The 72,089-nt window shown below is 43.5% G+C and overlaps 1 protein-coding gene across 1 annotated transcript; it reads left to right on the forward strand.

Annotated features, from left to right (window-relative positions):
- Window positions 1–14,795: 14,795 nt before the first annotated feature.
- On the forward strand, window positions 14,796–58,660 carry LOC129867476 (TSC22 domain family protein 2-like). Its single transcript, XM_055940913.1, has 3 exons — window positions 14,796–17,140; window positions 56,500–56,551; window positions 57,003–58,660. Exons 1-3 carry the CDS (start codon window positions 15,498–15,500, stop codon window positions 57,297–57,299), a joined length of 1,992 nt encoding a protein of 663 aa, XP_055796888.1. The 5' UTR covers window positions 14,796–15,497; the 3' UTR covers window positions 57,300–58,660.
- Window positions 58,661–72,089: the final 13,429 nt, after the last annotated feature.

Consider the following 72,089-nt stretch of genomic DNA (forward strand, 5'->3'; position numbering starts at 1 on the left):
CCGGCTCACTGAAAGAGCCAGAATGCCCATCAATATAATGAATTCAACAAGCATGTCTCTGTCACTAATGAATACAGTCATGAATGGTAACTCTACAATTCAATCGAAAAGGCAAGGCACTCTGGGAAAGTATTGGAGGCGTGGCTTAAATGTGTTAAATGTAAGTATACCTTAAAAAAACTAAAACATTTTTATGAATCATATGAAGGTAGTACTGCTAACTTCAGCTATTTAATTTTTTTTAGGTACTCGGTTTCCTCAAAATGTTTGAGTAGCCAGAACTTATCCGGTTTTACAGTGTAGGTATTAGTGTGTTTGTAGAGTCCAGTGTGTGTGTATATAGTCAGTGCAAGAGAGTTAGTACAAAAAAGGGTCAATCCAGGTAGTCCAGGTAGTCATTTGATTAGCTATTTAGCAGTCTTGTTTATCAGTCTTATGGCTTGGGGGTAGAAGCTGTTTAGGGTCCTGTTGGTTCCAGACTTGGTGCACCGGTACCGCTTGCTGCGCCTTAACAGAGAGAAGAGTCAATGGCTTGGGTGACTGGAGTCTTAGATACATTTTTCTGCCTTACTCTGACACCGCCTGGTATATACCGCTTGCTGCGCTGTAGCAGAGAGAAGAGTCCGTGGCTGGGTCAGACAACATTACATTATAAAAATACATGAAGTTACACATGTAAGTGTAACTTCATAATAACATTCATGATTATGCATTAATAAATTACTAATAAACTATTAATAAATATGCATTTCATTATTTATAAACATTTATAAACATTTAGCTATAATGATTATAAGCGTTACAATTCATAGGCATTTATACACATTTACAAACATTTATAAGCTCATAGTTACCAATCTAAGTATATCATGGTATTTATTAATTAATGTACTCTTTTAAATAGTACAACAGATGCTTGAAAGTCTTGTTAAGGTTCTAGTATCTTCTGAATCCATCTGGCTGCTTTCCTTTCTCACAATAGCTACCCCAAATCCCCCATCATGCTGTTCAGCTCACCCTTAGGGGTTAGTTTGAATTCATTCCAAGTTTTTCCATTTACTGGCAACTCACTAACACACCCATAACGCAACACCTACAATTATTTTTTTTTTTGAATAATCTGGTCATCTTTAATAAAAGCTTCAGCCATGCTTATTATTATTAATAATTTAAATTATTTATTATTTATAATTTAAAATGTTCAGATATGACCTGGAATGACTCCTTGTGCCCTTTCGGGGGCTGACCATTTTAGAATGTACTGAGTGATCTTTTGTCAAACATGTTTGTTTACCGTGCTCTCTCAGCCCGCAGGCGCTTCGGTAGAGGTCAGAGGTGAACCAGGTTGGACCACAGAGAGTGACCACTGGCCAGGACCTCTCTCCTGAAAAAGGCTGGCCACACAATGCCTGACTTGTTATCGCTGAGACTCTGAAACTGGGCCCAAACCGAAGTGTAACACAGTGCTCAGTCACTGGCAAGAGCCAATCCTCAGACCAGTGCAAATAAACATGTCCAGCTACACAAACAGTTGGGCCAGTCTGGAAGAGCCGAAGCTAGTTTTTAGGATCTGTTTCTAAGTAAGGATGTCGCAACTTTGTCAGGCAGTTTGTGTGAGATGTGCCATTGTAACCAAACCTCACGACAGAAATAGATATATTTCCATGAACTGTTAGAGCTAATATGTTTTGCCCTCCCACCTCGCAGGCAAAACATTTTAGTTGCCCCCCCACTCTTGACTAATTTTCCCAAGAGGTGTAGAGAAAATGTGGCAATTTTAAGAAAGTTTTTTGCAGTTCTACACATTTTGCAATGGCACGGAGAGAACATTTAGCCATTTTATAACACATATCATGCAATTCTCCTCAGTTTGCCATGACTTATGCCATGTTAATGATATCTGAATGAGAGCAGTGGAGGCTGCTGAGGGGAGAACGGCTCACAATAATGGCCATTTGAATTAAACACCTGGAAACCAATGTATTTGATGTATTTGATACTATTCCACTGATTCCCCTCCAGTCATTACCACGAGCCTGTCCTCCCCAATTGGTGCCACCAACCTCCTGTGGGTGAGAGTGACTAACAAAATCAATGGGGGGGGGGGGGGGGGGGGGCTGGAAGTCAGAGCCCCTTGGGCACGTGCCCTGCGTGCCCGGTCGGTATTCGGACATGATTACTAAGTTTAGACAGCTGGCTAGACTCACTTACCAATCTAATCACATTTCTATTGGCTGACAGGGCTAATTGAGCGACTGTCAGTGACTGTCAGATAACATTTTCTGATGCACTACATTTCAAACTTACACCTTGTGTATTCTACTATTCTAACTCTCGTGTATTCTACTATTCTAACTCTCAACAGTAAGTTGAGACTGAGTTCTGAGTTCCTAGGGTGAGTTCCTAGGGTCTGGGGCCCGCTAGTGGCCTGGGGCCCTAAGCGACCGCTTATGTTGTTTATGCCTGGAACCAGCCATGGCTAATATGCTGAATCACATGATGCCTAGGGACAAGTGTTAATTTACAATCACTCAATGCAGCAACAAGTGTCTCTTCACTCAGAGTTTAAATTAGATTGTTTTTAGTCTTATTATAGTTGGAGTTAAACTATTTGAAGTCTTGTGAGAGAGTATATTTGGTATTTGGTATTTTATTAGGATCCCTATTATCTGTTGCAAAAGCAGCAGCTACTCTTCCTGGGGTCCACACAAAACATGAAACATAATACAGCATGACATAATACAGAACATCAATAAACAAGAACAACTCAAGGACAGAACTACATACATTTTTTAAAAGGTACACGTAGCATACATATCAATGCGTACACACAAACTATCTAGGTCAAGTAGGGGAGAGGTGTTGTGCCGAGAGGTGTTGCTTTATCTGTTTTTTGAAACCAGGTTTGCTGTTTATTTGAGCAATATGAGATGGAAGGAAGTTCCATGCAATAAGGGCTCTGTATAATAATGTACGTTTTCTTGAATTTGTTCTGGATTTGGGGACTATGAAAAGACCCCTGGTGGCATGTCTGGTGGGATAAGTGTGTGTGTCAGAGCTGTGTGTAAGTTGACTTTGCAAACAATTTGGTATTTTCAACACAATAATGTTTCTTATAAAAAGAAGAAGTGATGCAGTCAGTCTCTCCTCAACTCTTAGCCAAGAGAGACTGGCATGCATAGTATTTATATCAGCCCTTTGATTACAATTAAGATCAAAATGCGCCGCTCTGTTCTGTGCCAGCTGCAGCTTAACTAGGTCTTTCTTTGCCGCACTGGACAATAATCAAGATTAGACAAAACTAGAGCCTGCAGAACTTGCTTTTTGGAGTGTGGTGTCAAAAAAGCAGAGCATTCATTATTATGGCTAGACCTCTCCCCATCTTCACAACCATGGAATCTGTATGTTTTGATCATGACAGTTTACAATCTAAGGTAACGCAAAGTAATTTAGTCTCCTCAACTTGTTCAACAGCCACACCATTCATTACCAGATTCAGCTGAGGTCTAGAACTTAAGGAATGATTTGTACCAAATACAATGCTCTTAGTTTTAGAGATGTTCAGGACCAGTTTATTACTGGCCACCCATTCCAGAACAGACTGCAACTCTTTGTTTAGTGTTTCAGTGACTTCATTAGCTGTGGTTGCTGATGCGTATATGGGTGAATCATGAAACATGCTTTGTTTAATGCCAGTGGCAGGTCATTGATAAAAAAAGAAAAGAGTAGAGGGCCTAGAGAGCTGCCCTGCGGTACACAACAATTTACATGTTTGACATTAGAGAATCTTCCATTAAAGAAAACCCTATGAGTTCTATAAGATAGATAACTCTGAGTCCCATCATGGCAGAGGTTGAAAAGCCGTAGCTTTTCAACAAAAGGTTATGGTCAATAATATCAAAGGCTGCACTGAAATCTAACAGTACACCTCTCACAATATTTTTATTATAATTTGTGTCAGTGCAGTGCACGTTGAGTGCCCTTCTAAGTATGATGACAGTCTGTTGTTAATTAGTTTACAGAGAAATAGCATTGTATTTGGTCAAACACAATTTTTTCCAACAGTTTGTTATGAGCTGGCAGCAAGCTTATAGGTCTGCTGTTAGTACCAGTAAAGGCTGCTTTACCACTCTTGTGTAGCAGAATTACTTTGGCTTCCCTCCAGGCCTGAGGACAAAGACTTTCCTCTAGGCTCAGATTAAAAATATGACAGATAGGAGTGGCTATAGAGTCAGCTACCATCCTCAGTAGCTTTCCATCTAAGTTGTCAATGCCAGGAGGTTAGTCATTATTGATTGATAACAATCATTTTCCCACCTCTCCCACACTAATGTTACAAAATTCAAACTTGCAATGCTTTTCTTTCATTATTTGCTTTTTTATGCATGAATACAATTGCTCACTGTTCGTTGTTGGCATTTTCTGCCTAAGTTTGCCCACTTGCCAATGAAATAATCATTAAAATAATTGGCAACATCAAATGGTTTTGTGATGAATAAGCTATCTGATTCGATGAAAGGTGGAGTTGAATTTGTCTTTCTGCCCATAATTTCATTTAAAGTACTCCAAAGTTTTTTTCCCATCATTCTTTATATCATTGATCTTGGCTTCATAATAAAGTTTATTCTTCTTTTTGTTGAGTTTAGTCACATCATTTTTCAATTTGGAATAAGTAGGGGTGGCAGGTAGCCTAGAGGTTAGAGCGTTGGGCCAGTAACTGCAAAGTTGGTGGATCGAATCCCCGAGCTGACAAGGTTAAAATCTGTTGTTCTGAAAAAGGCAGCTAACCCACTGTTCCTAGGCTGTCATTATCAATACGAATTTGTTCTGAACTGACTTGCTGAGTTAAAAAAAAGTAATAATAAAGGCAGCCAGATTTACTAGCCACTCCTTTTGCCCATCTCTTTCAACCATACAGTTTTTCAATTCCTCATCAATCCAACAGTTCCAACAGTCAGTTTCTTAACAGGTGCATGTTTTATCAATAATCGGATGAAGCAATTTCATAAATTCATCAAGTGCAGCATCTGGATGCTCCTCATTAATCACATCAGACCAACAACGTCATCCACATAAGAGTCACAGCAAAATCTTTTGTATAATCTCTTATACACTATTTTAGGCCCAGCTGTTGGAACTTTGTCTTTCCTGGATATAGCCACTTTATTGTGATCACTGCATCCAACGGGTACGGATACAGCTTTAGAACAAAGTTCTACAGTATTAGTAAAAATGTGATCAATACATGTGGATGATCTTGTTCCTGTAGAGTTTGTAAACACCCTAGTAGGTTGATTAATAACCTGAACCAGATTACAGGCACTGATTACAGTAAGAAGCTTCCTCTTGAGCGGACAGCTTGATGAAAACCAGTCAATATTCAGGTCCCCAAGAAAGTAGACCTCTCTGTCTACATCACATACACTATCAAGCATTTCACACATATTATTTAGATACTGACTGTTAGCACTTAGTGGCCAGTAGCAACACTCCAAAAGTAAAGGCTTTAGACATGCCAAGTGAACCACAACACTTCAATAACACTTGACATAAGATCTTCTCTAAGCATTACAGGGATATGGCTCTGAATATATACAGCAACACCTCCCCCCATAAGCATTTCTGTCTCTTCTATAGATGTTATATCCTTGTAAGTAAGAGAAGAATTTGATCGTCAGTTAAACTGAAGACAGAATGCAGAGGTTTTCTCTCTGATGTAAACAATCTTGGTTCCAAGTTCTTTAGCACAGTCTAGTGGACACTGTAAATACGGGTGAAAACTACTCTGATTTGATTGCCTTCCAACATATAATTTTTGCTGGACATCACAGAAGAAACACTTAGTTACAGTATTTCATAAACACAGATCAAATAAATATTGTTTATAACTATAATCTCTAAAATCCCCAGAAATAAATAGAATCCGATATACATGTATTTGATACTGTACCAAAGGCTGAAGGTATTTGAGGTATTTTTATGTGTATTAATATGCACATAACATCACACTACCAAACACAAAGCTGAACGTTCTTACGTGTATGAACTTTGAACACAACACCTGGTGGTCTAGGAGGCCTACATTATTACCTACATTTAAACTTGACTGTGAAATGTCATAAAAGAACGGGAGGACCAGAGAGAGTGTTAGGGGTTAAGGGTTAAGGGTTAAGGTTAGGCTGGAGGACGAGAGAGTGTTAGGGGTTAAGGGTTAAGGTTAGGCTGGAGGACGAGAGAGTGTTAGGGGTTAAGGGTTAAGGTTAGGCTGGAGGACGAGAGAGTGTTAGGGGTTAAGGGTTAAGGTTAGGCTGAAGGACGAGAGAGTGTTAGGGGTTAAGGGTTAAGGGTTAAGGTTAGGTTGGAGGACGAGAGAGTGTTAGGGGTTAAGGGTTAAGGTTAGGCTGGAGGACGAGAGAGTGTTAGGGGTTAAGGGTTAAGGTTAGGTTGGAGGATGAGAGAGTGTTAGGGGTTAAGGGTTAAGGGTTAAGGTTAGGTTGGAGGACGAGAGAGTGTTAGGGGTTAAGGGTTAAGGTTAGGCTGGAGGACGAGAGAGTGTTAGGGGTTAAGGGTTAAGGTTAGGCTGGAGGATGAGAGAGTGTTAGGGGTTAAGGGTTAAGGTTAGGCTGGAGGACGAGAGAGTGTTAAGGGTTAAGGGTTAATGTTAGGCTGGAGGACGAGAGAGTGTTAAGGGTTAATGTTAGGCTGGAGGACGAGAGAGTGTTAAGGGTTAAGGGTTAAGGTTAGGCTGGAGGACGAGAGAGTGTTAGGGGTTAAGGGTTAAGGTTAGGCTGGAGGACGAGAGAGTGTTAAGGGTTAAGGGTTAATGTTAGGCTGGAGGACGAGAGAGTGTTAAGGGTTAAGGGTTAAGGTTAGGCTGGAGGACGAGAGAGTGTTAGGGGTTAAGGGTTAAGGTTAGGCTGGAGGATGAGAGAGTGTTAGGGGTTAAGGGTTAAGGTTAGGTTGGAGGATGAGAGAGTGTTAGGGGTTAAGGGTTAAGGTTAGGCTGGAGGATGAGAGAGTGTTAAGGGTTAAGGGTTAAGGTTAGGCTGGAGGACGAGCGAGTGTTAGGGGTTAAGGGTTAAGGGTTAAGGTTAGGCTGGAGGACGAGCGAGGGGGTTTTCGAGTAAGGAAACCCTAAACGGCCTCTGTGACCATGCGTTCAACTGGGGGAGGGTGAGTGGGAAGGCTCTGAGTTAGACTTTTTCATAATTTCACTCCTTCCAACAGAGACTGAAAGCATCAGGCTGATTATATATTTATGAAGCAGCTGCTTCCAACCACAAAGCACAGTCAGCGTGTCAATACACTTCCCATGACACATTCCACTACGAACCCTCAAGTCTAATTCAAGATGAATGGATTCTACAATGGAGTCCAAAAACACAGCGTGACCAAAGACGCTCTGCTTGTCAGAGGATGTTTTGCTGCATGTCATGGGGTTGAGCTTGTGACAACAGTTCTCTGGGTCTCTAGTTCATGAGCGGGTGTTTTCACTGAACTTAGGCAGCAACCCCCCAACCCCCCCCCCCCCCCCCCCCCCCCCCCCCCCAAATATGAGGGAGTTCAAATCAATTGCATCAGTGACGAATTTATAGATGTTTTTTTCTACATTATGTTTGTATTGGCAAGCTGAAGAAGAGAGAGAGAGAGAGAGAGAGAGAGAGAGAGAGAGAGAGAGAGAGACAGAGACAGAGACAGAGACAGAGAGAGAGAGAGAGAGAGAGAGAGAGAGAGAGAGAGAGAGAGAGAGAGAGAGAGAGAGAGAGACAGAGAGAGAGAGAGAGAGAGAGAGAGAGACAGAGAGAGAGAGAGAGACAGAGAGAGAGAGAGAGAGAGAGACAGAGAGAGAGAGAGAGAGAGAGAGAGAGAGAGAGACAGAGAGAGAGAGAGAGAGAGAGAGAGAGAGAGAGAGAGAGAGAGAGAGAGAAAGACTGCATTAGATGCAGACATACTGGCTGTATTTGATAGAAAGGAATACATTTAAAATCAACAAAAGCCAATACATGTCACAGTCATAAGATATTACAACATACAGCATCTATCTGGATAATATACTAACTTGAAATCAGTTGGTTTGATATTTAAATGTTCCATGACAGATAAAAGTTTGATATTGAGCCCTACGTCTCTTTGAGATGTTTCGATGGATCCATGCATGTAATCTATTCATAATAATACAATTTTGACAACTTCAATATCACCTAATTCAGACATGTGAAGCATATGATCTCTACAGGTTTACTGCTCCCAACGGAATGCTACATTTGCATTCTGTAAATTCATTGGCAGGATGCCTGTGTGTTTATGTTTGTGTGTGTGTGTGTTTATGTTTGTGCGTGTGTGTGTGTGTGTGTGTGTGTGTGTGTGTGTGTGTGTGTGTGTGTGTGTGTGTGTGTGTGTGTGTGTGTGTTTATAATATTTCCCTGAAGCTGACAAATGGCCTATCTTAACCTTTCACTCACATTTTACAACATACAATAAATCAACATTTGAGGAAAAACTGACAGCTATAATTAAGTCTGTCCTTCTAGTCCAACCCAGAGCCCTGGGCAAACCACTTCCATGCCACATTGCTTGAGGACATCTGATCAATTGAAGTACCGGTTCCATTCCTACTTGGTTATCTGAGGACAGGCACTACTGGAGTCATGCAGTTCACAAGATTAAAGATCACTTGTAAAGCGCTGGTTAGACTAGATACAGTAGCAACCTTCAACGCCTAATGACCTTGTTAAGAGGTTCAGACATTTTGATGTAAAGGTCTTGGACTGACAGTCACATGGAACCCAGGTTCAAGTCCCGGTACAGCTACCCCCCCCCCCCCCCCCCCCCATATTTGCTACATCAGTGTCAGAAGTGTAGCTGATATGAGGCCATCGAAAATGTATCCCATCGGTTCAGGCGCAATATGTTATAGTGAAGTGTGCCGACACATTGTCTAAAGGAAGGGTGAAGTGTAGAAACCTTAGTACAACCCTTAGTACAACCCTTAGCGACCTTGTCAGGGAGTTACATCTATTAGAACACAGCACAATACTGACAGCTGCAGGGACCACCATGTTATAAGTCTAATGCAAACACTCACACACTTTGTTTTCTTCAAGTAGCAACTATAAGGACCATTATGCTTCATCAGGGAATAGTTTTGTATAATCTGACTGGAACAATATTCAGATACGTCAGAAAAATTGAACTCGGCCTACGGTTGTTTTGGCAGAAAAAAAACTGTTTTTCATTCGCTTCAGATGAATTTAACAGATTTATTCGCTTCAGATGAATATAACAGATTTTTGGCACAAAACTTTGTTTTGCAACGGAGAACATTTTTATTGCTATTTGGAGCAGATTGGGAGTCTGTGTTGCATACTTGCCGGCACAACTACTGTAATTGGGCAGTAGTTTTTCTATAGACTGTGGTGGTGTGTCATAATATTTGCTTATAAAATTGGTTGTTTTAATAGAGTCCCAGTAGCATTCCAGTAAGCAAAATGACATTGAAAATAGGTATTTTAGATGTCTTTTCCTGACTTTGAAATCGTGTGCATTTCAGGCGGTGAATGAAAGCTTAGATGGCCGTTGAAATACGTCTTATATGGACGTCAAAAATACGTACTTTCCAGACGTTGAAAATACATATTTTCCGGACGTTAAAAAAATATATTTTCTCGACGATGAACATGAGTCTTTTTCAGACGTTGAAATCAGGTGCCTTTTTAGTGCTGAATGAAAGGTTAAAATACGTTTTTTCCGGACGTTAAAAATATCTAATTTACAGACATTGAAAAGTATTTTACCGTCATTGATTCTATGGTCAATTTTTCAATTACTATAAATTCTCAATTAAGTATACATTATTTAAAATTAACAGTTTTTCACAACTCTTAACAGGAAAGAGGAGACAACATTTACATATTGTCGCATATGCTCTTATCCAGAGCGACTTACAATTGTATGACAATATCGAACTGGTTTCCTGCGGGAATCAAACCCACAACTCTGGCATTTAAAGCATCATGCTCTACCAACTGAGCCACACGGGACTACAACAAAAAATGTATTATTGCTCCCATCTATCACATGCACTTATTGTAGCTGTTTCAAAAGCTTTAAAAACTGGCAGCAATGATGTTCAAAGTAGTCCAACCTACAGAATAAACCAACAGACCACTTCAACTACAATAACATTTTGAGTAACAGTTACAGATATATTTTTTCTTGCTATGACTGTCATATGTTGTTGTTTATCTACCTTAGTTGAATGCACTGATTGTAAGTCGCTCTGGATAAGAGAGTCTGCTGAATGAACAAAAAAACACGTATTATTCTAATGAGCTTTGCCCGCAAACCAGTACAGATTTGGTCGATGTGGACCAGAGTCAGATTAAAACGAATCATAGATGTCTAGGCTATGTTTCACAAGATTGAACAGCACTGTAAAGCATGGTTTAGTACAATAGAACACAGTACAATACGTGTATTGGACAATAAAGTAGTGTGCAGTAGAGTATACATTTTAGCAGACACGCTTATCCAGAGCGACTGCACATCGACAAGTGCACATCGACATATTTTTCATCTAGTCAGCTCGGGGATTTGAACCAGCAACCTTTTGGTTACTGTCCCAACCACTAGGCTCGCTGCCCTAGTAGAGTACATTAGAGTAGAGTGCAATACAGTACACTATAATTGTCTTTACTTTACTGTACTCTAGTGTGCTACACTGTATTGTACTGTACTGTACTCTACTGTACTATACTACTTTTCGTTACTATACTCTGCTGTGCTCTACTGTTCTGTACTCTGCTGTGCTCTGCTGTACTGTGCTCTACTCTGCTGCTCTCTACTGTACTGTATTTTGCTGTGTTCTAATGTACTCAGTGGTGAAAAAAGTACCCATTTGTCATACCTGAGTAAAAGTAAAGATACCTTAACAGAAAATGACTAAAGTAAAATTGAAAGTCACCCAGTAAAATACTACTTGAGTAAAAGTCCAAAAATGTTTTGTTAGAAATATACTTAAGTTTCAAAAGTAAATGTAATTGCTAAAATATCATTTAATATGAAAAGTAAAAGTATTAATAATTTCAAATTCCTTATCAAGCAAACCAGACTGCATCATTTTCTTGTTTATTTTAACTTGCGGATAGCCAGGGGCACGCTCCAACACTCAGGCATCATTTACAAACAAAGCATGTGTTTAGGGAGTCTTACAGATCAGAGGCAGTAGGGATGACCAGGGACCAGGGATGACCAGGGATGTTCAAGTGTGTGAATTTTATAATTTTCCTGTCCTGCTAAGCATTCAAAATGTAACGAGTACTTTATGTTGTCAGAGAAAATGTATGGAGAGAAAAGTACATTATTTTATTTCGGAATGTAGTGAAGTAAACGTAAAAGTTGTCAAAAATATAAATAGCAAAGGAATAGACAGAAACCCCCAAAAACGACTTAAGTAGTACTTTCAAATATTTTTACTTGAGTACTTTACACCACTGACTGTACTCTACTGTATGTAGTGTGCTGTGCTCTACTGTAATGTGCTGTACTCTACTGTACTGTGCTGTACTCTGTTGTGCTGTCCAAACTTGTGAAACATAGATGTTTGTGATTTGTTCAGAAATGGCCTGGAAATCTGAACCAATCACCATCATTAATAATAATACTTTATTCAACTTTTATACCGTGTGCTTCTTGAAGCCTCCAGCAGCCGGGCAGCTGTGGTCATGAGAGGATCTGGAAGCTCATAGCTAGATGGTCAGCGGAAGTAGTGGTCGTAGGTGGTCGTCGGAGCTGGTGGTCAGGTCAGCAAGTCTGTTTGCAGATTCTTTGTATTGGGACTCTGTGATTAAGTTTTAGCTCCCCACAGAGTACAGCCCACTCCTTACTTCAGAATTATCCTCCTGAGCAATGAAAAAGCTGTCCCATTGCCACCTCCTCCACACCTCCGCAAACCCTCCTCTTGAGTCACCGTTGGTGAAAAACAACCCAGAGTCAGTAGGTGTAATTCAAATGAAAACACACACCGGATAGCTAGCATTAGCATTAGCAATCTAACTTGTTGACAACAATGTTTTTTGTCAATTTTGAGAAAAAAATCCAATACATGATATGAAGACTTAATCTGCACTCATTTAGCTATTAAAAAATAAAAAGTTTATCAAAAAGTATTTTCATAATAAATATGATTAAATATGTAATTAATTGACATGTCTATCTTATATAATTATAGATGTCTATGTTTGGGATAAATCGAGGCCAGTTCGGACCAAATCTGAACGTCTAAATTTGGGCCAAATATAGACCGGACAACTGTGGACATCTATGATTGGTTCAGATCTAGTCTGGTCTGAACTGGACCAAAAATCTGCGTCTGTTGACGTTGAGAAATCAAGGTCGGTCTGGACTGCACCAAAAAAAGACCCCAAAAAGACAGGACCAACAAAAGACATCCAAAAGACAGTGCCTGACGTAAAATGCTTAGTGGGGTGGCCTAATCTAAAATATTTGTGCCATATTAGGTCGATCAAATAATTTAAATATTTTTATCTATATTGCATTTTTCATAGCTTTGACGTTGCAATATCTATAATGAATATGTCCAATCAGGCTGCATGGGAAAAGAAACTGACAATACGAAAAACAATGATTCATTCAAGAAAATTATTACATTCATCTTGATCCGTGAATCATGGTCATGAGTCATTTTTCTATTGAACAAAAGATTGAAGTCAAGCTGAATCATCCTACCTGGATTCATTGTGGCCACAGGAGGTTGGTGGCACCTTAATTGGGGAGGACGGGCTCATGGTAATGGCTGGAGGGGAATCAGTAGAATGGTATAAAATACATCAAACACATGGTTTCCATAGTTTCCATGTGTTTGATGCCATTCCAATCACGCCATTCCAGGGATTATTATGAACCGTCCTCCCCTTAGCAGCCTCCACTGATTGTGGCACACACTACCACGTGTCTAGCTTGCGCAACTCCGAGACATGGGTGGCTCAGTAGAGAACATTTATTTGAGATCCAACATATAGCTCAGTGTTTGATGCCAAGTTCACGTCATGTCAGAAACTCAGGACCTCTGAGTTAAAATGAACGGAAGTTATTTGCATAGAGCTTCCTATTTGTTGATTCTGATACTTCTCAAGTGGTAAACTCGGGTATCATCTTTTACCGCATTCGTGACATGTTGGACACTCGGGACCTCTGATTTAAAAGGAACGTAAATTATTTGCGTAGAGCTTCCTATTGGTTTATTCTGATACCTCCCAAGTGGAAAACTAGGGATCCAAATCTTCCACCTAGATTTGAAAATTGGAAATGTCAGAGTTTCCAACACAATGGGAACGTGGCATTTCAACAACGAGTAAGCAAGTCATGCCACATTCATGTGCTAGTCGGAACGCCGAAATTTCGGACGTGCTTATCGTTGTAGAACAGGGGTGTCAAACTCATTCCACGGAGGGCCTAGTGTCTGCAGGTTTTTGGTTTTTACTTTCAATAAAGCCCTAGACAACCAGGTGTGGGGAGTTCCTAACTAATTAGTGATGTTAATTCATCAATCAAGTACAAGGGAGGAGCGAAAACCCGCAGACACTCGGCCCCCCGTGGAATGAGTTTGACATCTGTGTTGTAGAAAGATTATCCCGAATTTCTTGGTAAGTATCAGAATCAACCAATAGGAAGCTCTACGCCAGGAGTGTCAAACTCATTCCATGGAAGGCCAAGTGTCTGCAGGTTTTTGTTTTTTCCTTTTAATTAAGACCTTCAAAAAACAGGTGAGGGGAGTGCCTTACTAATTAGTGACCTTAATTAATTAATAAAGTACAAGGGAGGAGTGAAAACCAGCAGATACTCGGCCCTCCGTTTGACCGCAGGTTGGTGGCACCTTAATTGGAGAGAATGGGCTTGTGTTAATGCAGGAGCGGAATTAGTGGAATGGTATCAAATACGTCAATGCCATTCCATTCGCTCTGTTCCAGCCATTATTGAGTCATCCTCTCCTCAGCATTCACCACTGAGTTTGACACATGCGCTCTACATAAATAACTTTTATTAATTTACGTAAATAACTTATGTTAATTTTAACTTGGAGGTTCTGAGTTTCCGATAGTACATGAACGCAGCATTTGACACTGGTTTGAGATGAGAAACACTATTTTCACGCCATTGAGACAGCTACAACCGGAAGTTAATGTTAGGGAAAATGTTCCCCTTACCTGTTATAAAAATCACTCCAGGTCGTAGCTGTATCGAAGTGGCATGAAAAGAGTGTGTCCCGGTTTGGGATATCAAATTCTTTCAGAATACGAGAAACGCTCTTTTCACGGCACGTTGATTAAGCTACAACAGGAAGTTACTTTTTCATAGCAGGTTAGGAGAATTTAGGCAGCTGGTTAGGAGAATTAGGTTAGGGTTAGCGAAAATGCTCTCCTAACCTGCTACGCAAATAATTTCCGTTCGTAACTGTATCGAAAAGAGTGTCCAAATACAGCGCAGCATGGTTAAAGGTTTTGTTCTATCTGTGGTATGATGTGTCCCTTCAGAATGGTCGTCACAAGTTACATAAACCCCACCGATTTCTACAATATATTTTCCTAAAGTCTGATTTTAAACCTAACCGTTAACCACACTTCTAACACTATGCCTAACTCTAAACTCAAATTAAGACAAAAAAAAAATTTCATGAATTTTTACGATATAAAAGCAAATCAGCGTATCCCATTCGAATTCTCCAATGATTTACGTAAGTCAATGCGCAACCCTCCCAGAGTGCTGTTCGTTTTTTTTTGCCATCTTGTCGAGTGGTAAGAGGAAGAGCAGAGCGGCAGTTAGCTTGCTGCTAGTAAGTAGGTTTGTGTCATAGCAGCAGCTCTAAATAGTGAGAGAACCAGAGGACGAGGAAGATAAACTTTCTTAAATTCAGGAATTTCTGTCTATCGGAGGATATAGATTCTATGTGAAGATTTGGAAGAGGATATGGACTTGTTTACATGATGTCGTACAGGCTTGTTTATAGGTAAGGATCGAACTAACGACACCGATAGCTATTATTTGGTTAGCTTTTAGCTACATTAGCTAGCCAGCTAAAAGGGAGAGTGGTGAACGGAGCCCGCCTCAGACTAAAGTGTTGGTAGCAGCTGGTGAGCGGTAACTGCAACAGGGGTCTGCTTGCAACTCCGGGGCCGGTACAATAACGCACGCAGGAGGCCAGGTTCGGAAGAACTGGAGGAGAGGAGGTGGTGATATCGGGATACTTGTCACACAGAGACTAGCTAACGTTACCCTGTCCGATTTCGGGCGGGGGGCTGGTTCTTTTTTTACAGACAATCTGCAACAGGAGAGGGGAGCAAGGAATATGTCGCATATTTGCCTGCTATAATCTGTGAATTCTTTAGCTAGCTCGTTAAAAGCTATCACTTATTGATCTCAGACGAAACACTTATCAAGGAAATAGACAGTCACTTGAGTGACTAGCAAAGATATTCAACATGTCAAAAATGCCAGCAAAGAAGAAGAGTTGTTTTCAGATCACGAGTGTGACACAGGCTCAGGTGGCGGCCAGTAGCATCACGGATGACACCGAGAGTCTGGACGACCCGGACGAATCCAGGACCGAGGATGTGTCATCCAAAATATTCGACGTGTCCCTGGCCGATCCGGGAGTATGTGATCGAAGTTCATCCGAGGAGACTTTAAACAATGCAGGGGAAGCGGAGGCAGCTGTCATGGCCTTACATTTACTTCAAGAGGGGCAGCCAATGGCTGCAACAGGTCCTATTAATGGGGGCCATGCTCTTAGAAGTACAGGCCTGAGCCATGTCAACCCACACTTTCTAGGGGGTAGTGTTCCTGTACCAGCTGCGAGTCAGCCCTCCATTCCAACCTCGGCCACTCAGCAGCCGACAACAGTCAACGCTGGCCCTGCTGCGAATGTTTCCCCAAGTGTATCTCAGATGCCCCCCGCGGCGCCTAGCTCTACAACGACGACAAGCTGTAGTTCACGTTTCAGGGTCATAAAACTTGACCACAGTACAGGAGAGCCCTTCAGACGGGGCAGATGGACATGTATTGAGTTCTATGAGAGAGATTCTGAGGGCTCTAGCATGAGCAGGACTGTGGATAGCATAAAACATGCTGTCAGCATTGACCACAATGCAGACAGTGGGCTAGGGACCACAGGAAGCAATGTGGTTGCTCCTAGTACTCTCTCCACACAGGCTCAGGAGTCCACAGGTGATAGTGGCTACTACACTTTCCACCATGGCCACCCTCCGGAGCTTCAGCAGCAAGGCTACAGCCTAGAGCCCCAGACAGGGAGCGGGGCGAATGCCTTACAGCCCACAGGGTACTCAGCGACGGTATCCCAGGCACAGGTCAACGTGCAGCCCGATGTCCCCCAAATGCTTCACCCTATTGGCCACAACGGCGTGCCCCAAGGTGGCATGCTGCAAAAATCCCCCCTTGTGCCTCTTGCCACGCAGGCCCAGCAGTTTGCCTACTCCGCTCATCCCTCTGGAATGCACCCCAGTCAGCTGGACTATCGACAGCAGCACTTAGCCCCTCTACAGCCTGAGGGCTCCAGCCCTCAAACCCACCCCATGGCCTCCCTCTCTGTGGGGCCTCTGTCGAGCCACGGCCCCTCGTCTGTCAACACCCCTCAGGCTGGGGAGCTGTCTGGGTCTTTGCACGGCGGGCCATTAGCCTCGACCCATGGGCTGTTGCTGCAGGTAGCCAGCGGGGCTGTTTTGTCTCCTGCCCTACAGCAGCCGGTGAGTCATCCTCAGCCTTCAGGAGGAGTGGGCAGGGCCTCCGTTGTCCAGAATGTGCCTGCCACAGTGCCCAGTGCCACCAACACCCCCCCAGGCATGCCAATCCAGGCCCCTGACCCAGGAGGACTCCCCCTGGCCCAGGTAGCTCACGGTGAGGCCACAGCTGGAGCAGTCGGGCAGGGTCTTCCCACGGCCAGCCAGGGGGACGACAGCCGCAGGAGGTCGGACACCCTACCTCAGCCCAATACAACCCCAGGAAAAGATGTCATGAGGTCTTTCATCCCTGAGAGCTTGCAGCTGGCCACTCCCACCGTCAACAGCCTGTTCGGGATAGCCATTCCCATGGATGGAGATGAGGATGGGTAAGAGATTTGTTTTAAATTCACTTCAAATGTTGGAGGGCCTAGCTCAATGTTCAAACCTTATCTGTGTAATGTAGTGTCCAGACAAGGTGTTTATCCATTCACTCTCAATGTGGTGTCAATGGGCATCATGTTAAGATGTAAACAAAACTCAAGTGTTAGAAAACTGTGTAGCGCTGAGGGACTGAGGGCTGTTTCTGGAAGACTGCCATCATGTTATACATTCCCGTGGCATTCTGCAGCAGTGCGGTCATACTCAATGTTGTGTAGTGAAGGCCTCCTCTTGCCAAGGCTAGTGTGAGGTATGCTATTCCTGGAAATGTTTACTTGTATGTAAAAACATCTCTTGCGGTTGTGTTCAGAAGGTAAATGTGGAGTTTGGGGGCAGAAGGGCAGGGGGGGACAAGGTGGCAGGGGGGGACAAGGTGGCAGGGGGGAGAACTGCGCCAGAGAGAACTGGCATGGAGGAAGGAATCCTTTTTAATGTTTCATTAGTGCCTACTAGGGCTGAGCCCGTTTTAGTAGACTAGTTGATTTATTTAATTTTATTTTTTGTATTACATTTATCGAGACCGCAGGAATGGCTCATCAGTAGTGCATTTCCCCTTAATTCCCATAATTTCTAATCTTCTAATCTTCATTTGGTTACTGTAATTTCTGTTAATGCATTCAATTTATTATTCTTATTCTTATTCTTTTTAAAGTTGTCATTGTCGGAGTGGACACGTTGTTTGCGGAGTGCACAACCTAGGCTACGCTTGTGAGAAACAAGTTTTTGTTTATTTCATTACATTTACGACTTGTCAATTTATTCATTGTGTTTTGTTTGGAACGCTCCTGTCAATGTTGAGTAAGGACTCGCACCTGATTACGCACAGAAGTATGCCTAGTCTACCTGGCCTGCATGCAAATGTAGGCTTGTAAATGTGCTCATTTGGAGATCTGATAGTATTTCTGAAAAAAAGTCACGCTCAGATTCAGTGTAAATGTCATCAAATAGGCCTACCTCATTACTTATCCTTTGCGCAAATACAGCAGTGTCTGTCTGGAGAGCACTGAAACTGAGGGTCTAGTATATATTTTATGCAATGTTTGAAGTTCCTTGCACACAGGCCATGCGTAGATGTATTTTTATCAGGATATTTTCTACCTGCAGGCTGCAATGTTTTTATTTGTTGGCTTTATGCAGGTTATTTTTTACATAGTTGGCAATAGAAATCAAGTTTTATTTGTCACATGTGCCCGAAATACAACAGGTGTAGGTAGACCTTACAGTGAAATGCTTGCTTACAAGCCCTTAACCAACAATACAGATTTAAGAAAATAAATGTATGACAAATAATTTAAGGAGCAACAATAAAATAACAGTAGCGGGGCTACAGTTGGAGTCAGGAGTTTACATACACCTTAGCCAAATACATTTAAACAATTTTTTTTCACAATTCCTGACATTTAATCCTAGTAAAAATTCCCTCTTTTAGGTCAGTTAGGATCACCACTTTTTATTTTAAGAATGTGAAATGTCAGAATAATACTACAGAGAATGATTTATTTCAGCTTTTATTTCTTTCATCACATTCCCAGTGGGTCAGAAGTTTACATACACTAAATTAGTGTTTGGTAGCATTGTCTTTAAATTGTTTAACTTTGGTCAAGCATTTTGGATAGCCTTCCACAAGCTTCCCACAATAAGTTAGGTGAATTTTGGCCCATTCCTCCTGACAGAGCTGATGTAACTGAGTCAGGTTTGTAAGCCTCCTTGCTCATACACACTTTTTCAGTTCTGCCCACACATTTTTTATAGGATTGAGGTCAGGACTTTGTGATGGCCACTCCAATACCTTGACTTTGTTGTCCTTAAGCCATTTTGCCACAACTTTGGAAGTATGCTTGGGGTCATTGTCCATTTGGAAGACCCATTTGAGACCAAGCTTTAACTTCCTGACTGATGTCTTGATGTTTCTTCAATATATCCACATACTTTTCCTCCTCATGATGCCATCTATTTTGTGAAGTGCACCAGTCCCTCCTGCAGCAAAGCACCCCCACAACATGACGCTGCCACCCCTCGTGTTTCACGGTTGGGATGGTGTTCTTCGCCTTGCAAGCTTCCCCCTTTTTCCTCCAAACAAAACGATGGTCATTATGGCCAAACAGTTCCATTTTTGTTTCATCAGACCAGAGGACATTTCTCCAAAAAGTACGGTCTTTGTCCCCATGTGCCGTAGTCTGGCTTTTTTATGGTGGTTTTGGAGCAGTGGCTTCTTCCTGGCTGAGCGGCCTTTCAGGTTATGTCGATATAGGACTCGTTTTACTGTGGATATAGATACTTTTGTACCTGTTTCCTCCAGCATCTTCACAAGGGCCTTTGCTGTTGTTCTGGGATTGATTTGCACTTTTCGCACCCAAGTACGTTCATCTCTAGGTGACAGAACCCCTCTCCTTCCTGAGCGGTATGACGGCTGCGTGGTCCCATGGTGTTTATACTTGCGTACTATTGTTTGTACAGATGAATGTGGTTCTTCAGGCGTTTGGAAATTGCTCCCAAGGATGAACCAGACTCGTGGAGGTCTACAATTTTTTTTCTGAGGTCTTTGCTGAATTCTTTTGATTTTCCCATGATGTCAAGCAAAGAGGCACTGAGTTTGAACGAAGGCCTTGAAATACATCCACAGGTACACGTCCAATTGACTCTGATGATGTCAATTAGCCTATCGGAAACTTCTAAAGCCTTGACATCATTTTCTGAAATTTTCCAAGCTCTTTAAAGGCACAGTCAAACTGACCAAGTGGAATTGTGATAGTGAAATAATCTGTCTGTAAACAATTGTTGGGGAAAATTACTTGTGTCATGCACAAAATAGATGTCCTAACCGACTTGCCAAAACTATAGTTTGTTAACACGATATAAAAAACAAGTTTTAATGACTCCAACCTAAGTATATGTAAACTTCCGACTTCAACAGGGGGTACCGGTGCAGAGTCAATGTGCGGGGGCACTAGTTAGTTGAGGTAATATGTAGGTAGAGGTAAAGAAGTTACTTTTACATTTGTGTAATTTTAATATAGTTATTAATCACAATTCAATGATTTTCAGATATGAGGTCTTTATTATAAATTAAACTGTTCCATTAAAATAAGCATATGAAAACCAAAACATGCAGATCAGTAGAAATGGTAAGATAAATGGCACTCCAAATGGAGAAGGTTGCCAACCCCTGGTGTAGCCTATTACCAGCAATTCCGGGAGCTAATGGCAGAATCTGTGAAGGCCAGCAGCAGCGGGAAGAGGAGGTTCGGGAACAGGTTTTTTTCTTCTGGTTAGGCTATCTTGATCTCTGGCTCCCTCTTGAGTCGTTTGTGTGTCATTATTTAATCACAGTGTGCTTAAAGCATCAGACAAGCTCCGTAGTCTACATATAGTTGATTTTATAAAAACACACAGTGTGAGTATGTTAGAGCGTTGGGCCAATAACCGAAAGGTTGCTGGATTGAATCCCTGAGCTGACATGGTAAAAATCTGTCTTTCTGCCCCTGAGCAAGGCAGTTTACCCACTGTTCCCCCGGTGCCGAAGACATGGATTGTCTTTTTCCCTTATATGGAAAAATAAAATTCAGAGAAGTCCATTGGTCGATTTTATATTATATTTTTGTCGGGGACAGCCCTAGTGCCTACTAAAACACAGGATAACAACTCACTTTGTTATAGACACTCAGAACCCCATATTTACCCCCTCCCCCTCCTTTTTGTGTTGAGGCTCTTAAATAAATGACACTAAAAGTAATACTCTCCGAGCATGGAGCCCTGTGTTTGTTCTCTGGATCTTTTCCTAGCATGACACCTCATAAATAGGGGGTAGAGAGGGAGGAATAATGATGGACAGGGCAAGTTGTTGCCAGTGTAATGTCATCGGGGAACAGCCCGTGCCCATTTTCTAATCGTTCTCGGATGTTGGCCGTGACATCAGGGGAGCCCTATACAGCTGACCATGGAGCCATGATGGCAGCAGGTCTGCATCCAAAGTTACACCTTGTTCACTACTGTTGACCAGAGTCCTATAGAGAATAGGGTGTCATTTGGGAAGCAGGACGTCTGTGGAGAGGACAGGCCGACGGGTGTGCTCCAGTCAGCAATGAGATGACATGGCTGGATTGAGTCTAGTCTCTGTCAACTGTTTAGCTCAGTTCTATCATGGCCTGATGTTGACATGGGATTTTCTCAGTCCTTGAAATCGCTCACATTTCAGACTGATTCTTGATCACTTGTACTCACTGTTTATTGACTTTTGGAGGCTCTCGAGAGGCTTCCTATAGATTCTCACAAACACGTGTGCATTATGTTCTTGTGCTGAAGTTTGGTTAACCTTGGAGTGTGTGCTGGGAGGCTAGCCTGTGTGTATCCTAAAGGGGAGATAGCAGGCTAGCAGAGCCAGCTAGGCTCTAGATTATTATGTTATCAGCTAATATTCAGATAAAATATATAAAACTTCCTGACAATTCAAAATTATCCAAACGTAAGAAACACTTCTCAAATCATGTCGCATCTTCTAGGGAGAGACATGTTTACTCCTACAGTCAGAGACACATTGTTCTGTACACAATTTCAACTCCTATGTGAAACCAGGTCAGGGCCAAGTCTCATTGTTTGTTCTGGTCTTTATTAAAACAACGCTGGGTGGCGCAGTGCGACTGCGGAGCGATTGAGTCTTCAGTTTGGGAAGGTTGGCATCTTCTATGATCAATGCTGTCCTTTTAGCCAAATAAACCAGTGAGGATGCCCTTGGGACAAATTGGCTTCATTCAACAGAATGGTATGGTCTTCAACTGAATTATAACTCCCTGGATAGATTCCCCTCAGCCTGACTCTCAATTGTGAGGTTAGTGGGGCGTAGTAGTTGGATCCTAACTTAGGACTACATCTTCATCGGCAATCAATTATTTAACCTGTTTTTATCACAGATTTTTTTTTTTTTTTAGATAAATACCTTGGCTACTCTTAAGAGGAAAACCCAGTAACTAGGCAACACCGACTTGAGGTACATTCAGTCTTTATGCCGTCATGTGGTCACTCCAGGACCCAGCATTGGGTCCTGTGCCCCTGTGGTGGCCCTACTTAACAAAGTGACTGGTTTTAGTGTGTGCATGTGAGCCACGCCCCTTCTGTGTCACCGCTGAGACCCCCACCCCCCACCCTTATATTGATTAGTGGGCCTGCTGCTCTGATTGGCCTTTCTAACTATGTACTCTGGCTCTTCCCCTTTCCTCCAATGGAACACCATACATTGACTCAGTACAAGTACCCCCGGATGCCGAGCAGTTGCCATACCAGGCGGTGACGCAACCGGTCAGGATGCTCTCGATGGTGTGGCTGTAGGACTTTGAGGATCTGGGGACCAATGCTGGATCTTTTCATTCTCCTGAGGGGGGAAATGGCATTGTCGTGCCTTCTTCACGACTGTCTTGGTGTGTTTGGACTATGATAGTTTATTGGTGTTGTGGACACCAAGGAACTTGAAACTCTCGACCCGCTCCACTACAGCCTTGTCGACGTGTATGGGGGCATGTTCTGCCCTCCTTTACGTGAGTAGGTCATCTGTACAATTGTTTCGCCCTGCTTTGACAGCCGGGCTCCTCCTGTGAGCGGAGGTAGTGTTGAGTGAGTGCGACATGAAAGCATCCATGGTGTGGTAGAGAGATGGGCAGTTTTTAATCAATGGGCCTCCGTCATATTTCATGTCTCCTCTCGAGTTATGCTGTGGCCCTTTTCCTACCCCATGCTGGAGCCCATCACTGTCAGTTATTTTACCCCGGGCAGTTTCTTTGCCCACCCCCCCCATCACTAAAAATAAGTTTTTTGGCACTTGGACAAAAAAAAAAGTTTCCTCTCGTATCCTCATTGTGGATGGCCTCCTTGAACAACAACTATGACTGGGGTTGTCAGAGGAACCTGTCACTTGGATTATTAAGGGATGTTTTGAGTGTATGTGTGAGTTGAGGAACAACTAGATCAGTTTGTTGTTAGTTCCTCTTCTTGTGAATGTCAGGCGGTTTGGGCTATGATATCAATCCCACTCTGAACTGTTTTGGACGTGCACCATTTGTCATATTGATCAACCCACTCTGCCTCTCTCTGTGTGTCTGATTATGGACCAGGGGACCTGCTAGACTCTTGAGACAGAAAATATACAGCATGTCAAATCACCGCAGCGATGAATACAAACCACAGTCTTTGTTTGAGAGGAGAGGGAGGCTTTATCAACCGTGTAGGAGAACCACCTTCTGGGGCTTTTTAGGTTCACATTGAGTGGAGACAGAGGGTGAAAAATAGAGGCCACACTGAGGGTTATTCTCAGCAATTTTAAATCTGACATTCCTAAATGAGCAATGTAAATTATTCTGGGTGCATTTTATTCTGCTCAGATCGGTCTTAAAGGAATTTACTTTCCTGCTTTGTCTTTTAATATATATATTTTTTTGTCAAACTACATCCTCGGTTTTTTAAAACTTTAGTTTCTAATGTTTCATCTTGTCAGCGTTGTGCACTTCCTGTTCCTCCTCTTGTGCTGAGCTTCTGCAGGGCAACGGATGTGACTCATACTGGCGGAGTAGAGATGTAACACTTTAATTCACTAATCTGACACCGTTTCACAACAGACTAGGATTTAATCAGTGCGTGTGTGTGTTTTGTCATTCACCAAGTGGTGTAAATCCTGCCTGTTATTTGGTGACCGAGCAATTTGGGTGACCTCACTCCTTTCCTACTCTCCTTTTAGTTATAGTTTCCATGGTACAGATTTAGGATAATGTTATACACTGTTGGTTCTTATCAACTGTGACGCAAATTATGTAACGTGGCATATCTTGGCCTTTGCGAGCCACTTTACCTACCTTCTATGCCTTCAAGGGTGTGGTGACTAATGTATACTAAGCCCCTTGAGTCTTGCCTCTACGCACTAGATCCAAGACATGGTTTTTACCCTATCCGTGACCATGGCGGTCAGTGTCATGTCCCGAATGTGGAAAACCGAAGGAGACCACGTCCAATAAAATAATGGACAGTTTGGGAGCATTACGAGGGATTCATTTCAAAAAGGATGCGGTAAGACGCCACATGAAACCTACCCTGACAACATAATCATGATGCATTCATTCTCAAATCCCTCTCTCTGCGTCGTCCCTTTCATTCAGAAATGCAACGTTGACAGCCACCTAAAGCCTGAAGTTACGGTTGCTTTGATTTCCATAAAGGTTGGCTCAGGGCATCCAGTGTGTTGTCTAAAGAGTCTGTCACAGAGTACGGTATGTAAAGGAGGTTGTGTGTGTGTGTGACTTGTCACACTCGTATGTTAGCTGCAGCGCAGATGAGTCCTGGGATTCTTGGGCCCTGTAGTCATTTAGTAATGGTATGTACAGTCCAGGCCTGCATTATTAGCTGTCTAAGCACAGCTTTAAAGATTTCAGGATACAAGTTATGTGTTGGAGTGTCACATGCCGCCTGGCTGCACAAAGCCTTTTAACTGAAGCGTTTCACTTGGTGTCCTGTTCGTTCGCTGCCACTGTATGTGGCACAGGCAGGGATGAACTGATGCGCTGTATCAGCCCAGTCTGTCATATTGCCGTGCTCTCTTGCCTGCGCTCTGCTCTGCTCTCTTGCCTGCGCTCTGCTCTGCTCTCTTGCCTGCGCTCTGCTCTGCTCTCTTGCCTGCGCTCTGCTCTCTTGCCTGCGCTCTGCTCTCTTGCCTGCGCTCTGCTCTCTTGCCTGCGCTCTGCTCTCTTGCCTGCGCTCTGCTCTGCTGCACAGTGGCTGCCTCACACTTCTCATCAGCCCTCTGCTGTGCAACAGGCCTGCTCATTGGACCCCAGGCATTCACTGGAGAGTGACTGACTGTGTTTTAAAGGGAATTGTCTGGACACGCTAGAGTAGACCTGAGGGGGGGACACACAGGGAGTTCAGTGTGTCACGCTCATGCTTCAGGACCCAATTCTGTGCTTTATTTAACCGGCAGAGTCAATGAACTAGACCCTGATTTGGTCAAATCGAGCAGATGGCGTGTCTTTTGTACCGGTTACCATGCTAATGTTATCAGTTACTTGTTGTACTCCAGCTGAGTAGGCTAGGCTGTGTAGGCCTATATAGTAGCTGTTTTTCTCACTTGGATTGACTCATTGTGACAGTGTCAGCAAAGATGCACAAGAAATTCATCACCTTTTGGCACAGAGCTGTTTCTAATCTGTGAAACATTTTTGGCGCCCACCTTTCACTGAATTAACGTTTAGCCAGATACTGGGGAGCCATCTGTCTGGTAATAGTGTGCAGTTGAGTCAGAAGACCCCCCTCACCCTCCTCCACATCCTGACCCCTAAAGAACGGAGGCAGGGATGGTTGGTGGCTAGCAGCACAGCTGTTACAGCTGGCCCCCTACTGAGAGTCACGTCCTTGAGCCATCCAATCTCTCCACATCTCCCAGAGCGTAATGCATCGGCTCTTATGAGACTACCCGTACTACTGCAGGGCTCACTGTTTTATTTGACTCCCCATCCAGCTGACTCACTCTGCCTCAGTCATCCGTCTCTGTGCACTGAGCTCACATTACCTCTGGTTCATATCCTGTATGGATATTTTCCCAAGGAAGTAGTAGCGCAGGGAATTGCGGAGGCCGCTACGCTGGATGAGGAATACCAGACAATGGAGGCCACCTGGCCTCAAGTCACTTGCATTGCATTCTGTGTACAGGATCGTTCTATGTTTTCCTGCTTAAGAGAACAGTGTCTTGTGTATGTGGCTTGTGGTTATGTTTTTTGGGGGGGAATTTAGGGAGGGGGGAAATCATCCAGTTTTACAGAGGATTCACTCAGCTGAGTGACCTGAGTATTAGTGGCTGCATTCATATTCTGTTCACACCACATTTCGAAAGAGGTTTAGGCCCCCAAAATGAGAAAAATAACGTTGAATATGTTAACTCCGCCTCAGGTTTTTTCCAGGTAACATGTTGATGCATTTGACCTGTCAGGGTAAATGTATTCAAGTTAGTTTTGTTTAGGTTGTGTTTTACAACTGTTACCCAATAAGAAATGTACTTCAAATATTCTCTTTATTTAACCTAATCTGAAATAAAATACATAAATTATGTAAAAGAACCGTTTCACTCATCACCTTTATATAATATTTGAGTATTTGGTAACCGCTGCCAATGGGTATAACCCTTAAGAACACAGATTTTTTTTCATTTGTAAAATGGTATTGTTGTGCAAAGCCTCTCTATTTACTGAAGTGCTCATTTCTAAATCCCCTGTCAAGCAGGCATCATGGGGCCAAGACTCTCTTTTTAACGGTTGTCATTATGATGTGCGCTCTTCGGTGAATAGCACAATAAAGATCTTGTATTTCTTGGTACTGTTTTGATTACCCACGGTTCGGGCCAGATCCAATACATAATATTAGCCTGGACAGGTGTGCCCCAAGGCTGTATCCTAGGACCAATACTTTTCTGCTTTCAGTTCACTTGGAGGTGTCTGCAATCACTCTGTTTTGATGAATGTGACTTTACCTGCCAGTCAAGTGCAGCAGTGCTCTAAATACAATTGTTTTCTTGTAATTATCTGACAAAGCAATGCCAAAGGGATGCACAAAGTTTCTGGTCACGTTTCCCATGCGGACTCTGGGCTATAGGTCACCCAGATAGTAATGCTGTCAGGCCTCTGCCTGACAGCATTCCCAAACCTTCTCACACATACCTAAAGCAATTATTTCACTGCAGTCTCTACATTTTAGCATATATTTAATCCAATAATGTTTGACGTATTCAGGAGAGGCTATTTCTTGTGTAGGGTGCTATCCGACTCCAAATATAATCAAGTGGGATGGAACAAATTGGCTAGCTACCACCAGCGACGTGATACAGCTGCTCAGTGGGAAGCCCCTTGATACAACACTGGTCATTTACACCGGCTTGTCGTTACGTTAGCTAATTGTCATGTCACTGTGACATCCAGATACTAGATGGTGACCAATACTACAAGTTATTTCTCCCTCGCCCATCAAAACAAACATCTCTTTATTTTACAAGTTTTAAATATCTCCGAGTTCACTTTTTCTCCCCTTCTCTCTTAGAACTAATTCTCCATTTCTGTCTGGTATCATTCGTCCGTTAATAAACTCATTCTGGGCACTAGGGGTGTCTGACTGCCTCGTTTAAAAAAAATCAGGCATTTGGTTTCTTACTCTGGTTGTTACCAAGTGACCTCTTCACAGCTGCTCTCTGAGGTATTTGTTGAAGTGAAACTTGCAAGCGAAAATGCCTCTTTACAGCTCTTACTTGAGGTAATTCCACAACATGGGTTATGAGCGAGACTCAGAGGCGCGAGCTAAAATATATACAGTGCATTCGGAAAGTATTCATACCCCTTCCCTTATACATTTTGTTACGTTACAGCCTTATTCTAAAATAGATTAAACAGGTTTTTCCCCCTCATCAATTTATACACAATACCCCATAACAACAAAGCGAAAACAGGTTTGTAGACATTTTTGCAAATTTATTAACAATAAAAAAAAACACCTTATTTACATAGCTATTCAGACCCTTTGATCATCCTTGATGTTTCTACAACTTGATTTTAGTTCACCTGTGGTAAATTCAATTGATTGGACAGGATTTGGAAAGGCACACACCTGTCTATATAAGGTCCCACAGTTGACAGTGCATGTCAGAGCAAAAACCAAGCCATGAGCTCGAAAGAATTGTCCATAGAGATCCGAGACAGGATTGTGTTGAGGCAGAGATCTGGGGAAGAGTACCAAAAAATGTCTACAGCATTGAAGGTCCCCAAGAACACAGTGGCCTCCATCATTCTAAAATGGAATAAGTTTGGAACCACCAAGACTCCTCCTAGAGCTGGCCGCCTGGCCAAACTGAGCAATCGGGGGAGAAGAGCCTTGGTCAGGGAGGTGAACAAGAACCCGATGGTCGCTCTGACAGAGCTCCAGAGTCCTTCTGTGGAGATGGTTGTCCTTCCGGGAAGATTCTCCCATCTCTGCAACACTCCACCAATCAGGCCTTTATGGTAGAATGGCCAGACAGACGCTACACCTCAGCAAAAGCCCACTTGGAGTTTACCAAAAGGCACCTAAAGACTGGCAACATGAGAAACAAAATTCTCTGTTCTGATTGATCTCTTTGGCCTGAATGCCAAGCGTCATGTCTGGAGGAAACCTGTCACCATTCCTATGGTGAAGCGTGGTGGCAGAATGGGGTGGGGGTGTTTTTCAGGGACAGGGAGAGTAGTCAGGATCGAGGCAAAGATGAACAAAGCAAAGTACAGAGATCCTTGATGACAACCTGCTCCAGAGTGCTCAGGACCTCCGACCTGGGCAAAGGTTCACCTTCCAACAGGACAACAATACTAAGCACACAGCCAAGACAACGCAGGAGTGGCTTCTGGACAAGTCTCAATGTCCTTGAGCGGCCCGGCCAGAGCCTGGACTTGAACCCGATCGAGCATCTCTGGAGAAACCTGAAAATAGTTGTGCTGCAATTTTCCCCATCCATTCGGGCAGAGCTTGAGAGGATCTGCAGAGAAGAATGGGAGAAACTCCCCAAACATACAGGTGTGCCAAGCCTGTAGCGTCATACCCAAGGCTATAGGCTATATATAGACTCCAGGCTATAATCACTGCCAAAGGTGCTTCAACAAAGTACTGAGTACAGGATCTGAGTACTTATGTAAAATTGGTATTACATTTTTTATTTTATTGATAATATATTTGCAAGCATTTATTAAACCTGTTTTTGCTTTGTCATTATGGGTTATTGAGGGGGATAAACCCCCAATTTGATCCATTTTAGAATGAGGCTGTAACGTACCAACATGTGGAAAAAGTTGAGGGGTCTGAATACCTTCCGAATGCACTGTGGAGAAGAGCCATTAGTCAGTTGAGTTCAGTCCCCACCACTAGGCCACGGAAGTCTTCTCCGAGAGTGGATGGATGACTCAGCAGTTTCAATCTCATGTTGTGCTAAGCTGCGTGAGCCCTCGAGGACCTTTTTGTTTGGGGCCCCCTCGTGCAGTAGACCTTTTTTTTGGGGGGGGGGGGGGCCTTGTGCAGTAGACCTTTTTTTGGGGGGGGGGCCCTCGTGCAGTAGACCTCTTTTGTTGGGGGCCCCCTCGTGCAGTAGACCTTTTTTGTTGGGGGCCCCCTCGTGCAGTAGACCTTTTTTGTTGGGGTCCCCCTCGTGCAGTAGAGCAGTCAACTGAAAATGTTGTTTTTTTCCCACCTCAAATTATATTTGTCACGTGAATCACCGTTTTGTGTATGCACTTAATATATTGAATTAATTTCCCATTAGGATTAGCAACTCAGCAAAAAAAGAAACGTCACTTTTCAGGACCCTGTCTTTCAAAGATAATTCGTAAAAATACAAATCATTTCACAGCTCTTCATTGTAAAGGGTTTAAACACCATTTCCCATGCTTGTTCAATGAACCATAAACAATGAATGAACATGCACCTCTGGATCGGTTGTTAAGACACTAACAGCTTAGACGGTAGGCAATTAAGGTCACAGTTATGAAAACTTAGGACACTAAAGAGGCCTTTATACTGACTCTGAAAAACACCAAAAGAAAGATGCCCAGGGTTCCTGCTCATCTGCGTGGACGTGCCTTAGGCATGCTGCAAGGGGGCATGAGGACTGCAGATGTGGCCAGGTCAATAAATTGCAATGTCCGTACTGTGAGACGCCTAAGACAGAGCTACAGGGAGACAGGACGGACAGCTGATCGTCCTCGCAGTGGCAGACCACGTGTAACAACACCAGCACAGGATTGGTACGGCCGAACCTCACACCTGCGGGACAGGTACAGGATGGCAACAACTGCCCGAGTTACACCAGGAACGCACAATCCCCACATCAGTGCTCAGACTGTCCACAATAGGCTGAGAGATGCGGGACTGAGGGCTTGTAGGCCTGTTGTAAGGCAGGTCCTCACTAGACATCACCGGCAACAACGTCACCTATGGGCACAAACCCACCGTCGATGGACCAGACAGCCTGGCAAAAAGTGCTCTTCACTGACGTTGTGGTTTTGTCTCACCAGGGGTGATGGTTGGATTCGCGTTCATCGTCGAAGGAATGAGCGTTACACCAAGGCCTGTACTCTGGAGCGGCATCGAGGTGGAGGGTCCGTCATGGTCTGGGGCGGTGTGTCACAGCATCGTCGGACTGAGCTTGTTGTCATAGCAGGCAATCTCAACGCTGTGCGTTACAGGGAAGACATCCTCCTCCCTCATGTGGTACCCTTCCTGCAGGCTCATCCTAACATGACCCTCCAGCATGACAATGCCACCAGCCATACTGCTCATTCTGTGCGTGATTTCCTGCAAGACAGGAATGTCAGTGTTCTGTCATGGCCAGCGAAGATCCCGGATCTCAATCCCGTTGAGCACGTCTGGGACCTGTTGGATCGGAGGGTGAGGGATAGGGCCACCCCCCCCCCCCCCCCCCCCAGAGATGTCCTGGAACTTGCATGTGCCTTGGTGGAAAAGTGGGGTAACATCTCCAGCAAGAACTGGCAAATCTGGTGCAGTCCATGAGGAGGAGATGCACTACAGTACTTAAGGCAGCTGGTGGCCACACCAGACTGTTACTTTTGATTTTGACGACCCCCCCCCCCCCCCTTTGTTCAGGGACACACTATTCCATTTCTGTTAGTCACATGTCTGTGGAACTTGTTCAGTTGTTAAATCTTATGTTCATACAAATATTTACACATGTTAAGTTTGCTGAAAATGAACGCAGTTGACAGTGAAGACGTTTCTTTTTTGTGTTATGCAATTTTTCACGTGAAAAACATTTGTCATCCTATAAATCGGTCTATAGATCATTTAAAGGCTATGTTGTATTAGGCAAAAGATGCTCAATGCGTTCAAGGATGTTTTTAATGCCATAAATCTTTGGCATGGGGCCTCCCGAGTGACATGGCCGTCTAAGGCACTTCATCACTACAGACCCAGGTTCGATCCCGGCCCGTATCACAACCGGCCGTGATCAGGAGTCCCATAGGGCGGGGCACAATTGGCCCAGCTTCGGGTGTTAAGAAGCGCGGTTAGGCGGGTCATGTTTCGGAGGAAACATGACTCGACCTTTGCCTCCCGACCCCTTTGGGGAGTTGCAGCGATGGGACAAGATTTGATATTGTGGTGAAAAAGGGGGTTCATTTTTTGGGGCAATTAAAAGAAACAGAAGTCCAAACAACAAAGTAAAAAATAAATATGTACTTAAAAAGAAAATACATCTGAGAGAGCTAAGTCGCCAAAATAAAAGCTAGACGGTGCATTTTAGCAGAATAGATTTTGTTATTATGTTTGAGCAAAAGAACACAGCATTAGCCATGGCAAAATCCTATATAATCGCAGGAAATGAGCAAAAACAATACAAGAAGTCTTATTCTATAAGTCGTTAATTGTGTGCATCTCATGAAAGGTATAGGGACTCATACCTTGCAGTGTGTGGTGTACAAACGTCATGATATTTGGGTGATAATAATCACTAAGTGCTTTGATGTTCTCCTGCAAAGGAACAATTACTGGTATCTCACAAAGTGAACATGCTGCATCTCTCAACCAAATGACAGCCAAACTTGTTCAGGCTGTAGTTGAACCGATTTCAGCCTTAGGGTCTACCTAGGCCTATAACCTAGATTTCCAAGTCGGGACATAGCAGCGCTAAAAGAACATGAAAAGAACATTTAACTGAAACACGTTCAGTTAAAGCCAAGTACATGTAGGTAATGGTAAGTGTTATGTAACCGATTTGACAATCTTCTGTTGTACTACACTCGCGGCATGAAACATGAGTAAACTGACCATTTTATAACCTGGGTTGGTCGAGCCCTGAATGCTGATTGGCTGACAGCCATGGTATATCAGATCGTATACCACAGGTCTGACAAAACATTTATTTTTACTGCTCTAATTATGTTGGTAACCAGTTTATAATAGCAATAAGGCACCTCGGGGGTTTGTGATATGGCCAATATACCACGGCTAATGGCTGTATCCAGGCACTCAGTAAATTGATCATTCTATACCTACAGGAGGATTTTGTTTGCTCATGTAGCCTTGGTCCAATTATACATTTTTTTCACCATTCTTTGCAACCAAACATCTGGCATGAGATTTTTAAAGATAATTGTAGGCCTGGATCCCTTGACTGGCATTAAATACCATTCGGATTAGATGTTTATTTATTCTGGAAGCATGTTTTAGCGCTGATTGATGTAGCTGTGGAACATCATACAATTTCTGATGTGAGAGCTCAGTCTGGACTGAGTCAGTAAACCTCAGCTTCACTCCTTATCAATCTAGTTCTCTCCCTCCATTTCCTCTCTTTAGGTAGCTGCTTTTTTTCCCTTACTCATGTTTCTCTTCCTTTTTATATCTATGTTTATATGCAGGAACTTGTCCACTGCTTTCTACCAAGCCTTCCCTACTAGCAAGTTATGGGGGGCAAAGCCTGTCAGTGATGGGTGTGGGCTTGGGTGTGTGTGTGTGTGTGGACCAGCCATGGCTGGCGATCCCCAAGTTTGCATGGTTAGAAGCATGGCATTGTGGGAAGTGTCGGGGCAGGTCGGAATTTCACACTTCAGGCAACACTTCAGGACCCGTTGACACTTTTAGTGTGGTAATCTATCAGTCACGAGGACCCAGCGATTAAGTTTCTTTGGCGCCGCAGCTGTACAGAGTAGCACCACAGGGTTTTAGCACTCCAAACAGAAGATCACCTATTACTTAGTGTAATATCCCATGAAATACGATGCGATTTTATGTAATATTTTGAAAGCTGTATTTTTTTGTTGTTGCAATTTTAGGGAGAGCTGAAAGAGCAGATTGGTGAATACCTTCACCTCGTTTAGCTTAGGCAAAGTATTTTTGTCTCGTCCATTAGCCTTAGTGATTTGATTATCTAAAATATCTCTGTAGCATATAAAATGATTATGTACAAAAACTGAAGAGCCATGTGCTAAAAAGTGTTATATTGAACTCTTAAGACAAACCCGGCAGTAAGAGGACAGATATTTTGTATGTTGACGTGATTTATGGGACTTCAGTTTTGTTGGGCGTTACGGACATAACCAACTGAAGCGATGTGGTCACATCGTTTAGCTTAAGTGGCCTCGCCTAACTCCTATGGGACATAAGTCATTCACTTGCATTATATTATTATTGACTCACTTTTAACTCACATTATTGAAACACTTGGATCAGACTTGAATCTCTGTGTGTGTGTGTTGCCTCGATAACAACTTTAAGCCTACCTCGATATAATAAGTGCCTGTTTTTGGTAGTATAGGTCAACATTGTATCCCATCCTACCCACCTGAAACGGAAGTTATATAACCAACCATACATGTTGTAAATCAATCATTGAATATCCTTTTGTAATGAAATGGCTGCTGTACTTTTGACAATACAGGTGACAATATTAGGTCCCGTGTGGCTCAGTTGGTAGAGCATGTTGCCAGGGTTGTGGGTTCGATTCCCACGGGGGAACAGTATGAAATGTGTGCACTCACTACTGTAAGTTTCTCTGAAATAAGAGCGTCTACTAAATGACTAAAATGGAGATAGTATTGGGTTGGATAATTCCATTAAATACAATAATGTTGCGGCAATGTACTTTGTTCGGAGACGAGCGTGCATTACTCATGCCCCTGTTCTGATGAGGATCGAGGCAGATTAAAGACTTTCCCATGTGCTGTCTCATGCCCCTGCAGGGCTTTCTCTCCGCCACGGACTTTATTGCCTGTGAGTTAGTGCCTTTTTTTTGTTTTACGGGTTAGCTGACAGGACACATCTCATTCAGGTCTGTTTGTCAAGACGTCGCAGCTATACAAACGCTCTGATCTCATGATTTATGTAAGGAGCGGTCGACCCATGAAGAATGCGCCTTGGTGGCAGTCTATACCTAAGGTCTTTCTCAACAGTTATTTTATTTTCAAGTTCATGCAAGGTCACTGCCATCGAAAACATAGCCCACCCTGAAAACAAACTTTTTTCCCCCGCTGTCATCCCGTAGTATGGCCTATTGTGATCAAAGCACGAGTTACCATACACACTCCCAGTGCACCAACAACACACTGGCGCACTTGGCAAGAGATGACGGTTGACCTCCGCTGCTGTTGAAATTGGTTGGGATTTGGGTAAACAACAGTAGCTGTGTTGTGTAAGAGTTGTGGCTCACCACTTACGTGTTTGATCCCCACCCAGCTGAAGTGCCCCCTGGGCTGCAGTGACAAACGGTTTGGCTTTCTTCCTAACTGATTTCATCTAACCACAGGTAAACCTGAGAGCTGCCTCACATCCACCCTCCCTTACTGTCTGGAGTCAGCTAACTTGTCACTCCTCTGCACGGACTGACTTGTTGGAATGGGGCTAATGTAGCGCTAGGTGGTATACCGTGTTTTATTGTCAATATAGCACCTGCAACAATGTTGATGACTACAATGCTGTTTTCACTTTGCTATTAGCTTGTGTTTCTTACATCGGCAAACAGCTAGTTTATCTTTTCTTAGCAAGTTGTGGCTAAATCGTGTTATCCGCTAATGCTAATCGCTAGCTAATAAATGTACTGAGTCGGCGCAAACGTAGCTAGCTATACAACCTGATACCAGTGATGGTGTAGGCCTAAATCAGCAGGTTGTTTGTGCAACAGGTATCTAATAAATCAAAGAGGATTATGCAAAGCATGAAAACGATAACTACCGTAATTGCTGGACTATTAAGCGCACCTGAATATAAGCCGCACCCACTGAATTTAATATATTTTTTTATTTTGTACATAAATAAGCCGCAGGTGCCTACCGGTACATTGAAACAAATGAACTTTACACAGCCTTTAAACGAAACACGGCTTGTAACAAAAATAAATAGGCTTTAACGACACAGGCTTGTAACATTTTTTTTTTTTTAAATAGCAGTAAACGGTAGCCTACCAAGAAAGTCCTTGGTCACTATCTTCCTCCTGTGCACTGAAACCACTGAAGTCATCTCCTTTGGTGTCGGAGTTGAATAGCCTCAGAATTGCTTTATCCGATGTTGGATCGTTTTCATTGCGCTCTCCTCACTTTCATCCGGAGGCAAACTCATCCAAGCCTCATTTTCTAGTTTGGGCCATCTGCTTTTCTTTCCTCTGAAAACTTTTTGTCTTTTTGCACTAAGTCAGTTTCTCACGCTGCTGTTTCCAACGTCTTATCATCGACTCATTAAGGCTCCCGTGCAGCAGCTCTATTTCCTTTTCCAACAGCCAGATCGATCGTCTTCAAATTGAAAGCTGCATCATATGCATTTCTCCGTGTCTTTGCCATGATGAGGGTGACAAAATGACTACCGTAATCAGAATGATGGAAAGTTTGAGCGCGCTCGATTTACATTATGTGACGGTGCTCAGTTTTTTGGCGGCATGAATTTGTGAAAGCGGGAAAAATCCATAAATTAGCCGCGTCATTGTATAAAGCGCAAGGTTCATAGCGTGGGAAAAAAGTAGCGGCTTATAGTCCGTAAATTACGGTACATGAAGTGGCTAAGATAACATTTTAATGTAGCCGAAGATTATAGGGTCCCCTAGGAAACACGGACTAAGATTTTGGTTCCTACCCTGTCACTAACTCCTTGGCATTATCATTCGTTGTCGTGTCAAACACGGTATTCGATAATAATCATTCAATTTCCATGATTCCAAAAGTTCAAGTGTATTGATCTAAATCGCTAGTCAAATCGCATTTGCAACATTTGGTTAAAAATAAGGCCTAGATTTTTCGCCGATATCGTGCAGCCCAGAAATGCTCTCAAATGAGTGCAGGAAATGCAGAAATTTATGAAAACTTAAACCAACAATTGTCTTTGTTTTATACTGTTCAATTAAAATAATCAGAATGGTGAGAGACCCATTGAAATCACTTAAAATGTGTTGCAATCCTGGGTTACGCACTACTCATAAAGCACATTTTCTAATTTGTATTATTCAAAAACAAAAGTCAAATTAGAAAAATACCGTAATATGATATTTTGGCCATATCGCCCAGCCCTAAGCTAACTTGCTCTAAAGCAATTTTAGGGAAAAAACATTATTTCGAAATAATATAGATTTGTATAGATGTGTGTAGTATTGCTTACTAGGGGTGTCCAATCAACTTTGTAACCACTCCCTCTTCAAATTAGGGCTAATTGGAAGCGCTGTTCAAAAGAGGACATTGTATTATTATTGCTTTGTACTTCCTGACGAAGGCCATTCGGCCGAAACACGTCTGATTTTTAAAACCTTGTGTCTATTGAACATGCCATAACAAAGTTATTTTAATTAATTATATTTAGAGTGCCTTGGTCCTCTTTTTTTCTTTTTGATGATCAATTTACCCCTTTTCCCAAAGAGCACCTTCTGTCTACCAAAATGTACTATTGTGTACCTTAGTAGCGCTTCCCTTACTACTCTTTCTATGAAATAATATAAATAAAAAAATGTACAAATGGCAAACCTTGTAGGTGGGTCGGATCAGTCATAGTTTTGCGTCTCCGATGGCTTTATCCCTACGTTGTATTATCATAACCATTCAACCTTTCTCATAGTGAAACCACTGGAGTAAGCCAACACAACTCTGGTCTCGTGTTTCCTTTGGCTATTTTAAAATGGGGGGTGTCGTCGTTTGAACTTAAGTGAACTCCACTCGCATCCTCTACCTGTTATGGGCTTCCTTTTTTAAACAGCAAAAAAAAACAGATCGATGACTACATTTTGTCACCATGACCGAATCAGTGATGACACTGAGTGCGTTTTTGTAAACATTCCCGGGAAAAGCTACTGGTTGGCGTGCTGAACGGGATCAGTGTATAAGGTGGCAGCACCAAAATGAACTTGTCACCAAGCTAAAGTAGCAGATGCCTTCTCTATTTTTACTGCCCTGAATAAAATACTTTATGATTTATGAGCCATAAGTGTCTCCTGCTGTCTGGTATAGAGGCTGAATTTGATCTAGATCAGGTATGTGGCCCACATTTTATGGCAAGAAACAAACTATTCTATTCTATTACTGATTTCATTAGCAATTTTTGCGCATCAAGTCCAAGTCATACGAAAGTATCTCAAATGTATTGTGAAGCTCAACAAAGTCACGTATAGATGATTTGAACATGATGCGTGAAAAATACTAATATCGGTACCATGACTTGAATGGGATCTGTGCCACAAAAAAAAAACGTTAGCATTTGGAAACCGTGCCAGGGGAAACTAAACCAAAGCATGGATTACTGCCATACCTTGTCCATAGACTGCTGGCTGAGTTAGGAAACCATTTTGTACTTTGGGTGACCTAGCCCTTTGTGCAGCTCATACAATGATGGTGCTTTTTCTGTCCCAACAACGACAATGAAATAAAATTGTTCAGGTTTCATTTTCAACCAATACCCCCTCCTTACTACTTCTGAAGTAAAAAAGATGATGGGCCAATACCCCCCAGAGTATAATTGCTAACCGGCCACAGTGTATCTCCTATAGGGAGGCCTCCCGAGCTACAATTAATTTCACTATCCTTTTCTAAGCATCTTATTAAGGAGCACACGTAAGTATGTCATTTTGAGGGGATTACATGGTGCCTCCACTGCAGGCCATGTCTGCGAGGCCTGATGGACGTGACCCAAGCCTGGCACTGAGTTTTTGCTTTATGACTTGGGGAGGAAAGGGGGCTGGCCATCATGGCAAAGGGTGATATAAAGAAATATATATATAAACTTACGTAAGACGAGACCCTGTTCCTAGAATATGCCTTCTTGCCAGCTGAGTGAGAATGTTAATCTTGGCAAACGTCTCCACATCGTGACTGCTGCCCTTTTCTTGACACCCTGTTGTGGCCAATCGAGGTGGCTCTGATGAGACATGGAGAATCTCCCAGTTGTCAGCGGTCACATCATAAAGGCAAGAAGTATTTTTTTTTTACATTTTATTTTACCTTAACTATGAAGTCAGTTAAGAACAAATTCTTATTTACAAAAGGCCTAGCATCACAGCAAGAGACAACACTACATAAACGGAGTAAGTAGCACTACTAACAGATGAGATGTGGATTAGGGCCTAACCCCTGGTTTTACACGTCTCCGTGTTGTCTCCGTGTTGAAAGGGGAGCCGTGGCACCTCCATACCAGAGGGGAAGCCCCTAATTGAGGCGCTGATCCTGTGATAATGAGCTAATAAATACAGAGGATTGTTAGGGGCCAGGCGTTACGTTAGTCCTCTTAACTACTGACCTGGCACTTGACCTGGCACCACTACTTACTCCTTCACATGGAGTTTGATGGTGACATCACACATATCAAATTGTATTGATTTGATTTTACACCCCCGGCCTCTTTACAGTCTCATGTGCCCATTAGTTCCAGGGGGTGAACACCCGCTCCTTGGCAAGCCAGGATTCTCCTCCATTTAACGAGCATCCTAGATGGAAGTTAGTTTAGTGGAACATGTTAGCCTAATTTTGTTTTTATTTATTCAACTTTTATTTACCTAGGCAAGTCGGGTTAAGAACATTCTTATTTACAATAATATAGCTCCGTTAGACTTCAGTAGGGTCTAACGTGTGTGTGTGTGTGTGTGTGTGCAAACTCTCGTCACTCAGATCCAAAACATCTACAGTTATGTATACCTTTCCACACACACACACACACACACACACACACACACACACACACACACACACACACACACACACACACACACACACACACACACACACACACACTCTCATTCCAGCATGGCTACCAAGACCCCCAAAGTGTCTCAAGAGTAACTACACCTGTGGTGTCAAAGGTTGTTAAAGTGTGTAGCAGAACAACTGATTGCCCACCTCAACAACAGCCCCTTCACATTACACTCCATGCAGTTTGGCTTCAGAGCGAAACACTCCACAGAAACGGCCAACTCCTTTCTTCTGGAAAATGTGAAGTCCAAGATGGACAAAGGGGGCGTTGTTGGGGCTGTGTTTCTGGACCTAAGGAAGGCTTTTGATACTGTTAACCATGAGATTCTCATCACAAAATTGTTCAAGTTCAACTTTTCCCCCGATGCCTTGAGATGGATGAAATCATACCTTGAAGGCAGAACTCAGTGTCAGAGTGAGCAATGAGTTGTCGCCCACTCTTAGCTATGATGTGGGCATGCCCCAAGGGTCAATACTGGGGCCCCTCCTGTTCAGCCTGTACATTAATGATCTGCCTTCTGTCTGCACTGGGTCTGAAGTTCAAATGTATGCAGATGGTACAGTGATATATGTGCATGCAAAGAGCAAACAACAAGCTGCACAAGAACTCACTACTGTAATGGTCCAGGTTACAAAGTGGTTCAGTGACTCACTACTGTAATGGTCCAGGTTACAAAGTGGCTCAGTGACTCACTACTGTAATGGTCCAGGTTACAAAGTGGCTCAGTGAATTCGTGTTCGCATCTCAATGTGAAAAAAACTTTGCATGTTCTTCACAAAGAGGGCAACAGATGCTACTGAGCCAGATGTCTGTGTCAGGGGAGAAGCTCCAGGTGGTATCATGATTTTAAGTACCTTGGCATCATACTTGATTCCAACCTCTTTTAAAAATAATGTGAAAAAGGTCATTCAGATAACCAAATTCAACCTAGCTAATTTCTGATGTAAACGAAATTGATTGACTACAGAGGTAGCAAAACTGTACTTCAAATCTATGATACTCTCTCACTTAACCTACTGCTTGACTAGTTGGGCCCAAGCTTGCTGTACAACATTAAAACCTATTCAGTCTGTCTACAAACAGGCTCTCAAAGTGCTTGATAGGAAGCCCAATAGCCATCATCACTGTTACATCCTCAGAAAGCATGAGCTCCTGAGTTGGGAAAATCTTGTGCAATACACCGACACATGTCTTGTATTCAAGATCCTAAATGGCCTGGCTCCCCCTCCACTCAGTATTTTTGTTAAACAGAAAACCCAAACATATGGCAGCAGATCCACAAGATCTGCCATGAGAGGTGACAGTATTGTTCCCTTAAGGAAAAGCACCTTTAGTAAAGCTGTGTGTGTACTCGGCCAAGGATTATGCAACAGGACAGTGATCGAGCTGGCCGGCATCAGGTTTCTATTAAAACCTCTTCAGGATCGGACGTTTCCCCCCCCCAATTTTTGCCTAAAATGACATACCCAAACCTAACTGCTTGTAACTCAGTCCCTGAAGCAAGGATATGCATATTCTTGGTACCATTTGAAAGGAAACACTTTGAAGTTTGTGGAAATGTGAAAGGAATGTAGGAGAATGTAATACAATAGATCAGGTAAAAGAAAAAAACGTTCTTCTGTATTTTCTTTGAAATGCAAGAGAAAGGCCATCATGTATTATTCCGGCCCAGCTGAAATTGAGATTTTGGCCACTAGAGGGCAGCAATGTATGTGCAAAGTTTTAGACTGATCAAATGAACCATTGCATCTCTGTTAAAAATGTTGTATTAAGACTGCCCAAATGTGCCTAATTTGTTTATTAATAACTTTTCATGTTCGAAACTGTGCACTCTCTTCAAACAATAGCATGGTATTATTTCACTATAATAGCTACTGTAAATTGGACAGTGCAGTTAGATCAACAAGAATTTAAGCTTTCTGCCAATAGATATGTCTATGTCCTGGGAAATGTTTTTGTTACTTATAACCTCATGCTAATCGCATTATCCTACGTTAGCTCAACGTCTCACACCGATTCTTAAGAAGTTGAGGCCTGTTTACAGAATAGCCTTGGGAGAGACAAGGCTCGTGACTGATTTTGCTCTGGAAAATAGCATGGGTCAGTGATCTGATGTACAGGCATTGGGCGGTTGAGGCTTTTTGTTTCTTTTGTGTCAACCATTGCACGGTACTGCAGTTTCACTAACGCCCGGACCAGAAAGACCATTTCCATAGACGGCCACATAGAGAAGTCAGATTTGAACATTTTTAATAGAGCTGCCCAAGTCGATCCCAGGCGACCGGTAGCCCCATAGGGCAGCGCATAATTGGCCTAGCGCCGTCTGGGTTGCGGGGGGGGGGGTCCTTAGCTCATCGCCCTCTAGCGACTCCTTATGGCGGGCCTAAGCTGACTTCGGTCGTCAGTCGAACTGTTTCCTCCGACACATTGGTGCGGCTGGCTTCCGGATTGAGCAGGCAGTGTGTTAAGAGGCAGCGCGGCTTGGTGGGTCATGTTTTGGAGGACGCATGTCTCGACCTTCGCCTCTGCCGAACCCGTTGAATTGCAGCGACAAGACAAGATCGTAACTACCAATTGGATGTCATGAAATTAGGGAGGAAAAGGGGGTACAATTACAAAAAATATCTAAATCCTAAGACACTTTAGTTGTCACCATGGTGCACAAAACAGCCATTGAATTATTCAAATAATTGTAGCTGAGAAAATACTATACATGGAACCAACATTTTTCATTGAGAGCTTAATGGAAACAACAAATTGCAAGGCTGTCTTTTTTAAATTTTTTAACAAATGCGTTTTCTCTCGCTCACACAGGTGCGCCTGGCACCTACTAACAAACCCCGTTCAAAGGCACTTAAATATTTTGTCTTGGCCATTCACCCTCTGAATGGCACACAAACAAGATACATGTCTCAAGGCTTAAAAATCCTACTTTAACCTGTCTCCTCCCCTTCATCTACACTGATTGAAGTGGATTTAACAAGTGACGTCAATAAGGGATCTTAGCTTTCACCTGGTCACTCATGGAAAGAGCAGTTGTCCTTAATGTTTTGTATACTCAGTGCATATCTACAGGAACAAGACAGATCCTGCTTCTGTTGTTTAATAGCCTACTGTTTCAGTGAGCACCAAGCCTCACGCAACCACATGTTGGATAAAGCAATTTTTAATCTTTGCAATGCTGTAGTAAAGGCTTTTTGTGTTTACACTTCCAAATGGTCAGAAATTATAATATTGTAATGTAAGAGCACTTGTTTGTCACATATAATACGCACACTTTTCTCACACCTTTTTCTTGAACTCCTTCTCCTTATTGTTTATTATTAAGATCATTAAATGAGGCTTAGTATTGCAGCTTTGTATAACCACCATCGAGCTGTAGGCCTAACACGGAACCCAAACTGGCTGCGCGCATGAGCCATTTTGCATACATTTATTTTGTCCCCCCACACCAAACGCAATCACGACACGCAGGTTAAAATATCAAAACAAACTCTGAACCAATTATATTAATTTGGGGACAGGTCGAAAGGCATTAAACATTTATGGCAATTTAGCTAGCTAGCTTGCACTTGCTAGCTTAATGTGTCCTATTTAGCTAGCTTGCTGTTGCTAGCTAATTTGTCCTGGGATATAAACATTGAGTTGTGCATTTCAGGTAAAATAACAAGGTCCTCTACTCCGCCAATTAATCCACACATAAAACGGTCAACCGAATCGTTTCTAGTCATCTCTCTTCCTTCCAGGCCTTTTCTTCTCTTGACTTTATATTGCGATTGGCAACTTTCATATATTAGGTGCATTACCGCCACTGACCTCGCTCGTCTTTCAGTCACCCACGTGGGTATAACCAATGAGGAGATGGCATGTGGGTACCTGCTTCTATAAACCAATGAGGAGATGGGAGAGGCAGGACTTGCAGCGCGTTCTGCGTCAAATAGAACTGACTTCTATTTTAGCCATTGGCAACGCAGATCGTTGGCGCGCGCAATAATAGATTTCTAAATTTATTTTGCAACGCTCGCGATGCGAGCGGTGTGGTCAGCCTGTAAGAGCGCATCCTGTTTAGCTGCTTAATATCGTAACTTACTTAGATCTATATGTCATTATATAGGCTACTGTACCAATCATTCATTTGTTCATGTCATCACACAGCTTATGAGTCATTCATGATTTGAAATGCAATCAAACATTTTAGTTTTAAAATGAAATGACAAAGGGAGCCTTGAATAATTAGCCTAAACTGTTCCAATTACATTCACAAATACGACTGTTTTTAGTCTCTGCTATAATAAAGGCATACAGGACCCACACTGATGTGCAGGGACTCTGGGGATAAGCCTAATTTTTTTATTTTATTTACACTGTTCAAAATGGTCCCAAAAGATTATATTGTATTCTAACTGCACCTGTTTGGCACACATGATATGCGCGCACTGCTTGTTCCTTACCTTCCTCCTCCAAATGTCTTCCACAAATGTGACTTCCCTTTCCCTCCTGAGCAACCAGTAAACATTCCCATTTCGAGTTTGTTTTTCACGTCCTCCACATCAATTTCTCTGACGTTGCAGTGTTTAGAGTTTATAGCCAATTTATATGTGATTAGGATAGGCATAGATCAGTCCCCATTGATCATGTGCATGCGATGCGTACGTGTCACGTAAAGAAAGGATTGATACTGTTTTTCCGAAACAAAGAGGATTTCGGGATCTTTTCAAATGGCTGTAATTATGTTGCAGCTTCAGCAACATGGACTGCGTGATAAACACTGATGTTCTCTGGTGGTCGCTGCAGCAGGAAGTAGGGAAAGACAACTGGTGCTAGTCACAGGCACTAGCAGTAAAACAAATGTTATTACTTCAGCAAACTACTCTTAACATCAGACAAGCTCAGTGCATGTGTTTTTTTATTTATTAATACACATCGGGTGTGTCTATACATGGAAATATGCACGTTTAATCGATTGGTCGAAAAAAACAGACAACTCTAGTCTGGGCCAGCCCTATCCTGTGGCAGTCGTGTGTGTGTGTGTGGGCTAGTTTCTGTGCTGTGCTGTCCAGGTGTCAAGTCAGTCTTTTGGCTGACCTCCGCCTCGTGTGTGTGTGCGTTTTCCCAAAATCTGTCCTCCCACTCCCCATGGAACGGGTATCATAACAAACCCGTAACCAACCCAGCGGCTCAACCGTTGCTCATTGCATTCCCTTCAAACTAAAGAGCATCTTACAATCAAATAGGGTTAGAAACCCCAGTTGGAGGATTCTGACAACTTATTCCCCGTTTATTCCAGAAATCCTCCTACCAGGATTTCTGCAAATCCAGAGATTTTTTTTTTTTTTTTTTTCAACCCTACAGTCAAACTGGAGTGCAAAGGTTAAGTTGATTCACACCAAGGTCAGGACGTTTCCGGCACTGTGTATATACTGACGTTTGCCAGAGAAATCCTTACGCTTTGCATTCACGCTTGCTGTTTGTACATATCCGTATCGATATCAACAACACCATAGCAAAATGAGTGCGCAGACTTGGTCCGGCCAAGCTTTTGATCTCCATTTGGTCAAGCGATCAGATTCTAGCGAGGTTGTTGCAATGTTACAGAAAGAAACAGCGTTGCTTGAACATGGCCACCATCGTTTTGTGGAAGCAGCGCCAGACATGAAATATGCGTATCGCCGGGCCAAAGATGAGAATGGACTGAGTGGTATTGGCAGAGAGGCCTGTCCATTTTTATAGGGAATTGAACAATTTCCTCATCACGCAACCTGCCTCCATCCCTCCCCACATTATGGAGTCCAGTGTAACTGCAGCGGATGAAGAGCAAGAATTTGGCAAGTACTTTTAATTTTATTTGTGTAATCGTAGCTAAGAAAAGTCATCCGGACACTATGTCCTAATGTATTAGCCAGACGGCTAGCTAGTTCTAAGTTATACGAATCGAAAGTATCACTACTTGACGTTGTTGTCTGCTAGCTGGCTGCTAACAAAACGTTGCCAGCCTGTTTTGTAAACTTTGCTTATCACTCCCACCCAAATGCTTGTAATGACTATGAGCTAGTTGCCATTGAGTTATTTCACCACAACTTTACATTGTGGAATGCTAGCTGCTTGCTTACAAAAGTCACTGTTCATAGTGAAAGTATCCTGTTGGGTAACTTTGCTTATCAATCTCTCCCGCACAGACTCTGACGAAAAGCCATGCAGCAACAACAGCCCCGGGTCCCGTTAGTAGCCCCAACTCTGAGCAGTCTGCCTCTAGTTTCCCTCTCAAGTCCAACCAACTCATCTTTTGACTCGAGGAGCGCGTGCCAGTAAAATACCTCTTGCAGGTATAGGACAGTGTAACATGTTATTGACGCCACATTAACTTATGTATAGGCATTTTTTAATTGTTGATTTGACTGACAGTAATCGCTTTCTTGTTCACTCCAGGTGCCAGAGCATCCAGAAAGACGCAATATGAGCGGTAACAACACAGCGAAAAGGCTGCAAGGGAGAATATAAAGGAGCTTGGTGAATTCACCATGTGGTCTCAAGAAAGGCAGGTCGAGATGGACTGGCAGCTTGTGTTCAACTTTTCTGCCGTTATGTAGTGTATGCTCGGAAGCGCTGGCCTGATACCCCACGCACCTGCTCCTCAACAGGCCCCTGTGCAGAGCCAATCCAGGATGTCACTGCTGCAGGGTCAGGAGCCAGTGTACAGCAGCACTCCTGTATGGCTTCAGACCACCATCTCAAAGACAATCCAGCCTGGGAAACAACAATAATTATTATTATTATTGGCTGTTTCCCATTTCACCCTGAACAGACAACACACTGAAGAAAGCGAAAGCTGAAACGACTGCATGTTATTCTCGTAATGCATTAAATAAACATGTATATACAGTGCTAGTTGAATGAGTAGGTGTATCCAAACTTTTAAGAGTTTCCTTATTTTTACTATTTTCTACATTGTAGAATAATAGTGTAGACAAACTATGAAATAACACCCATGGAATCATGTAGTAACCAAAAAAGTGTTAAACAAATCAAAAAATATATTTTATATTTGAGATTCTTCAAAGTAGCCACCCGTTGCCTTGACGACAGCTCTGCACACTCTTGGAATTCTACTAACAAGTTTTTGTACAGCACTTTGAGATATCAGCTGATGTAACAAGGGCTATATAAATAAATTTGATTTGATTACCTTGACTGGTGGTCGACGACCCCTTGTTGAATAATCAAATCAAAGTTTATTTGTCACGTGCGCCGAATACAGCAGGTGTAGAGACCTTACAGTGAAATGCTTACTTACAGGCTCTAACCAACAGTGCAAAAAAAAGGTATTGGGTAATTTAAATAAATAAAAACAACAGTAAAAAAAAGACTGCGAAAATTAGTAGCGAGGCTATATACAGGCACCGGTTAGTCGGGCTGATTGAAGTAGTATGTAGATATGGTTAAAGTGACATTTGCATATATGATAAACCGAGAGTATCAGTAGCGTAAAAGCCAATCCTTCCGATATATAAGTAGTCTGTGTGACTGTTGAGTGGTGGGCTTATGACGGGTAAATGGGACCCGACTAGGGCACCTACACATAGGGGTAATCCAAGATCAAGTTGGCTGAATCCCCGGGCGGTGTCCTCTGTGCATCTCTGGGTTATCCTTCAACTTTAGCACAGTAGCAAAGCATACTGTGTGCATATATATATATATAAAAGTATGTGGACACCCTTTCAAATGAGTAGATTCGGTTATTTCAGCCACACCGGTTACTGACGGGTGTAAAAAAATCTTAACACAAAGACATGCAGTCTCCATAGACACACATTGGCAGTAGAATGGTCTTACTGAAGAGCTCAGTGACGTTCAACGTGGCACTGTCATAGGACGCCATCTTTCCAACAAGTCATTTTGTCAAATTTATGCCCTGCTAGAGCTGCCCCGGTCAACTGTAAGCGCTGTTATTGTGAAGTGGAAACGTCTCTAGGAGCAACAACGGCTCAGCCGCGAAGTGGTAGGCTATAGTAGTGTATAGAAATCTGTCGTCACAAAACTCACTACAGAGTTCCAAACTGCCTCTGGAAGTGATGTCAGCACAATAACTGTTTGTCGGGAGCTTCGTGAAATGGGTTCCCATGGCCGAGCAGCACATACAAGCAGAAGATCACCATGCGCAATGCCAAGCATCGGCTGGGGTGTTGTAAATCTCGCCACCATTGGACTATGGAGCAGTGGAAACGCTTTCTCTGGAGTGATGAATAACACTTCACCATCTGGTAGTCTGACGGACAAATCTGGGTTTGGCGGAGACCGCGCCCTGCCTGAACGCATAGTGCCAACTACTGTTTGGTGGAAGAGGAATAATGGTCTGGGGCTGTTATTCATGGTTCGGGCTAGGCGTCACAAATGTTCTACTGGCTGAATGGAATCAAGTTCCCGCAGCAATGTTCCAACATCTAATGGAAAGCCTTCCCAGAAGAGTGGAGGCTGTTATAGCATCAAAGGGGGGAACATTTGGTCATGTAGTGTACTTCTTGACGGGTAGAACAGACTTACCTGTAGCCAAAATTACATGTACTTGTCTCTGTATGGACCTCTTTAAGGCCATGTATCAATGTCGCTATTCATTTAAAAACCTACCAAACAGGAATGTCAACATCTATACCATCAGCAGCACTTGTTCCCTGGAGAGCGCCATGTAGGATCTAAGGAAACCGCAGAATACGTCAGCCGGTGACTTTATACGCATTCCAGGTCATGGGGCTACGTGCGTACATGCCGCTTCAAGCCCCCCAAACCCCCTCTCGGTACATGACGTTCCCGTTGCTTATGTAAATTGAAAAGTTTATGTACGTATTATGTAAATTGAAACTTTGTTTTTATTTTATTTTAAAAAAAATATGCAAAAAAAAAAATACAAAAAAGAATACATAAACCTAACAGACGGGGGGGGGGGTATTACATATCAAGATTACTTTTCAATTTGTTAAATACTTTTATGGTGCGTATTGTTTTTAAATTTTACTGATCATGTCAAAATAGAATTTAAACATTATCTTAAATAGTGTGAAGAGGAGTTTGTCCACTTCATTTTATGGATAAGGAATCTTCCATGAAAGATAAACAAATGAACATTTGTAGAGAGGCGAAGCAGAGGCATCGTAACAAAGTTTCAATCTGAATAAGCTCTAAATGTTCCCCCTGGCTCTCTGTAAAGGTAAACATTAGCCCAATAGCCCTCACAGTACCCCTAGAAGACTGCCCTCTGGGCAGGTTTGTATTGGGCTGTTTACTTACATAATGGGCAGCATCAATTAAGATAGTGGAGGAGCAAAGCTGGTTTATAACAATGTTTTTTTTTTTGTCTTGCTTGACGATTTTATATTTACCATGCAGGACCATTGTCCCTTTTAGTCGTCTGGTCTTGAGTGAACAAATGTCTAGACATGAATGGTCTATTTAACATTAACATACCTGATTAACTAGGCTTCTGTTCTGTTTGACATAGTTCATAGTCAACTGAAGTAGTTTTGGCTAATAACTCACTCTGCTAAGGACATCTGGTTAAAGTGAGGATAATGGCTAACTCTGGAGACGTGGTTTAGGTGAGGATAATGGCTAACTCTGACGTCATTTGGTTTAGGTGAGGATAATGGCTGACATCATCTGGTTTAGCGACTGTAGTGCAGCTGTTGAGAAGAAGAGAGGCCCATATGCGGTAAACTCCTAGTATAAATAAGGTTTCCCCCATATGCTGTAAACTCTGTCGATAGGCCCTAATTTGAGCCAGTGGCCCGGTACTACTATGGCTGACCTTGTAAAACAACACATTTCATTGCTTTTGCTCAATAAAATGTTTTAAACTTTGCGACTGGTGTGAGGAGTATAAACATAACAAATACATCGCAGATCATACTTGCAAAGACTAGGCCGCTATAGCGGGTAGAAGCGTTGAGCCAGTAACCGAAGGCAGTTAACCCACTGTTCCCCGGGCGACCGAAGACATGGATGTCGATTTTTAAGGCAACCCTCCGCACCTCTCTAATACAGAGGGGTTGGGTTAAATGCGGAAGACACATTTCAGTTGGTGAAATCTAATTTTAGTCACATGCGCCGATTACAACAGGTGAACTAGAACTCAATTGATTGAACATGAAATTGATTTGAATCTGATTTAAATAAACAGGCATATATATATATATACAGTGAAATGCTTACCTGCAAGCCCTTAACCAACAATGCAGTTAAAAAAAGAATAAGAAATACAAGTGACAAGTAATTAAAGAGCAGCAGTAAAATAACAATCGCGAGACTATATACAGGGGAGTATCGGTACAGAGTCAATAACCGGGCTCCGGTTAGTTGAGCTAATATGTACATGCAGGTAGAGTTATTAGTGACTATGCATAGATGAAAACAGAGTAGCAGCGGTGTAAAAGAGGGGGTGAAGGGTGCAAATAGTCTGGGTGGCCATTTGATTAGATGTTCAGGAGTCTTGTGGCTTGGGGGTAGAAGCTGTTTAGAAGCCTTTTGGACCTAGACTTGGCGCTCAGGTACCGTTTGCCGTGCGTTAGCAGAGAGAACAGTCTATGATTAGGGTAGCTTGAGTCTTTTATCAATTTTTAGGGCCTTCCTCTTACACCGCCTTGTATAGAGGTCCTGGATGGCAGGAAGCTTGACCCCAGTGATGTACTGGGCCGTACGCACTACCCTCTGCAGTGCCTTGCGGTCGGAGGCTGAGCAGTTGCCATACCAGGCAGTGATGCAACCAGTCAAGATGCTCTCGATGGTGCAGCTGTAGAACCTTTTGCTGATCTGAGGACCCATGCCAAATCATTTCAGTCTCCTGAGGGGGAATAGGTTATGTTGTGCCCTCTTCACGACTGTCTTGGTGTGCTTGGACCATGTTCGTTTGTTGGTTGACGTGGACACCAAGGAACTTGAAGCTCTCGACCTGCTCCACTACAGCCCCGTCGATGAGAATGGGGGCGTGCTCGGTCCTCCTTTTCCTGTAGTCCACAATCCTCTCCTTTGTCTTGATCATGTTGAGGGAGAGGTTGTTGTCCTGGCACCACGCGGCCAGGTTTCTGACCTCCTCCCTATAGGCTGTCTCGTTGTTGTAGGTGATCAGGCATACCACTGTTGTCATCAACAGACTTAATGATGGTGTTGGAGTTGTGCCTGGCTGTGCAGTCATGACTGAACAGGGAGTACAGGATGGGACTGAGCACGCACCCCTGAGGGGCCCTGTATTGATGAAGCCAATGACCGATGTGGTGTAGTCCTCAAGGCCATCGGAGGAATCCCGGAACATATTCTAGTCTGTGCAAACAACACAGTCCTGTAGCTTAGCATCAGCTTAATCTGAATACATTTTTACTGACTGAGTCACTGGTACTTCCTGCTTTCATTTTTGCTTGTAAGCAGGAATCAGGAGGATAGAATTATGGTCAGATTTGCCCAAATGGAGGGCGAGGGAGAGCTTTTGTATGCGTCTCTGAGGTGTAAAGGTGGTCCACAGTTGTTTTCCCCTCTGGTTGCACATTTAATATGCTGATAGAAATTTGGTAAAACAGATTTAAGTTTCCCTGTATTCAAGTCCCCAACTACTAGATTTGCTGCCTCTGGGTGAGCGTTTTCCTGTTTGCTTAGGGTGGAATACAGCTCATTCAGTGCGGTCTTAGTGCCAGCATCAGTCTGTCGTGATTTGTAGACAGCTACAAAAAATACAGAAACTCTAGGTAGATAGTGTGGTATACAGCTTATCATGAGATACTCTATCTCAGGCGAGCAAAACCTTGAGACTTCCTTAGATAGTGTACCAGCTGTTATTTACAAAAATGCGTTGTCCGCCGCCCCTTGTCTTACAAGACGCCGCTGTTCTATCCTGCCGGTGCAGCGTATAACCAGCCAGCTGTATGTTGATGATGTTGTCGTTCAGCCACGACTCCGTGAAGCATAAGATGTTACAGTTTTGAATGTGCCGTTGGTAGATTAATCTTCTGTGTAGGTCACCTATTTTATTCTCCATAGATTGCACGTTTGCTAGCAGAATGGAAGGAAGTGGGGGTTTATTCGATCGCCTACGATTTTTCTCAGAAGGCAGCCCCGCCCTCTGGCCCCTTTTTCTCCACCTTCTCTTCACACAAATCACGGGGATGTGGGCCTGTTCCTGAGAAAGCAGTATATCATTCAGGTCGGGCTCGTCAGACTCGTTAAAGGGAAAAAAAGGATTCTGCCGGTCCATGGTGATTAATCGCAGTTCTGATGTCCAGAAGTTATTTTCAGTCATAAGAGATGGTATCAGCAACATTATGTACAAAATAAGTTACAAACAACGCAAAGAAACCAAAAAAAAACAAACACAATTGGTTAGGAATACGTAAAACGTCAGCCTTGTTCTCCGGCGCCGTCTTGTTGCATTCGTACAAGTGACTGGGTGTATCGCCCTTTCCCTATCATACACCCCAGGTTTCACGCTTCATTCTCTCTTGTGCCTTGTATCCCCCGTAGTTGCAACGTGATCACACCAGTTAGACTTCAGTATTCAATGATTGTCCCTCGTCCCCAGGACATTGGATGATGCCTTCTTAATACCGTCCACTAGGTGCAACTTAACTGTCATTTATTTTTTTTAATGCTTAACCTTGAAGTATTTTCTGTTTTAACAACTTGAACCATTTACCTACTTTCACTTCACCCACAGATGTTTGTCCCACCGGACAAACATTGAATACCAAAGTGAGATCTTGCTGCTAGTCGAGCAGCAAGATCTGCTGTTTCATCCATGGCAATAAAGTTTGGTATTCTTTCTCTCCTCTGTTGCTCAATCTTTACAGTACTCACTGAAGTTAACTCGTAAACAATTCATTTAGACCAGTGTTTATTTGCTGAAACGTGTGCCAGTTATTTTAAGGGACAGGCGGCTATTTGAGAGACTGCGTCAGTCAGTGATCTCTTAAACCCCCCCCATTGGTCGAGGGGTTGAAGTATGATTTGTTCAGCTGCCGCTGCCTGGTGTGGTGTTCTGCAGGGAGAAGTGTGCCTGTGCATCTGTCCCCTGTTGAAGAACTAATTCGATTTTTCATCTCTGAAAGCATGTATTCTCTGTTTTTGTGTCCCTGGTATCCGGTCAGCACCCCTGACCTAAATGTGGGGTGTTGTGGTTCTGCCGATGCCCCGTCGGGAGTGAGGTGACTTGGATGTTTGGGTTTGCGTCGCGGGGGGTGATACATGTGTGGGTGCGTTGTGTTGGGAGGTCTGGGGGGTGACTGGAATGTCTGCTGTTGTGTTCCTGGCAGGGGGGGGGGGGGGGGCACGTGCACTTTTGTGGTCAGAACAGGTCCTTGTTGTGGGTGGCACACAGAGCAAGCCGTGTCTCTTTATATAAACGGCCCATAGGTCCCCTCCCGTAATGAAATGTACCGGCCGCCTTGTTTTCCTTTTAGATTTGGCTGCCAGTGTCTGCCCTCCTGTTAACCCCTCCCTGTCCATCATCCTTCCCCAGCTCCTATTGGGACAATGTCGACTGCTGTCTCTGTGTTATGGATAAACGCATTCCATACTCAGTCGTTGGGCATTCTGTTTCCTCCTTTGTCCTGGATGTGTTAATTGGTCGGTTCAAAGGGGGAAGAATGTGCTGTTCTCTCCTTGTTTATCAACCAGTCAGATTTAAATTAACTCAGGCCCCTGTGTGGAATGCGGTCACTTCATTTAGCTGTCTCGCATGTTATCATGGACCTGTTGGCATCGCATTCCCCTCAGTCCCTGGTCTGTATAACTGTAGTATGCATAGCCAACATAACAAAGTCCAATGCATACCAAAAATGTTTACAGTAGGTAATCACAGCAAGAAGTATGTCTCCCCAGTTGTCCACTGTTGAGTAGAGACACTGGGAAAGATAAAACGATCCACATTTTCCCATATTTTGATACCTGATTTTTGATGGTTGGATGTTTGCATTTTGAAACAGCCACAGAAGACTGGACAGTAAGGACCTTGATGACATGAGGAAAGTTGTTGGATATTTGATTTGTTTAATTCAGGGGTTCCCAAACTTTTTTGTCCCGCGACCCCATTTTGATAGGAAAATGTTTCTGTGGCCCCACCATGTACAAAAAACTAAGTTATGTAATTAGCTGCCAACGTTTACTTTTTACAATTTGGGCAATGAGTCTATTAAAAATCAGTCTGATACTATGTCAATCTCAAGATGGTATGGTTTGAAGTGACTGATGCATCATAAAGGTATTGGGAAATTCAGAAGATCATTAGACAATGTTATATGATCTTCTGTGTAGAAAATAACATAAAATATGGATGCTATTTCCCCCCTGTCAGATTCAGTGCCTTGTCTTGTTCTAACAGCTTGTAGACATAGTAGAGGGAAGCAGTATGTACAGTTGAAGTCGGAAGTTTACATACACTTAGGTTGGAGTCATTAACTCGTTTTTCAACCACTCTACAAATTTCGTGTTAACAAACTATAGTTTTGGCCAGTCGGTTAGGACATCTACACTGCTCAAAAAAATAAAGGGAACACTTAAATAACACAATGTAACTCCAAGTCAATCACACTTCTGTGAAATCAAACTGTCCACTTAGGAAGCAACACTGATTGACAATAAATTTCACATGCTGTTGTGCAAATGGAATAGACAAAAGGTGGAAATTATAGGCAATTAGCAAGACACCCCCAAAAAAGGAGTGATTCTGCAGGTGGTGACCACAGACCACTTCTCAGTTCCTATGCTTCCTGGCTGATGTTTTGGTCACTTTTGAATGCTGGCGGTGCTCTCACTTTAGTGGTAGCATGAGACGGAGTCTACAACCCACACAAGTGGCTCAGGTAGTGCAGTTCATCCAGGATGGCACATCAATGTGAGCTGTGGCAAAAAGGTTTGCTGTGTCTGTCAGCGTAGTGTCCAGAGCATGGAGGCGCTACCATTATTTAACCAGGTAAGCTCGTTGAGAACAAGTTCTCATTTACAACATGTGACCTGGCCAAGATCAAGCAAAGCATGAGTAAACTTAAGTTGATTGATAAAGGTGTGGTTTAACACATGCAGTGTGAGATTACGTTTTGCAGCAGCAGTAAGTAAATATGATTATATTAAGCCTGCCACTGAGTAGACAAATTAGAATGCAGACGCACCAAACTCCTCCCCTAACATTCTTCCAGGCAAGTCCATGTGACGGAAAACGCTTTTAAAGACTGGAGACACTCGTTCCCATCAAAAACACTGATATACCTACGAGTCAGAGAGAGACCGTGGACTCTTCTTTTGACTTTTCTGAGAGTTGTAATTTGGGAAGTTTTGTTCACCATGCGTTGCGAAAGGAGCTACAGTCTTCCCTACTCGCCAGGATCCTCACCCACAATTTCAGAACGTGTGGTTTGTTACAGAGCACGATGCAGGTAATTGTATTGAGTATTTGGACATACTGTATTTGGAGGCTATTTCCTCATTGTATAGCTGTCTTTACTATTCTATTAGACGTATCATCTATGCCGGATTTTTTAAACCAATTTGCTTGTGCTCTTGTTCTATATATTGTCAGTTAAAAGGACATAGTTGCGAATGTACCCTGGATAATAGTTGCTGTATCTGCTTGTTGGTACCTGTTATCTCCACGGCATTGTTAGCAATTGTATCAAGTTTGAGAGCCGCGGTGATTTTAAGTGCTTTGGCTACTTTGTAGCATTTAGTAGCTTCAATGTGGTGTTTTGACTGGGCAGTTGTGACTGTCTCTCTGTTCTCGTCCTCTCGTTGAGCTTCAGTCAGTCATGTAGGCTACATACCCTTAGGGGTACAGTGCGCCCTCTCTGCACGTCCACTCATCGCCATGTTGAGCTTCAGTCAGTCATGTAGGCTACATAGCCTTAGGGGTACAGTGCGCCCTCTCTGCACGTCCACTCATCGCCTTGCTGAGCTGCAGCGAGTCACGTAGCCTACATAGCCGTGGGGGTACAATGGTCGTCGACGATTGATCGATTACTCGTTTACATTGAATGGAGGAGCCAAAGACATTAATGGAGTACTCGGGACCTAATTTGAAAATGATCTTGTCAACCGTTTGGCGACTTGTTAGTTAAATTGCTCGCCAGCATAATTTTAGTCAACAGTTGAATTATATGCCGACACACACTCTCACTCAACCTCTCTCACACACAAACATGTATCAACTGTAGACACTTATCCCATGCAAACGATGCGCTCTAAGTCCTAACTGTAAAGGGACATTTGATACATATGAACATTGATCAGCAAATGAATGTTCTGTATCCTGTTCATGTTTGAAGTATGGCGAGGAAACCTAAAACGTAAACTGTATTTGGAGTAGAACAGCATGGATCGTATAGTTTCACCTCACTCATGCATGTGGAGGAATAATACAGTTGAATTTATTCAGCAGGATCAGTAAAAGATTAAAATACACAATTACAGACCTGGACAATATGTTGTCTTGCCAGTGCACCTTCTAGCGGCGTGTTGCGCGAAAGCGCCTTTGTTCAGATGGGGCGGTGCAGTCAGTGCACGACAGGCATCGACCGGGCGTTGCTAAAGGGATCAGAAACGCAACCTTTTGGGGGGTTAAAAAGAGATTTATGAGATTATTTAATGTGTCTACAGACGTTGGCCACTGAACGACGTGAGTATAATGCATTTTCTACAAGGGTAATACGCTAAACGGAGCAAGGGAGAAGTGTCGGTAACCGCCATAAAAGGGTACACAGTAGGCTGTGTCGCCTAGACAACAAAACATTGCAAAATAAAATACCATCCTCAAATCGATGTCGACACAAAGCATGTCAAAACATGATATGTATATATTGTATTACATCTGACAATTATTAGGAGAATGGTGTTTAAAAACGTTTTTTCACGTCACATGGTGTTGTGACCAATGCGCAGTTTTTACACGTGCATCAAAATTAAATGCACCTTTTGTGAGCTGTATTATAAACGTAAATAATGTTATCAAATAATAATGGGATCAGTTGTTTTGTGTGCTGTTCTGTCGCTAGAATGAAGCAACCAGTTGCCCACGCATTTTTATATTCTACAGTATAACAATTTTATGCAAATGTACTTATTCCCTTATCCTTAGGATATGTTTGCACCTGATTAGGTATCATATTGGAGTAAATGTGCAGCTGAAATGCGTCATGTGCGACTCACGTTGGCCCTGGGCCTATTGGAAGTGCACAGTATCATGAAACGATGACATTCCATACAATGGAGCGTCATTTTGCATAGCCCTTTCAGCACTGGGTTCTGTGCTGTAAACCTAATCACCCCCCCCCCCCCCCCCTAAACATCTGTGCTGCTTAAACCCCTTTATATGTTCAACTAGCCTAAATCCCAATTGCATATAGCCTGTTTCTTAAAAATGTTTTAACAGTATTAAGAGGCAGGCAGCATTCTTCTACATGCTGGCAAAGCAGACTGTCAATTGTGGTTTTTAAACAGGATTGTGCCTAAATCCCTGCATTACGCTGCATGGGGAAACAGAAATGTACATTGGAATGTGTCGTAGAGGATTGATGATTCTCTTCAAAGCAATTCGGGGGCCTTTTTCCTCATTCCTTCAGTATGTTGACATTATTTTCTGACTCTTTCTCCACAGATCTTCTGGAGCCAGTGTTGTAGCCATCGATAACAAGATCGAGCAAGCGATGGTGAGTGCGTCTCTAGTTCTGCATTTTTCTACCCACTAGCTAGGCACTACTAACGTATTGAAAAGTTGATGGCGATGCCTTTTGACCTGAAGTCAGTGGTAAAACTTGACATGGTAGTATCTCTGTCTTGCTAGCCCTCTGACCCCTCACATCGTATGACATGGTAGGATCTGTCTTGCTAGCCCTCTGACCCCTCACATCATATGACATGGTACTATCTGTCTTGCTAGCCCTCTGACCCCTCCCATGATATGGTAGTATGTCTGTCTTGCTAGCCCTCTGACCCCTCCCATGATATGGTAGTATCTCTGTCTTGCTAGCCCTCTGACCCCTCACATCGTATGACATGGTAGTATCTGTCTTGCTAGCCCTCTGACCCCTCCCATCTCTGTAGTGTTATATGCTCCTGAGTTGTTGTACTAACGCTCTCCCCCTCTCTCTTTCTCCTCAGGACCTAGTGAAGAGCCACCTGATGTATGCGGTGAGGGAGGAGGTGGAGGTTCTGAAGGAGCAGATCAAGGAGCTGTATGAGAGGAACTCTCAGCTGGAGCAGGAGAACGCTGTGCTCAAGTCCCTGGCCAACACTGATCAGCTCACCCAGCTGTCGTCCACCCAAATCAGCCCGGCCGGCAGCACCTCCCCGCCTCAGCAGCAACCCCCCACCAATCACGCCAATACCAAACCCCACTTGGAGGGTGCAGCCCAGGCTCTCAGCCTGCTCAAGCAGCCCAACGTCACCTCGGCGTGATCACCTGCCTCCGTAACACACCTCCCCGAAATACGCGAGGAGTCCCCAAACAACCAACTAACCAACCATAACATAATCAACACTTGATGATGTTTTTTTGAGAAGCAAAATGGGCCTTTGTTTGCCACCCTTGTCTTTTTGAGTGGCGTTACGAGCCATGCTTCAGTGTGCTGCTGCTGTCGTCGGGCCTTCCCAGTATTAGACAATCACCATCCTGTGAAAGCATTCTTTTGGCCGGGCGTCCCGTGTTCGGTCGAAGGGGAACTGGCCAGGGCCAGCGCATGCTGCGTCCCACGCAGGGGAGAGAGGTGATGGGCCGTATTGTGGCGGGATAACTGGAGGTGGTCCAAAGGGCCCCCCAAAAAAAACACTGGGCTGTTGGTGGTGAGTGGAAAAGAATGTTGGGAATGAGAGGGACAAAGAGACTGAGGTGGGGAAGAGGATTCTCACCCCATCATAAGAGGAATGTGTCTCTCACCGTGAGAAGAGGGAGAGTAGTTTTCCCAGAGCCACCACACTTTGACCCAAGTACAAAAAAAATACCTTCATTAGTTCAGTTTTACTGTTTGCATTTATTTATTTTGGGGCTGCTATTTTCATAATGTAAATGAACAATGTAACAGAAATACTTATATTTTAAAAAAAGAAATAAAAAATAAGTTTCTGTTATGATAGATTATCGGTCAGGCATTTTTGGTAGTCTAATGCAACAAGTAGTTCCGTATAGGCAATAGTTTCTTTAAAATGGCAATTTCCTATGGCATAGCACCGCTAACACTAAAAGGCAGTTCATTTAAATGAGATGAAATCCAGGTTGAATGTACATTTTGTAGAGTGTAAAGTATTGAGAGCGTAGAGGGTTTTGTACAGGTGAACACCAGTTCTTCAAATATATATATTCTTCAATGAATTTTCAGTGGTTATATTTTGATGAAGAACACTGTTCATTTCCTTTGCTATAGTTTCTTTTTGTGGGGAAAAAAATGTAGAGAAAATTGCCATACTTCCCCCAAACTTTTTGAAAATTCTATTGCGCATATTTAATTTCTGGGCTGGGGGTAAAAAAGAACAAAAAAAAAGCTGTGAAATTGTTCAACCTACTTTGTAACCAAAGACGCAAAGCTGTGTAATTCCTATATATTTGTATTATTTTTGAATGTACACTTCTATGTATTTTTACTTTTTTTTTTTTTCATTTCCTCCTTCACATCAAATGTTTTTTTTGGGGATGCTGTTTAGCATGTTCTGCATGATCTATAATCAAACCACTTTCTTACCTCACGTTGTTATCCAGCGGTCTTATTGTAACGTATAGTTAGTTATTCAGTCTGAACGATGGGTAATGGATGGGGGGGGGGGGGGGGGGGAGTGAGCGAGGAAGGGAGAATCAGAAGCTCACATTAGCAGAAAATGAAGTTTGACCCATCTTTTTGTTCATGTAAACAGTGTTTTTTTTAAATTTTATTTCATATGCAGACAGTTTTGTTACGTTTTAATGTATTTGATGAATGCAAACATTTAGATTCTGATTGTAGTTTACCAATCTGTACTTCAATAAAAAAACATTCTAACTTAACGGAAACTTTGTACACATTTCACAACTCCAGCTTGAACCCGGTAAATTCTTGTATGAGCATATTATGGTATGTCCTGTCTGTGTTACATGTATTTTGTGCCTCCTGCGCCATCGCCGGTTGTCGGGCGACCTGGTTTATTCTTTGTGGCTTATAAATTGTACAATCGGTCATCTTTAGCAGGATGAATTTAGATTTCAACTTCAGTTGGGTTTTTTTATTTTTTATTTGAAGGAGATGCTGTGCACATGCCAGGTGTACTGTATGAAAGTGATTTATCACTGAGCCTTGGAGAAAATATCTTAACAATACCCTTGTAATGTGCTGTTCTGACGGTTTCAGTTTTCAGTAAAAAAAATAAATTACTGTTTTATTGAGAATGTCAATGTCTCGCCCAGTGCATTTTTTAAAATCTTACAATGAATGACTAATGATCAGCCGCCTAGATTGACTAAGCTGGTTTTCATATAAGTACGAAACATACTGTGTCCAGGATATATAGCTGTCAACTATCTCACCTCAGTCTCTGCTTGATGTACTTCACTCTAGTATCAACAAGAACACATGATGCAGTACCATCTTACTTTGAATTGACCCTAACACTAGGCTAGGATATATTTGCTTATAGGTATGATAATCTCTTGTTTCGCAGCAAGGTTTATTTGTGTGTGGTGACTTAGAAAGATTCTGAACTAGGATCCTGATTGAGCCAATAAGACAAATGTCTGGTCTGCACTCCAATGTGGTGAAGTTTGAGCTAAAAGCAGAATAGAAAAGTGCCCAGAGGGGTTCATGCCTGCTTCCAATGTACACTACATAACCAAGAACATCTCATACCAAAATCATGGGCAGTAATATGGAGTTGCCCCCCTCCCTTGTTATAACAGTCTCCACTCTTCTGGCAAGGGTTTCCACTAGACGTTGGAATGTTGCTGCTGTTCATCCCAAAGGTGTTCGATGGAGCGGAGGTTAGGGCTCTGTGCAGGCCAGTCAAGTTCTTCCACACCGATCTCGACAAACTATTTCTGCATGGAGCTCGCTTTTTGCACGGGGTTATTGTCATGATGAAACAGGAAAGGGCCTTCCCCAGACTGTTGCCACAAAGTTGGAAGCACAGAATTGTCTAAAATGTCATTGCATGCTGTAGAATTAAGAGTTCCCTTCACTGGAATTAAAGGGCCGAGCACGAACCATGAAAAACAGCCGCAGACCATTATTCCTCCACCAAACTTTACAATTGGTATTATTCATTTGGGAAGGTAGTTTTCTGGCATCCGCCGAACCCAGATTAGTTCGTCGGACTACTAGAAAGTGAAGCATAATTCATCACTTTAGAGAATGTGTTTTGACTGCTCCAGAGTCTAATGGCGGCAAGCTTTACATCTCTCCGGCCGAGGATTGGCATTGCTCATTGTGATCTTAGGCTTGTGTGCGGCTGCTCGGCCATGGAAACCCCTTCCTGAAGCTCTCGGCTTACAGTTTTTGTGCTGACATTACTTCCAGAGGCAGTTTGGGACTTGGTAATGAGTATTGCAACTGAGGACAGACAATTTTTACGCACTACGCGCTTCAGCACTCGGCGGACCGTTCTGTGAGCTTGTGTGGCCTACCACTTTGCGGCTGAGCCGTTGTTGCTCCAAGACATTTCCACTTCACAAAAACAGCACGTACAATTGTACGCGGCAGCTCTAGCAGGGCAGAAATTTGAGAAACTGATTTGTTAGAAATGTGGCATCCTATGACAGTGCCACATTGAAAGTGACTGCGTTCTTCATTAAGGCCATTCTACTGTCAATGTTTGTCTATGGAGATTGCATGGCTGTGTGCTCGATTTTATACACCTGTCAGCATCAGGTGTGGCTGAAATAGCTGAATCCACCAATTTAAAGGGGTGTTCACAGATTTTGTTATATATCTGCCCAGATTGCTGATACCTGTTTCAAATGTATCTGCCCAGAGGGTTACATTGAACATATCAGTTTTTGGTTTTTACATTTGTTACTGAATGGGGTGATGAGTTATTGTTATAACTAGCTGGTATTTCCTTAGAATTTCCGAAGAAATTATGTGGTAATGTGTGCCTAACTGTATCATACTTCTAAGATTTCAAAACGGTCATTTCCTGGTACCAAATGGTAGCCTACAACCAAGTTACAGTGTTGCCTACAATGTGTTGCTTGTTTCATTGCATCCCAGAGAAACTAAACTCCAACATTTAGATAGTAACAATGTAATGACCATTGTACTCTGGGATTTCTAAATATATGCCAGTTAAATGAGGTTGTAGTAAACTCTGCAGTTAATAGGTAGGCCACTAAGGGTTTCCTGGTGAGGAAAACACAGGACCCAGATATAGGAAACATTTCTAATACACATAAATGGTATGCTTGGTATATTTCCGTTGAGTTTTGACTGTAGCTACACATCCTTCCACGAACCTAGTTTCCATACGTCAGGTGCACATGTCAAGACAGGTCTCTCTCTGACTCACCTATGCTGTGGGTGTGTTTACCGTTGATGTCATTTAGCAGACGCTCTCATCCAGAGCGACTCACAGTAGAAGGCATACGTTTTCAGACTTTCTTCTTCTTACTGGTCACCTGTGGGAATCGAACCCATAACTGTGGCGTTGAAAGTGCCACGCTCTACCAATTGATCGTTGAAAGTGTTACGCTCTACCAACTGAGCGCTGAAAGTGTCACGCTCTACCAACTGAGCGCTGAAAGTATCACGCTCTACCAACTGAGCGCTGAAAGTATCACGCTCTACCAACTGAGCGCTGAAAGTGTCACGCTCTACCGACTGAGCGCTGAAAGTGTCACGCTCTACCAACTGAGCGCTGAAAGTGCCACGCTCTACCAACTGAGCGCTGAAAGTGTCACGCTCTACCAACTGAGCGCTGAAAGTGTCACGCTCTACCAACTGAGCGCTGAAAGTGTCACGCTCTACCAACTGAGCGCTGAAAGTGTCACGCTCTACCGACTGAGCGCTGAAAGTGTCACGCTCTACCAACTGAGCGCTGAAAGTGCCACGTTCTACCAACTGAGCCACACGTGACCCTATCTATTTTTCAAGGACCCTATCTAGACACACAGACACACCAGCCGATGTACTTCTTGAGGCGTCAGCTGAAGAAATTAAAGCTCTCACGGACAATACTGATTCGATTCTACACAACCATCATTGAGTTCATCCTCACCTCTTCGATCACTGTGTGATTCCGGAATGCGTTTCCCCGGGCCAAGGGCAAACTGCAACGGATTGTCCGTTCTACTTAGAGGGTCATCGGCTGCCATCTGCCCTCCATCGAGAGTCCTGTACGACTCCAGGGCATGGAGGTGTGTAGGAAAAATCATCACCGACACCTTCCGCCCCGGACACCCTATCTTCCAAAGACTCCCCTTTTGCAAACGGGCCATTCAGGTCAATCACGACTAAAACCTCCCGTCACCTGAACAACTTCTTCCCCCGCGCCGTGGCCCTCGCCAACTGACCGCCTGGTCCACCATGATATTCTCATCCTAGAACTGCATATTACTCTTTGCACACATTCCTATACACCTGACTCTACATATATATACAGTGTCTTCAGAAAGTATTCACACTTATTGACTTATTCCACATTTTGTTGTGTTACAGCCTGAACCAATGCCCCATAATGAGAAAGTAAAAACATGTTCCTAGAAATGTTAGCAAATGTATTGAAAATTAAACACTGACATATCTAATTTACATAAGTATTCACACTCCTGAATCAATACTTTGTAGAAACACCTTTGGCGGTGATTACAGCGTTGAGTTGTCTTGGGTATTTCTGTATCAGCTTGGCACATCTGGATTTGAGGATTTTCTCCCATTATTCCTTGCAGATTTTCTCAAGCTCTGTTCAGTTAGATGGGGAGTGGCGGTGAACAGTAATCTTCAAGCCTTTCCACAGTTTTTCAATGTGATTCAAGTCTGGACTTTGGCTGGGCCACTCAAAGACTTTCATTATCCTGTTGGAACGTAAAGGTAATTTGCACTCTGAAGCAGGTTGTGATCAAGAATATGCATGTATTTAGCTCTATTCATTGTTCCCTCTATCCTTACCAGTCTCCCAGTGCCTGCCGCCGAAAAGCATCCCAATAGCAGGATTCTGCCACCACCGTGCTTCACGGTAAGGGTGGCGTTAGGCAGTGATGAGCTGTGCCTGGTTTTCTCCAGACATAGTGCTCTGCATTCAGTGCAATGAGATACATTTTTGTTTCATCAAACCACAGAATCATTTGCCTTATGCTCTCAGAGTCTTTCACGTTTCCTTTTTGCAAACTCCAGGTTTTCTGTCATGTGCCTTTTTCTAAGGAGTGGTTTCCATCTAGCCACTCTCCCATAAAGATTGGTGAAGTGCTATAGAGACTGTTGTCCTTCTGGCAGGTTCTTCCATCTCAGGTAAGAAATTCTGTAGTTCTGTCAGAGTGGTCATTGGGTTCTTGGTCAACTCACTGACCTAGTCCTTCTTGCCCGGGTTGCTGTTAAGTCTGACGGCCAGCTCTAAGCAGTCTGGGTAGTTCCATATTTTTTCAATTTCCCAATGATGAAGACCACTGGGCTCTTGGAAACTTTCAACACTCTAGAGATCTATGGTCAGGTCCATGAACTTCATGGTATAGTTTCTGTTCTGACAAGCACTGTCAACTGTGGGACCTTATATAAATCAAATCAAATTGTATCAGTCACATGCGCCGAATACAACAGGTGTAGTAGACCTTACAGTGAAATGCTTACTTACGAGCCACTAACCAACAAATGCAGTTAAAAAAAATACGGATGAAAATAAGAAATAAAAGAAACAAGTAATTAAAGAGCAGCAGTAAAATAACAATAGCGAGACCATATACAGGGTGGTACCGGTACAGAGTCAACATGCGGGGGCACCGGTTAGTTGAGGTAATATGTACATGTAGGTAGAGTTATTAAAGTGACTATGTATAGATGATAACAACAGAGAGTAGCAGCAGTGTAAAGGGGGGGGTTCTTTCTAAATCATGTCCAAACAACTGAATTGGCTACAAGTGGACTCCAATCAAGTTGTAGTGACATCTCAAGGATGATCAAAGGAAATTGGATGCACCTGAGCTCATTTTGGAGCGTCGTAGCAAAGGGGATTGAGTACTTACAGTAAGTGTGTAAATGAGATATTTCTGTATTTCATTTTCAATACATTTGATAAAATGTCTAAAAACATGTTTTCGCTTTGTCATTATGGGGTATTGTGTGTATATGGGTGAGAATATATATATATATATATATATATATGTATTTTAATTCATTTTGAATTCAGGCTGTAATACAACAAAATGTAGAATAAGTCAAGGGGTATGAATACTTTCTGAAAACACTATATTTCCCCCATTGCACATCATCCTGTTAAGTTGTTTTTATTTATACATCGCTGTAGATCCTGTTCATAGTCTGGCTGTATATCCTGTTTCTAGTCTGGCTGTATATCCTGTTTCTAGTCTGTTTGTATATCCTGTTTCTAGTCTGGCTGTTTATCCTGTTTCTAGTCTGGCTGTATATCCTGTTTATTGTGGCAGCACCATTTCACCCAGTTAAATTCCTGTACATGCAAATGTATTTGGTGAATAAAGGTCATTCTGATGCCAGTTGATACCATTAGGTACAATATAGTATTATGAAAACTATATGACAGTACAAAAAGTATTTTGACAGCAATAGAGGAAGGAAGTTGGATGCAATAATTATGGCGGAAAATCTTGTATTACAGTACGTGACCATTCACACTGTCATGGACGTGTCTGTGAATCTTGTGTAAATCATTGTGTAAGTCTTCCGAAACTCAGTAGTCCATAACACCTCAAGATGTGTGGCCTTGATCACGTCTGAGTGGATGACAGGACACAGACTAAGCGCATGGTCCTGGCACCGTATTCATTCAGTGCCTCAGCGTAAGAGTGGTGATCTAGGATCAGGTACCCTCAGGTACATTCATTATAATGTAATATGGCAAAACTGATTCTAGATCAGCACTCCTACTGTAAGATGCTTTGTGCATACAGGCCCATGACTAAGGCACACTTTCAGTGGAGAAACCGGCTAGTCAGAGACTTTACTGTTCATTACAGTGACTCTCGTGTACATACTTGAATAGGCCTGATTCAGAGGGTTTGGGTTAAATGTGGAAGACACATTTCGGGGTTGAATGCATTCAGTTGTGCAATTGACTTGATATCCACCCTTTCCCTTCCCTTTCCAAACCAGCCTCCACAGCAACCACTGTCTCTGCATAGACCAGTTTATTGAGCAGTGACTAAATAGCGCCGTCATGTGGGAACCTTGTAAAACATTTGACACAAATCCATGACCTTTTCCCTATATACAAGGGGTTATCAAAGATAGATGTTGCCACCACGTGAGTATCTTTGTATGTGTTTCTTTATATCTTTGTATGTGTTTCTTTATATGGTCTTTAGAAAGTCACACAGTTTCTCAAAATAAACTTACTGAATTAAGTTTATTAAGAGTAATTGGAGAAATATGATACATAACACTAATAGCCCTTTCTTATTTCTTGTCACCAAAGTAGGACATGTCAGCTATTGAAAATACTGTAGCGAACGGCGGGGACAACAAACCTACGCGTCAATAGGGTTAACCCACTTGGTGGGAATTGTAACATGGCTCACACAGCTACCTCTAAATGGGAAGGCACGTTGACTACTCAGCTCCCTCACACATCTGGGCCATGCGTTCTGATGGCATCGCACTTCTTACACCAATGTAGTGATCAGCCTGGCAGGGAAGCGAACCCCGTCAAAGGCCAACACCCTACGCATTGTGCCAGTAGGATTAACGCACTTGAGGGGAATTGTAACGTTGGTCATGTAGCGAGGGTCGCTGTACTACTGACCAGTAACGAGAGACGCAATCCCCTGTAGGTAAATATGCAAAATATTCTCATTATGTGTGTGGCTCCTAGACACAATCCTTTGTGTGTGTGCCAATGCGCGCATGTATGTGTGCGTAGTGCGCATATCAACAGTTTATTGAGCAGAGCATGCCACAAGCGATGGGCACAAAGTGCCAGTGTCCTTTACATTGTAGGAATAGCTATTCAAATTGTATTGGTCGCGCAAACATATTTTGCAGATGTTATTACGGGTGTAGCGAAATGCTTATGTTCCTAGCTCCAACTATGCAGTAATACTTAACAATACAAAACAATACACACAAATCCAACAAATTAAAAGAAAGATATAACAAAAAAATATAACAATATTCAACGAGCAATGTCAGAGTCCGGAATATAAGATGAGCCTCGACGAGAATACAGTATATACATATGAAGTGTGTAAGACAGTATATTAACATTATTAAAGTTACCAGTGTTCAATAACTATGTACAAAGGACAGCAGTCTCTAAGGTGCAGGGTTGAGTACCAGGTGGTAGCTGGCTAGTAACAGTGATTCAAGTTCACACATGGTACAAGGATGAAAAGCTTGCAAAATACAGGAGGATATTTTTATGTGTGTTTGTTTATTTGTTTGTGTGTGTGTGTGAGAGCGTGACCCAATTTTGATAAACTCCCATATCAACTGGGTGAAATACCACACAGTGTGCCATCATAGCAACAAGATTTGTAACCTGTTGCCACAGAAAAGGGCAACCAGTGAAGAACAAACACCATTGTAAATACAACCCATATTTATGTTTATTTATTTCCCCTTTTGTACATTAACTATTTCACATTCAGTGGCTGTTCTAGCTTGTATAGCTCCCTGGGCTCCCCCTTTCAAAAAGCACCATTCTGCTGTCACAGTTCCAAACGTGGTGAGTGAAGGCGTCAGGCGCAGAGAGCAGGGTAGTCAGAAAAGACGTGGATTTAATATTCCAAAAATCTCAGAGAGACGGTCATGCCACACAAAACAAGGGCACGTAAAGTCCCAGTCCAAAACAAACAGGACTAATCCGAAATGGAACAAACACCACAGGAATGAACAAACACCACCAACAGAAAAACAAGCCCGCACAAAAGTCGGCGGGCCAACTGGGTTTAAATAGCCCACAATAAACCTAAACACAAAACAGGTGCAGCAAATCAGACAAAACTAAATGAAACAGAAAAAGGGATCGGTGGCAGCTAGTAGGCCGGGATTCGTGACAGTACCCCCCCCTGACTCGCGGCTCCCGCAGCGTGTCGACCCCGGCCTCGAGGGCGACCCGGAGGGCGAGGAGCAGGGCGATCCGGGTGGAGGCGGTGAAAGTCCCTCAAGAGGGAAGGATCCAAAATGTCCCCCACCGGTACCCAGCACCTCTCCTCCGGACCGTACCCCTCCCAGTCCACGAGGTACTGCAGGCCCCTCACCCGGCGTCTCGAGTCCAGAATAGCTCGTTGTCAAGAGGGGACCTCCGGCACCTCACCTTCCTGAAGGGGACCAGCTACCACCGGCCTGAGGAGAGATACATGAAACGAGGGGTTAATACGATAGTAAGAGGGAAGTTGCAATCTATAACACACCTCGTTTATCCTCCTCAGGACTTTAAATGGCCCCACACACTGCGGCCCCAGCTTCCGGCAGGGCAGGCGGAGGGGCAGGTTTCGGGCCGAGAGCCAGACCCTGTCCCCTGGTGCGAACACAGGGGCATCACTGCGGTGGCGGTCAGCGCTCTTCTTCTGCCGTCCACTGGCCTGCTGAAGAGAGTCCTGGACTGCCCGCCAGGTCTCCCTAGAGCGCTGTACCCACTCCTCCACCGCAGGAGCTTCTGTCTGACTCTGATGCCACGGAGCCAGGACCGGCTGGTAGCCCAGCACGCATTGAAATGGCGATATGTTCGTGGAGGAGTGACGGAGTGAGTTCTGCGCCAACTCCGCCCATGGGACGTACCTCGCCCATTCTCCTGGCCGGTCCTGGCAATACGACCTCAGAAACCTACCCACTTCCTGGTTTACTCTTTCCACCTGCCCATTACTTTCGGGGTGATAACCAGAGGTCAGGCTGACCGAGACCCCCAGAGGCTCCATAAACGCCCTCCAAACACGGGACGTGAACTGGGGACCTCGATCAGAAACGATATCCTCCGGCACCCCGTAGTGCCGGAAGACGTGGGTAAATAGAGCCTCCGCAGTCTGTAGGGCCGTAGGAAGACCAGGCAATAGGAGGAGACGGCAGGACTTAGAGAACCGATCCACAACGACCAGAATGGTAGTGTTCCCCTGAGATGGGGGAAGATCAGTAAGAAAGTCCACCGATAGATGAGGAGCCTTACTCTGCGCGCACACCGAACAGGAGGAGACATAAAGCCTCACGTCCTTAGCTAAGGTGGGCCACCAGTATTTACCCCTAAGACCACGCACTGTCCTCGCAATCCCCGGATGACCTGAAGAAGGTAGTGTGTGAGCCCACCGAATCAATTGATCACGAACACCAAGCGGCACGTACCTGAGGCCGGTCGGTCACTGTGAGGGTGCAGGTTCCAACCGCAACGCCCGCTCGATGTCCGCGTCCACCTCCCATACCACCGGAGCCACCAGCCTAGAAGCTGGAAGGATGGGAGTTGGATCGATGGACCGGTCCTCAGTGTCATAGAGACGGGACAGCGCGTCGGCCTTAGTGTTAAGAGACCCTGGTCGATAAGAGATGGTAAATCTAAATCGGGTAAAGAACATGGCCCACCTAGCCTGACGCAGATTCAGTCTCCTCGCCGCCCGGATATACTCCAGATTGCGGTGGCCAGTCCAGATGAGGAAAGGGTGTTTAGCCCCCTCAAGCCAGTGTCTCCACACCTTCAGGGCTTTTACCATAGCTAGCAACTCCCGGTCCCCCACATCATAGTTCCGCTCCGCCGGATCCAGCTTCTTAGAAAAGAAAGCGCAGGGGCGGAGCTTCGGTGGTGTGCCCGAGCGCTGTGACAGCACGGCTCCAACCCCAGCCTCGGACGCATCCACCACCAATATGAATGCTAACGAAGGGTCCGGATGCGCCAACACGGGCGCGTCAGTAAACAGAGCCTTCAGCTGGCTGAAAGCTCTATCTGCCTCGGCCGACCACCGTAAACCCACCGGCCCCCCCTTCAGCAGTGAGGTGAGGTAATAGGCGCCGCCACTTGGCCAAAACCCCGGATAAACCTCCAGTAGTAATTGGCAAACCCTAAAAACCGCTGCACCTCCTTTACCGTGGTCGGAGTCGGCCAATTACGCACGGCGTTAACGCGGTCACACTCCATCACCACCCCCGAGGTGGAAATGCGATAACCCAGGAAGGAAACGGCTTGTTTGGAGAACACACATTTCTCAGCCTTGACGTATAGGTCATGCTCCAGCAGTCGCCCAAGTACCTTGCGCACCAGGGAGGCATGCACGGTGCGTGTGGCAGAATAGATCAAGATGTCATCAATGTATACCACCACACCCTGCCCGTGCAGGTCCCTGAGAATCTCATCGACAAAGGATTCAAAGGATTGAAAGACGGCTGGAGCATTCTTTAACCCATACGGCATGACGAGGTACTCATAGTGGCCTGATGTGGTACTAAACGCGGTTTTCCACTCATCTCCCTCCCGAATACGCACCAGATTATACTCTCTCCTGAGATCCAATTTTATGAATAAACGCGCTCCGTGGAATGATTCAACCGCCGTAGCATGAGAGGTAGCGGATAACAAAATCCCACTGTGATCGAATTTAGACCTCGATAATCAATGCACGGACGCAGTCCTCCCTCTTTTTTCTTCACAAAAAAGAAACTCGAGGAGACAGGTGACATGGAGGGCCGAATGAACCCCTGTCTCAGAGTCTCCGTGATATATGTCTCCATAGCCAACGTCTCCTCCTGAGACAGTGGGTACACGTGACTCCTGGGAAGTGCAGCGTTCTCCTGGAGGTTTATCACACAATCGCCCCGTCGATGGGGTGGTAATTTGGTCGCCTTTCTTTTACAAAAAGCGATCGCCAAATCGGCATATTCTGGGGGGATACGCACAGTGGAAACCTGGTCTGGACTCTCCACCAACGTGGCACAGATGGAAACTCCTATACACCTACCTGAACACTCCTCTGACCACCCCTGAAGAGCCCCCTGTCTCCAGGAAATGAGGGGACTGTGACTGGCCAACCAGGGAATCCCCAACACCACTGGAAACGCAGGTGAATCAATAAGGTAGAAACTGATCCGCTCCTTAGGATTCCCCTGCGTTACCATGTCCAGCGGAATCGTGGCCTCCCTGATCAGCCCTGACCCTAACGGTCGGCTATCTAAGGAGTGCACAGGGAAAGGTGGGTCTATCTGCACCAACGGAATACCCAACTTACGGGCGAGTCCACTATCCATAAAACTCCCAGCTGCGCCTAAATCGACTAGCGCCTTATGCTGGAGAGAGGGAAAAAACGCAGGGAAGAAAATAAACAAAAACATGTGACCAACAGGGAGCTCTGGGTGAGTTTGGTGCCTACTCACCTGGGGTGACCGAGAAGTATTCCGCCTGCCATCTCGACTCCCTGACTGACTCCTCCAGCACCAGTCCGAAGTGTGTCCTCTCCGGCCATACATGTCACTAATCCGAAATGGAACAGACACCACAGGAATGAACAAACACCACAAACAGAAAAACAAGCCCGCACAAAAGTCGGCGGGCCAACTGGGTTTAAATAGCCCACAATAAACTTAAACACAAAACAGGTGCAACAAATCAGACAAAACTAAATGAAACAGAAAAAGGGATCGGTAGCAGCTAGTAGGCCGGAGACAACGACCGCCGAGCGCCGCCCGAACGGGAAGAGGCACCATCTTCGGCGGGATTCGTGACATCTGCACTAAATGTCATTTTTATTCAAACATTTGGAACAACACAAATAAATAATCATAACATTTAAAACGATATAAATATTAAAATATATACAAAATAAGACTCATAAATATCAAAACGAAGTAACATAGACAAATAGAAACAAATTGTAGTATATAAATATAATATAATAGAATTATTACACTATTACCCTATTGCTAACAAAAAACACACAAATAAAACTAAATTGTACAAATTCTATATCACACAAGTAGAATAACACACTTATAAAGAAGAGAACCTGATTATTACACTATTGCACTTGTTACGTTCCCCAGTTTCTGTGTTGTAGCTTTTGTATTTGAGTGTGTGTTTCAGGAGACAGCTTCCTGAGTTCTCCACAACCAGCTGATTGGTTGACTCAATGGCTAATGGATGATTGGAGAGCTGACCCCGCCCCCTCGTCAAGAAGCAGCTGACTCTAATTACTATTACCACCTGAAGATATAAAAGCCAGTGTTCTGTTCAAAAGAGAGATGATTAGAGAGAGAGATTAGAGAGAGAGAGATTAGAGAGAGAGAGATTAGAGAGAGAGAGATTAGAGAGAGAGAGATTAGAGAGAGAGAGATTAGAGAGAGAGAGAGAGAGATTAGAGAGATTAGAGAGAGATTAGAGAGAGAGAGAGATTAGAGAGAGAGAGATTAGAGAGAGAGAGATTAGAGAGAGAGAGATTAGAGAGAGAGAGAGAGAGAGAGATTAGAGAGAGAGAGATTAGAGAGATTAGAGAGAGAGAGATTAGAGAGAGAGAGAGAGAGATCATTGTAGGCTGAGATTGAATGTTATATAGATCATTGCTGAGAGAGAGGTTTATGGCTGAGGGGTTATAGCATGTTGGTCGTGAGTATGCACTGTGTATTTGTTGTTGGTAGCAGCTTTGCAATGTTCTGTGTTTGTTGCTTTGTAAGAGCTTCTTTAGTGACCTGAGTTAGTTTTCAGTTTTGTTGTGAAGTGGATTGTTTGTTGTTCTGTTTCATTTGTTCCCAGGGGGGAAGGGGAAGGCACCTAGGGAGTGCTTAGGCAAGAGTCCCGCGGGCATACATATACCCATAGTATATTCACTGTCTAGGCACACTAGGTAAGACCACCCCCTGTATTTTGGTTAGGGCACCAGGTGGTGCTAAATTAGGTAAATTAAGTGGGTAGGCAGGTTAGATAGGAGAGGGGGAGCTTTGATATTTACTTTCTTTGCTTTGGTTCCGTTCATCCCCTTTTCCCCATATTACCGTGTAGGAAATAAATCCTAGTAAATGGTAAATTCTGCCTTTGTCGTCCTTTCTCGCACCTACAGTTCATACCTCTTTTGGTTCACGGAGAGTTGAGTTGCAGCAGGGTGTTGCGTTCCCTCTTCACAGAGGCGTGCGTAACAGCACTATT

This window comes from Salvelinus fontinalis, chromosome 12 (genome assembly GCF_029448725.1).
Source record: "Salvelinus fontinalis isolate EN_2023a chromosome 12, ASM2944872v1, whole genome shotgun sequence".
NCBI classification, from domain to species: domain Eukaryota; kingdom Metazoa; phylum Chordata; class Actinopteri; order Salmoniformes; family Salmonidae; genus Salvelinus; species Salvelinus fontinalis.

Bases quoted from the DNA above. Each gene is read 5' to 3' on its own strand.
- LOC129867476 (XM_055940913.1), top strand. From the start codon at position 15,498: ATGTCAAAAATGCCAGCAAAGAAGAAGAGTTGTTTTCAGATCACGAGT. The intron at 17,141-56,499 runs GTAAGAGATTTG...CTTTCTCCACAG, and splicing joins ATGGATGGAGATGAGGATGG to ATCTTCTGGAGCCAGTGTTG. The intron at 56,552-57,002 runs GTGAGTGCGTCT...CTTTCTCCTCAG, and splicing joins ACAAGATCGAGCAAGCGATG to GACCTAGTGAAGAGCCACCT.